Source organism: Cucurbita pepo, chromosome 16 (genome assembly GCF_057944985.1).
Source record: "Cucurbita pepo subsp. pepo isolate OVF chromosome 16, ASM5794498v1, whole genome shotgun sequence".
In the NCBI taxonomy this organism is placed as follows: domain Eukaryota; kingdom Viridiplantae; phylum Streptophyta; class Magnoliopsida; order Cucurbitales; family Cucurbitaceae; genus Cucurbita; species Cucurbita pepo.
In genome coordinates, this window is record NC_141813.1 from 1,119,085 (window position 1) to 1,191,173 (window position 72,089).

Genomic DNA, 72,089 nt, shown 5'->3' on the forward strand with positions numbered 1-72,089 from the left:
TATTTTCTTTTATTTTGTAAATTTGAATCCTCTTTTTAAATATTTGAAAATTACACCTCTCCTTCTCCTATTTTAGTTTTATTGGATTTTTGTTTATTATCTTTTTACTCTTCTTTTTGTTTGTTTTCGATTTCATCTTTTGGGTCATGGTCCGAGTTTCGAAGCCTCGAAAATCGGGTCATGACAAGGTAGGAGCATGATTCTCCACCGCCCTTATGACAATGTTTACTCTAGCATTATTGTCCGCCATTTCTACCCTGACTATGTCGAGGGTCGCCTTCACATCTTCAGATAGCTTAGTGACCATCTAAAACATTGCTTTATTGGAGCTGTCTAAGCCATCGACTCGCTCCTCAATCAAGCTAGCAGAGCCTATCGAGTTGTCTCCTCGCTCAAGACCACCATTTTTTGTGATTTTTGCTTCTAGGTTTTCCATTTGATACATTATTTCTTGAATGGGCAACCGATCTAACAGACCCGTTATTGTGTCAACGACAAGGGACTTGTTAGTGACTTCTATCACTCGCTCGTCTAGATATCGAATGCTGTTGATGTCTCTCAGTCGGAGCAGCTCACCGCCGGTGAGAACAGGAACGACGAATAGGAGCGCAAGAGAATGGAGTCTGTGTTTTGGTGCTGCAAAAAATAGTGCAACGTTTTCTCATTTTGATTGCAGTATTTAAAGACACAATCTACACTCTATACATGGTCGAAGTGGCCACTTAACTCGCGCCACTCTCCTGGACGTGGTCGAGCTCTACGCGCGCTTCGCATGGACGTTGCATTCATCAAGCTCTCGAACAAAAAATGCAATTTTCGAGCGGAGTTCCTCAAATTTATCTAAAAAATCTCCTTATAAAACCCGTTGTATATCTACCTTATTGTTTGAACTCCAATTTTCGAGCGGAGTTCCTCAAATTTCACCTGCGCCAGAGACTTGGTGAAGATGTCTCCAAGCTGTTCCTCTGTTCGGATGAAGTCAATCTTGATAAGACCTCCATCTACAAACTCCCGAATGTAATGGAACTTGATCTCTATGTACTTTCTCCAGTTGTGTAAAACAGGGTTTTTAATGAGAGAGATCGTAGCTTTGTTGTCCACATACAGGATTGGTGGATCACCTTCTCTTTTGATCAGCTCCTCCATTAGCCGCACAAGCCAGACCCCCTGTGTGGCTTCTATCGAAGCGGCGATGTACTCTGCTTCGCAAGAAGACAAAACAACTACCTTCTGTTTGGTTGATTGTCAGCAGATTACGCCGTCTGAGAGGAAGCAAATCATCTCGCTGGTGCTCTTACGATCATCGACGTCACCGGCCATATCACTATCATTCTAGCCGACCAGCTCAAGCTTCTTTCTTCCTCCCCCTACACAGTATCTCTCGCCCGTAGAATGTGCTTGACAGCCACAAGATGCTCTCCCTTGGTGCTTCCATAAACCTACTCACGTATCCAACGAAATAGGTAAGGTCAAGGCGTGTGTTTACCAAATATAGTAGACTCCCGACGATGTTGCGGTAATTGGTGGCGCCGACTGCCGGCGTAGTGCCAGCCTTCCTTAGCTGTAGCCTATCTTTGTAGGGTTACTATCTGTTAGCCCAGTTGTGTCTAGCAGCTTCTTCGCATACGCACCTTGGTAGATGGTGATGCCTGCAGTACTCTACTGCACTTCGAGATTGCAAATCTTGAAGGTCTTTAACATCTTTCTCTTGAATCTTCCAAGAACTTCCATGTCGCCTCCTGTGATTATGAGATCGTCGATGTACACTCCCACGATCATCGACGTAAGTTCAAGGTTTGCGGTGCTTGCCGAAGCCCGTAGAGTGCCTTGTGCAAGCACAGTACCTTGCTAGAGTTGTCGTTGTCAATGAAGCCAGGTGGTTGTCGGACATAGACTGTCTTTCTCAACTCTCCATTGAGGATAGCGGATTTCACGTCCATGTGGTGGACAACAGGCGGACAGATTCCAACCTTGCCACTGGCACAAACACGAATTCAAAGTCCACCCCTTGCTTCTGAACATAGCGTTTCGCCACTAGACTGGTCTTGTGCTTCACAACTTCTCCCTCTTCGTTATTCTCCAGCTTTAACACCCATTGAAGCCCTATGGCTCGGTGTCCTGGCGACATGTCCTTTAGACTCTTCTTGTTCTCAATGATGGATGTCATCTCTTCCTACATTGCCTTCAGCTAACAAAGGTTCTTCTCTGCTTCGGTGAAAGAGTTCGGTTCATCTACGCTGATGGCATGCTTTTCAGCCACCTCTTCTTCGAGCTCTCGCGCCGCCAATCCTGATGGTTCACCTTCTCCCAGAAGGTCTTTAATCTTCCAATACCTGGCCACCAGACCATCATCATTATCGACATCCAGCGTAGAATCCGCTGTATGCGTTGCTGCGAACTCCACTAGTTCAGGGGATGCAGCAGGAGTTTCGGTCGCTATTTGTGTAGGCGTGTTCGGTGCAGCTGCTGGCAACGGTGACAGTGCTCAGTGTTGTGCTCCTTCTTCTTCTGGCACGGTGATGAGGTACTCCACCAAAAATGGTTTTGGGTTCTGGAACGTCGCATCGTCGTCGTTCCACCGCCAGAAGGTGTTCATGTTGAAGACGACGTCGAGCAACATGTGAACTTGTCCCTGACAGGATCATAGACCCTATACGCCTTGCTCCCGGGTTATTAGCTGATGAAGATGACCTTTATTGACTTCTGACGAATCGAGAGGAAATCGTCGACGGAGTAAAAAACGGTTGAAGGAAAACTCTTGAAAGAAGAAAATAACGGAAAACAAAGGGAGAGAATATTTGCGCTGAAAACCCGATTGATTGTTATTTCATTCAGTTGACATATTTAAATAACCATCCTATCCCAAAATTAGCAGTAGTGGCATGAATCTTAAGTCCAAAGTTGGCCAAAATGGCTAGCAAAACATACGCTCTTCCATTATACGGGGATCGTTGATTCAGATATCCAAAAACCAAAAAAACAACTAACTAAGTTTAAGGAAACGTGTGAATAACCTAAATAAGGAAAAACCATAGCTTTTATCTAACAACCTTCAACGCCCTGTGATCGAGTTTGGCGAGGTCAGGACACGTGATCTTCATGTATGCGACGCAGCTGAATACTCGTAAATGATGTACCGCAGGCTTCTTTTTGTACCAAACCTCGTGTGGCGTCTTCTCGTCGAGGCTTCGTGTTGGCGACGGTTGAGGAGGTAGACGACTATCATGATCGCCTTTCCCCAAAATTTCCTTGGCATCCCGACCGCCATCAGCAGTGATCTTGCCGTCCTGACAATGGTTTGGTTCCGGCGCTCCACCACCCCATTCTACTGGGTGGAGTAGGGCACCGTTAGGTACCGCTGCACACCGAGCTCGTTGCAGTACTTGCCGAAGCTCGCCAAGGAGAATTTTTTACCTTGTTCCGTGAGCAGCACTCATATCTTCTTCCAGCATTCGATCTCCATGTGCGCTTGAACGTGCTTAATCACCTCTATAGCCTCACTCTTCGCTTGCAACAAGATGGGTTTGCCAAGACGCTGTGTACGAGCTCCAATGGCTCACAGGCGCTATAGGACGCCTGAGACTAAAGAGGGGTGCGCTTCATCTTGCCGATGAGACACCCATCCCATAGCCTATTCACATTTTCCATTGCCAGCAAACCATACACCATCTCCTCCTTATGTAGTTTCTGTAGACCAGGAAAGCTCAGGTGCCCGTACCTTGCGTGCCATCTCTAAAATACTTCTGCAGTTCTTGCCTAGAGGTAGACCGACTGTTCTATCTTCAACTCCAGGATGTAGAGACGGTTCATCGTGTGCCGAACTTGCATGAGGAGCCGTCGTCCATCATCGCAGATCTTGAGCAGCCCACAGTCGATGTAGATGTAGCAACCGACATCATCGAGTTGACATAGGATTATCATGTTAGCCTTGATCCTTGGTATGAAGTAGATGCCCACTAGCCTGCAGTCTCGTTGACCTTGTCGGCGAACAGGATGGTGTCGCGCCCTTCAATCGTGACGATGGAGCCGTCGTCGAACTTCACAATCCCACAAATCTCTGAGTCTAGCTTGGAGAACGTAGACCTGGCTGAGTCATATGGTTTATTGCCCCCGAGTTAAGGACCCATCGCTTGTGCTCGCCCCTTTCGCCGATCTAAGCAAACACTCGCTCCTCCTTCAACTGAATCAGCTCCCCAGCCAGTGCCTCTGCCACGCCCAGCTGTCGACCCCTCACCGGAGCAGCACAATCGTTGATAGCTTCTATGGATTTGGAATCAGAATTGAGGAAAATAGATAACACCGATGCACTCACCATGAAAAGTGTCGGTTTTTCATCCTCGGATTGGGCCACATGGGCCTTCTTCTTGTTCCTAGGCTTGCTCTAGTAATCCTTGCCCAAGTGGCCTTTCTTCCAGCAGTTCAAGCACCCGATTGGCTCGCCATCAGCCGACTCCTTTTTCTACTCCCCTTCTTTCCCGCGTGCATGCCCATGAGGTTTTTCCTGCTTCTTGCCGCCTTTGCTGCTGAGGACCCACCGCTCTATTTGGAGTTGTCGCGGAGCTTTAGGCGTTCAAGCCACTACTCCTCAGTGAGGAGAAGACAATTCTACTTGTCGACAGCTGCAGTGACATTCCTCTTCCTCTGCTCGACGTTGCGCAATCTTTCGATCACCTCTTGCACCGTTAGGTTTTCCATGTCAAGCAATGTGTGATCGAAATCGCGAGTTGCTCGAGGTGATCTGGGGCGACCTACAGCATCTTCTTCACGATCTCCGTCTCATTGATGCTTCCACCAAGAGTGGTGATGCTGTTGGCGAGTCACGTGATTCGCATGGAGAAATCATTGACAGATTCGCCGTCCTTGAAGCAAATCTCTGAGTACTTTTTCCACAGCTGCTTGATGTTAGACTCCCGCACTCGTTGCCCACCAACTCGGTGGGATTTGATTCCTTCCTAGGCCAATTGCGCGGTGCGCTTGGTGAAGAGAGGTGCCAGCATCCCCAGAGGCACAGCCCACAGTATGGCGGCGAACGCCAGCCGATCCTCTCGGTACTCGATCACTTCTCTTTCATCTAACTCGACGACGTGCAACAGCCCTTGTGCCTACAGGTTAACGCGCATCAACAAAGCTCACTCATTGTAGTTGGACCTCATTAGCGTCGGGTACTGCATAGAGGCGGTCGCCTCCTTGATCACGCGCTCGACGACGACTTGGCGTCCGTCTTCGCAGCACCGGCCTCTTGGTGGCGGTGATGGAGACGCTGGTGCTCGACCGCAGCGTTGAATAGTGCGTGTGCCTGTCCAAGATGGACCACACGATGCGTGCATCTTCTTCTACCTTGAACTTGGCTCTGATACCACTTGATATCTCTCAACCAGAGTAGCTAACCACCAGTGGGAACAGGAACGACGAATAGGACTGCAAGAGAATGGAGTCTGTGTTTTCGTGCTACTAAAAATAGTGCAACGCTTTCTCATTCTGATTGCATTTCAAGACACGATCTACACTCTAAACATGGTCGAAGTGCCCAGCTAAACTCGCGTCACTCCACTGGATGTGGCCGAGCTCTACTTGCACTCCGCATGGACATTGTATGCGTCAAGTTCTCCAATAGAAAATGCAACTAGCTAACTGAAGGGAAAAACATGAATAAACAAAATAAAAAATCACAGGGCTTTATCTAACAACTGTTGGGGATTCCTTGCAAGTATTCCATCTGTTCTTCTATGTCGACTAGTTGATCGACGTGGAACTTATTCAACTGTTTGGTCGTAGCCATGTCTATCGAGCCACTTTTGGAGCCAACTAGGCTCTGATACCAATTGTCACAATCACCTTTTTCTTGGCAACCGATTTGGTGATTGTGTGACACTCACTCTCAGCATTGAATGAGTCAAGCCAACTTCAGATCGCGTTACTTATGCCCGGATAATGTATGCTCAAGCCGCTGGCCCCTATTTGAGAAGAAGGATTTAAAAAATGGAGGTAGAAAGATTTGGAAAGAGAGTTTGAAAGAAAGATTGAGTGAGAGATTGAAAATGGTGTTATATAGTATGCAAGAAAAAGGCAACAACGGCTTAAACAGTATATAACTTTTTGGGTAGAGAGAACTTGACAGCTAATTGTATCTCCCTATAAGACATTTTGGGGTATTTCATGTCTCTTAGGCATAGACATTATTTTGCCAAAACATCATACTTTTAGAAAAAGCAATTAGGAAATTAATTATAAACCGGCATGTGGCCAAGGGCAACACACCTTGGACAAGTATGATCGTGACACGCAGCACCCCTCCCCACTTAACACGTGTCCCAATTCGTGCTTGGCTTGTATCCGTCCTCTTCCTCAATGTTGCACAATTCCAAAATTTCCTTCATTTTTTTTTATTTTTTCTTATTCTCTTTGGATATTTGTATTTTTTTTTTTCTATGTATTTCGAATCAACTTGGTTCTTTATCAAAGTTGTAGAGTTTTAATTCATCTTTTCATAAAAACTACTTATATCTCATCGCTTAACTATAAGTGAAATAAAATTAGTCCAACAAAGGCTCAAAACTGTAAAACTCTCCATTCTTGGTATTGACCGTAAATCCTCTTTTCAGTATGAGTCTCCTTTCAGTATCTTCATAAAAGTGGTGTGAAATTCTTTCTAGAACAACATACTAAAAAGTTGTGTGAAATTTTTTCTAGAACAACAAGCTAAATTTCAAAACTGAGTTCAATTGAAAACTCGCAATTTTGAAGAAATATTGAGAACAAAAATTTAAAACTCTTACTTCTCAGTCGTCTTGGATTTTTGAGATTTTAGACAATTCAAATATCTCTATTGAATGTTCTCATGGTTTTGAGTAAGTTTTATCGAGGCTCAGTGTTACCGTTGTATTCGACTTAATAGACATATTATAACAACCTATCAACAATAGAAATACAAATTGTTTATCAACAATAAAATGGTTAATTAATAACGAACATCTATCAATGATAAGCATCGAAATGACTTATTATTAGACTTCTACCACTTCTAAACCATTTTTATATCTATCGTGATAAGCATAATGGTATATCACTTATAGATATAAAAATTGTTCATAAGCGGTAGAAGTCCATTTCTAACAAAATTGGTCGTTTTCTCCTCATCTTTAGATTGAAAATGAAAAATTAATACAAAAATAAGATGTTATACTTGTCATAAATTTTATATATCAATATGTTTTTAAAAAAAATTAGAAACTTATTTATTTCTAAAATTTAGTGGATGGGTGAAAGGAACCTCACAACCATAACTTAACCGAAACCTCTCCTTACTTATCCATAATACATACTATATTAATAATTGAAATGTCACCCTACACATTCAAATATTAAACATTTACAAGTCATAATGTATCATTAATATGGACAACGACAGATGTTAAATATTCTTAATTATTTTAAAAGTAAGATAGGGTTCGGTTAAATTGTAACGTTACTTTTGAGTTTGGTTGAGTTGATCTGACCAAAGAAATGCCAATCAGCAAACTGAATTGAATTTTTGATTTTCTAAAAATTCAACCCAACCGAAACCGAAACAATCTAATCCAACTCAACCTTAGGTTGAGTTGGGTAGTCTTAATTAGTCGAGTTATTGAGTCATATAAACAATCGGGATTCTAATTTGTATGTTATGTTAAGCTCAATCTAAGATTGGGATCCAAGAGGGGATGGACCCAACTATTTGGACACCCCAAGGGCCCAAACAAGCCCACGAATCTTCCATATGGGCCTTTGAGCATTTTTATGGACCTTTGGTCTTATATTTTTGGACCCAACTTCCCAAAACCCTAAAATTAAACTATTTTAGGTCTTTTTATTTTTCTTTTAAAGCTACATTTTAAACTTTTTGCTAATTAAAAAAAAAAAAAAAAAAAAAAAAAAAAAAACTACAGAAATTTACATTTTATTGGATTTTAAATTTATGAATAAATATGTTATCATATTTTACTTTAGGTTTAAATTACTTTTAATAAATCTTAAGTCTTAAAATTATGAGTCTTTCCTATATAAAAGGTAGAAACATGGTGTATTTTTTTTTTACATGAATATTGTTATTATTATTACTATTTAATTAATTTTGATATTAATTATTGTTATGTTTACAAAAATGAAATGAGTTCGTATATTCAATGGTCATTACCTATTATTATAAACATAATATAAATTTACTACATAACATTAGTATAAATAACGTTAACTAGACCCTAATCTCGTCGACATTTACTTTGGAAGGATCGTTATAGTTTTGTCAACTAGGGCTTGGATGGACGAGGATCTATCAAGTATAGATTATTAGGGTCATTCCCTAGGATTTAGAGTACAATGCAAGACTACAAAGAAGGTAAATCAGTGTTTAGAGGCGAATATGCCTAAATAGGCCGAGTCTGCATTCGTACTTCTAAAATATGAATTGGTAAGGGGTTCCTCCAAAAAAAAAAAAAAAAATGAGAAAGGTTGTGCTATGAGATGACTTACGTATGAAGGTTCACTCCTGTAACGATAAAAAAAAATTCTCTTGCGAGAAACCATTAGATTTCTGGCGAGGGGATAGAGATTGCGTGATCTAAAACCGCCCATGCCTATACAAAAGCTTCGCCCTTCAACGATGTTGAGGTTTATTGGGAGTGAGTGTCCCACATTGGTATTTAGTGGAAGATCATAGGTTTATAAGTGAGGAATACTAACTCCATTGGCATGAGGCCTTTTGGGGAAGCCCAAAGCAAAGCCATGAGAGCTTATGCTCAAAGTGGACAATATCATACCATTGTGGAGAGTTGTGTTCGTCTAACATGGTATCAGAGCCATGCCCTAAACTTAACCATGTCAATAGAATCCTCAAATATCGAACAAAGAATTGTGAGCCTCGAAGGTGTAGTCAAAAAGTGACTAAAGTGTCGAACAAAGGGTGTACTTTGTTCGATGGCTCCAGAGAAAGGAGTCGAGTCTCGATTAAGGGGAGGCTATTCGAGAGCTCCATAAGCCTTAGGGGAGGCTTCTAGTGTACTTTGTTCGAGGGGAGGATTGTTGAGGTTTATTGGGAGTGAGTGTCCCACATTGGTTAATTTAGTGGAAGATCATGGGTTTATAAATGAGGAATACTAACTCCACTGGCATGAGGCCTTTTGGGGAAGCCCAAAGCAAAGCCATGAGAGCTTATGCTCAAAGTGGACAATATCATACCATTGTGGAGAGTCGTGTTTGTCTAACAAACGATGAACAATTTTTTGATGCAATATCTACCACTAAAAAATGTGAGTAGATATAAAAATATTATTATTACTCAACGAAAGAATACATATTCGAGAAAAAGAATTGGGATCGAATGTTCAATCTTCATTCATATTCACAACAAATCTTCATTCATATTCACAACCTTTAAATAGGATACAAGAATAAACTAACTAAATCATGATAATAAAATAAAATATACTACTATTCAAATTCAATTCATTACGAATATCTAAGATATAGTTCCTAACTAATATATTCTTGAATATTACTAATATCATATATTCCATAACTAAGTTGCACTAAATGAGCCTCAGAGAGCGCGACGCTCGATGAGGTTCTATGTCCAATTTAATGCTTGACAAAGGACAAGTCACACAGTGTGGAAAGTGACCGACGATTTTGATCACACAAAACGGTAAGTCTGGTTGTGGTTTAAGTCATTTCCACTGTGCTACTCGTGGCCGGTGATAACTTTCATTTTATGAAGAATTCGTGATGTTGAAACTCAATATTGTAGGTGCATAAAAGTGCCTTCGGAGTCATAAGCAAGGGAGGTGGTCAGTTGAAGTAATTTTGGTCGTAGGGCCCTTCGTCTAGGACTCCGTTTCTTTGTTGAGGTTGTCTTTGTTCGCTTCCTCGGGCTCTTTGATATATTGTTGCATGTAATAACTGTTAAAAATAAAAAGTAAAATAACAATAATATAAATGAATAAAATAAGTTAATTAATAATAATAATAAAAAAAATAACCAGTTTAACCTAATTAAGTAAGTGGCGTTTTGAAGTTAGATATATTGAATGATGTATGATGGTGCATGCCTCGTGATTCTTGGATGCACCATATTATTTTATGCTATGTTTACGTGCTCCATGTGTTGACATATGATGTTATGCTAGGAATGCATGTGATATCCATCTTGCTATGTTATGAATGAAATGAAATGTCATGTTATGTCTTCCATGTAAAGTTATGTGATGGATGATGTGATGACTATCATGTATACCTAACGCATATATGTAATATCTCATGGATGAAAGGAGAAAAGAAATGATATTAATTCTATGTTATGAATATAAACCATAGGAGCTCATACATGTATGTACATCATGTGTATCGAGATACTTCTCCGTTATGTTATGTTAGTACAAACATGTACATTCGATATTTATGTTTGTCATGATATCATGCGAGTTTTTCTTTTTCTATGGCATCTGGTGACGTGTAATGTGTTGTGCCTGACCAAGTCAGGCCTAAGGGGCTCGTATACGAGCCTGCTTGGTGGGTCCATGTTTGCGTGTGTGGGGAAGTACCACACATCTAACCCTGCTCGGAACTTGAAAGAGTCCAAAGTCATGTTATAGTTTTAAAAGATAGGTCCCACTCATGTTATATATGTGATTTCATTACTAATCCTAGCTACGGGTGACTTACTGAATGTTTCTTAGAATACTCAAGTCACGTGCTACCCTTATATTTTTCATGTTAAAAGATTATGTTATTTCAAATTTCTTGTTTTGAATTAGATGGGTAAGTCCATGACTTCAATTTAAAAATGTCTTATTTTAAATTTCCGCATATGTTATTTAAAGCATGCATGTGGTGACATTAATAATTTAGGAAAGAAAATTAGGGGCATTACAAAGTGTCTCTTTTCGAGGAGGTTTGACTTCACCTTACATCTTGGGATTGTTCATTACTCGGGTCGAACAATCGTTCAACTGTAGCATAGGCCGTGGAGAGGTCTTGTACTCTCTATTCGTATAATTTGAACTTTTCTCATGGCTTCTTAGACATATCTTGAATGTCCAACATTAGCACCGAGAATTGTTTGACATAATTTTGAATGTTTCCCATGTGTTTGAGATCTCGTAGTTTCCTTCTGACCAAGGTTTTGATATTTTTTTTTGGGAAGAATTGAGATCGTTTTAGTCTTTACCAAGTATCTATGTGCATTGGCCTCTTTAATGTCCATGTACCTTTACCAAGTATCTATGTGCATTGGCCTCTTTAATGTCCATGTACCTTTACCAAGTATCTGTGTATTGGCCTCTTTAATGTCCATGTAACTCAACCTTCAACACAGTTTTGCACCTCAACTAGATGCATGGTGGTCATGGTGACCTTTGCTGTTTTTATTGTTGTCTTTATTGTTCTATTCATCGCCTAGAAGTATTTCTCAAGGTAGAAGATGAAGTTCTCTAAAGTCTTGGCCTCCTAAACCCTACATAAAGGTTTGGACTCTAAAACTTTGATCTTATTGAATTGAACTGCTACCCGTCGTGTAGGGGTTTGATTTTCCATTGCTTTAATGGTTTGTTTTACTCTAGCACTTAGATCTGCCTTTTTTGCCTTGACCATGTCAAGGTCTGCTTTCTCATCTTCAGATAGCTCAATGACAATCTAAACAATTGCTTTTTGGGAGCTGTGTAAACCATCGACTTGCTCCTTTTAGGGCCAGAGCCCGTTGAGCTATCTCCTCACTGAAGGCCACCAATCTTTGTGGATTTGCTTCTAGGTTGTACACTCGGTACATTAGTTCTTGAATGGGCAGCCCATCCAGTTGACCTATTACTACATCCACTATGTTGGTCTTATCAGCGAGCTCTTTCACCCGCTCGTCCAAGTATCAAATACTATCAGAGACTAATCACAAGTATTGCATCTATTCTTCAATGTCGACTAGCTGATCAATGTGGGACTTATTCAACTGCTTGGTCGTAGACATGTTTACTGAATCACTTTTGGAGCCAACTCGGCTCTGATACCAACTGTCACACTCTTACTGTTACGAGACATTTGCTAGTGGTGGCGCAATATTAACTCTCACCATTATGTGAGTCAACCAACTCGAAATCGTGTTGCCTTCCTCTAGACGACGTATACCCAGTTCTATGGCCCGCTTTAAGAAGAAAGTTTTAAAAAATGGGGGTAGTGATAGATTTTAGAAAGAGAGTTTGAAAACAAGATTGCGAGAAATGAAGAAAGTAATGTTATAAGATAGCAAGCAAAAAAATGCAACAAAATTGCATATATAACATAAAAATTTAGAATTGACAACTAGTCGCACCCTCTATAGTACATTATGAGGTATTTTAGGTCTACAAGACGTAGACTTGCTTATGCCAAAATTTCATACACTAGAAAATACAAAAGGAAACTATACATCATGAAAGTGGTAAATGAAAATAGTAAAGTGATACAGCACAAGAGTTTTGGCATGCAACAAACATGTGACCATGAACAACGCGCCTTGTACAAGCATGATCGTGACACTAAACATGAACGCCTCAAAATGTACTACAAATAATGTCATTAACTTAAATGTTCATAAAATCCTTTCAAAAAAAAAAAAAAAAAAAAGAATATCAATGGAATAGCGAAAACGAAATAGCAACAAGTTCAAAGTAACGAAAATACCTTGATCTAACTAAAGGCTACAATTTAAAAAGAAATGCAACTATCTTGACTACGTTTACATGGCTTACGCAGTGACTTTATCATCTGTACAGGGTGTCTTATTTTTACATAAGAAGAATTACCACGTAGTCTTAGCATTTAAAAATATTTCTTAAGTAGCTCACCGTTGGAGTTATAAAATGCAATCATCTTTTCATAAAAATATTATAAACTTGAACTCTATTTTCCAATTTTGGTAAATATTAGATGTGTAGTACTTCTCTATATATTGTTCATGCTCGCACGCATAGACCCACTAGACGGATGTATACGTACCCCCTAGACCTGTTCTTCAGAAAGCACATACTCACACTGTCAAAGCTATAGAGGAAAAAGGAGCCGACATGATATCATGGCGTACATAGATATTGTAATGTACACATCAAAATTAATCATAATGGAAAAGTATCACGATGCACGTGATGTACAAAAAATGGATTAGGTCCCCATATCTGTAAATCATGACATAAGCATATGAGGCAAACAATAACTCAATTCTTTTCCTGACATAAAATTTATACGAGAAATATTTACCTAATACTTATCCTATCTTTCATAATTATATACATGTCTTGCTAATATTTCGTAGGCATAGAGTGAACATGTTACATAGCTTGGATAACACATATAATAGCATAACGGGTAATCACAGAATAACAAATATAATATCATAAATATAAATAGCACACCTCAAACAATCATAAAACATGACGGCCATAGAACACAAGTCATTCATACAACATGAAAGTCATCTAAAGAGGTCAATAGGCTAGAGTTACCAATTATTTATGACGCTAGTTTGGATCTATTACTTGAAATCTAAGTCAATCTATATGGATCCATGACGTTGGATTAGAACATATTAAAGTGCTTAATTTGCCTAACGGCCTGAAATAATCATCTAATCTAATTTAACTTAAGATACCTTAAATTGACACCGAATGGTCCTACTAACCTCCAACATTTCAAGTTACATCAAAAACAGCTCCCAAGAGGGTAAAAAATATAGGAAAGTTCTAAAGAGTTCAACCTGAGCCGAATAAGATGCCTATATCGAGCTAGAGCCGAAGAGAAGCTACTGCAAGCTCACTGGTGGAGGAATGACTTAACCGAGCCACACGAGAGCTTTCGCAAGTCGTGAACGAGGAAGGACTCAGCATGCGCGCTGCACGTATAAGGAGACGCAACTGGTCTCGTGTCGATATGCGAGTCTTGGGTCAGGTTGATGTAGTTTGGGGTGGTGTTTAACGTGGGTCGCACCTTTGTGTGCTTTTGGGCCGTGAGATGTTATGCGCATTTCTTAGAATATGTCAATGAATGTGTAACTATCTCCACAATTGTATTTGCCAACTTGATTAGTAATTATTTGACCCTTCTCTCAGCATATAATGATTGTATTTTGTTAAGAATGAGAAATAGAAATAGAATTGGGATCGAAAGTATGATCTTCATTCATGTTTAACACGTTTAAATAGGATACAAACTATCAACTAATACCTAAAAATAGAAAAAATATATATCTAACTAAATCTGGTAAATAAATAAAATATACGGTTAATCAAATCTATACTAACAACTCCCTAAATATGTGAGATATATTCTAACTAATTATCACCGCAAAATATCCTCTTAATACTCCCCCTCAAGTTGGAGAGTGTATGTCGATCACACCCAACTTGTCCTTCAAAAAGTCAAATTGTTGTCTTCCCAAAGCTTTAGTAAAAACATCTGCCAATTGCATTTTGGTCGATACATAATACGGTTTGATGATTCCAGCTTGTAACTTTTCTCGAACTATATGACAATCTATTTCAATGTGTTTCGTACGTTCATGAAAAACTGGATTGGCTGCTATATGTAATGCTGCTTGATTATCACAATATAATAATGCTGGTTCGGACAGTGAAACATTCAAGTCTTGAAGAATGTATCTTAACCAAGTTAACTCTAAACAAGTATTTGCCATAGCTCGATACTCGGCTTCTGCTGATGATCTGGACACATTAGTCTGCTTTTTAGACTTCCAAGAAATAATTGAATTTCCGAGGAAAATGCAGAACCCAGAAATAGATCGTCTGGAAGTTCGACAACCACCCCAGTCAGAATCGCAATATGCCTGTAATCTTAAATTGTTTTCAGATGGCAGTAGAAGTCCTTGACCAGGAGTGCCTTTGATGTACCTCAGAACTCGAAGAGCTGCCTCCCAATGTGGTTTTCTTGGTTCATGCATAAATTGGCTAAGCATACGAACTGAATAAGCTATGTCAGGCCTAGTGACGGTCAAATATATTAATCTGCCAATCAACCGTCTGTATTTACTTGGATCATTCAACTTCTCTCCTTCAGTTAAAGAAAGTTTCAGATTTTGCTCCATAGGAAATTTGTCTGGACGTGCTCCTGTAAGACCTGTGTCTTGAAGGATGTCTAGAGCATACTTCCTTTGAGACATAAAAATTCCTTTTCTAGATCGAGAAAATTCAATGCCTAGAAAATATTTCAAATTTCCTAAATCTTTGATAAGAAATTTCTGGAGTAAACTAGTCTTGAGATATTGAATTTCTTCGAGATCATTGCCTGTCAACAGAATATCATCAACATAGATTAGAACTGCAGTGAAAGAAGTACCTTTACTCTTAGTAAACAAAGAGTAATCTGCTTTGGACTGAGTGTAGCCTGCATTTTGTATAGTTGTAGAAAATATGGAGAACCAATTGCGAGAAGCCTGTTTTAATCCATAAAGAGATTTATGGAGCCGACATACTGTATTCTCCCCCTGTCGGCGAAGACCTGGTGGTAAAGACATATAAACTTCCTCGTCTAGATTACCATGGAGAAAGGCATTTTGAACATCCAACTGATGGGTGAACCATTTTCGAGCAGCAGCAACAGTGAGTAAGCAACGAAGTGTAGTAAGTTTCGCTGTAGGGGAAAATGTTTCTGTGTAATCAATACCTTCAACCTGAGTGTATCCCTTTGCTACTAGTCGAGCTTTATAACGTTCAACAGAACCATCAGAGTTGTATTTAATTTTGTACACCCAACGACAACCAATAGCTTTATGACCAAGTGGTAGAGGAACGAGAGACCATGTATGATTACGTTCCAAAGCTGCAATTTCATCATTCATAGCCTGCTGCCATAACGGGTCGCCAACTGCCTCGTCATAGGTTTTAGGTTCTGTCTGGGATGTAATAAGAGCTAGAAAAGCACGTTGAGTAGGAGAAAAACGAGAGAATGAAAGGTAATGATGAAGGGGATACCTGGTGCCAGTGCCGGGACTTGAGCTAGAGGTTAAATGATTGGCTCCAGAAGACATCTCATAATCCTTATGCCAAGCTGGAGGCTGTTTAGTACGAGTAGAACGTCGAAGTGGAGCTGATGTATCAGGTGGGATAGGATTGGAATTAGTGGGCGAATCTGGAGAAGGTGGAGGAGACGACGGAGTAGGAGGTGAAGGAATAGAAGGTGGAGGATGGATGTTTGAGTAGGATGGATCATGAAGTGGTACAACAGGAGTCGAAGGAGCTAATGTCGAAGTTTGTGAAGCTGATGAAAAAGGAAAATCATCTTCACAAAATTTGACATCACGGCTGATAAAGAATTTGTGAGATTGCATGTCATACAACTTGTAACCTTTATGACCACAAGGATATCCTACGAAAACACAAGGAGTTGCCCTAGGTTCAAATTTTTGCTTAGGATGTACTATAGTTGCATAACATTTACAACCAAAAACTTTAAGATGATGAAATGTAGGTGGTCGTTTGTAGAGTGCTTCAAAGGGTGTCTTGTTAGATAATAATGGTGATGGCGTTCTATTTATAAGATAAACAGCCGTTAAAATGCACTCTCCCCAAAAATTAAGTGGAACCTGTGACTGAAAAAGAAGAGACCTAGCTACATTTAGGATATGGCGATGCTTGCGTTCTACGACTCCATTTTGTTGTGGAGTATAGACACAAGTGCGCTGAAATTCAATACCACAAGAAGTAAAGAATGGTTGCAAAGATAGGAACTCAGTCCCATTGTCTGATCGAACTATCTTGATAGTAGTATGAAATTGAGTTTGAACGAATTTAACAAAGTTCATTAACAAATGATGTACTTCTGACTTATGTTGCATTAAAAAAACCCAAGTACATCGAGTAAAATCATCAACAATAGTGAGAAAAAAACGCAAACCAGAATGGGTAGGAATTTTATGTGGTCCCCAAACATCACAATGTATCAGATCAAAAGCAGAATGGGTTGTTATTGAACTTCTTGGGAAAGACAACCTAGTTTGTTTTGCTAACGGGCAGATACTACAATTATGAGAATAACTCGCATTATTAAGATGCAATTGATCAGCTAGAAATTTAAAACGAGAAAAGGAAGGATGACCTAGGCGTAAATGCCACAAATCAGATGACTGAGATACTTGATGAGCTGAAGATTTGATTGGAGATGAAGAAATATGATAGAGACCTCCAAATTGTTTACCCGAGCCAATCATCTTCCCCGTAGCCAAGTCCTGCATAACACAAGAATCAGGATAGAAGGTGACATAACATTTCAAGTTATTGGTAAGTTTGCTGATCGACATTAGGTTTAAATTGAATGAAGGCACACATAAAACGTTGTTTAATTGAAGGTTAGGGCTAAGAGAAATATTGCCAGTATGTGACACACGTGCTGTCTCTCCATTAGGCAAATTTATTGCAGACATGATGGCAGCCTTTGGTTCAGTCATAACAGAAGATTTTGATACTATATGATCCGTAGCTCCACTATCGAGAATCCATGAATTAGAACTCGCAGAGTTAATAGATAATGTAGATATGGGAAGCAAACCTGCAACATTGACGTGATTGTCGGAATTACCAGAAGGGTGATGATTGATTGCAGATAAGGCTTGTGCTATCTGTCGTAATTGCTCAGAAGAAAAATTTGGAATGGAATTAGGTGACTGTTCTTCTGTATTCAACTGTGAAACATCGGCCATATTTGCAGATGATCGATATCCACGGTTATTGTGTTGATTGTCTTGTCTTGTCCTTCCAGAATTATTTTTCTGTCGACACCGATCTTCTGTATGGCCCCTTCTATCACAAAAGTTACAGTGAAACTTAAGAATTCGACACTCATTGATTGTATGACCACTTTTATTGCAGTGTTCACACTTTTTGTCCTTGGCGAATTTTGAATATATTGTTTTCTTTTGCACTGCTGATGCAATCGAGAAATTCTCAGTAGGTTCGGAAGTTACCTGACGCTGCATCTCTTCTTGTACAAGTAATGAATAGGCTTGCCTCACATTAGGTAATGGAGACATCATCAATATGTTAGATCTCACCGTTTTATAAGACTGATTAAGCCCCATGAGCAATTGCATCAATTTGTCTTCTTCGCGTTGATCAATATGTATTTGACGTTGATTACAGGTAAATGGTGTGCGGTACGCTTCCAGTTCATCCCAAAGTGCTTTGAGCTTGGTGAAATATGTTGACAGCGCCATGGTTCCTTGTGACATCGTTGCTATCGAGTTTTGTATTTGAAAAATTGCTGGAGCATTCTTTTGTGAAAATTGATCGTGAAGATCAACCCACACTTGATGAGCTGTCTTGGCGTGAATAATGCCTTTAGCGATATCTGCTTCAACGGAATGAGTTAACCAAGATATTATCATACTGTTGCACTGATTCCAGAGTTCGAATTCGGTTGAATTTGCATCTTGGGACGGTTCCTCAATTGTGCCATCAATGAAGCCAATTTTCTTCTTGGCAATAAGAGCATGCATAACTGATTTACTCCAGGATTGGTAATTTGCTCCATTTAATTTGATTGGAACAAGTGAATATCCTGGCTGATCAGAGTGATGAATATAGTACGGATGTGTTAAATCAACATCCGAAATTTTGAAGCTGGATTTGGCTGATTCCGCCATAAAGGAAATTTTGATATTTAAGAACACCAAGATCGGTGCTCTGATACCATGTTAAGAATGAGAAATAGAAATAGAATTGGGATCGAAAGTATGATCTTCATTCATGTTTAACACGTTTAAATAGGATACAAACTATCAACTAATACCTAAAAATAGAAAAAATATATATCTAACTAAATCTGGTAAATAAATAAAATATACGGTTAATCAAATCTATACTAACAACTCCCTAAATATGTGAGATATATTCTAACTAATTATCACCGCAAAATATCCTCTTAATATATTTGCAAGTTTTTGAAAGTGTAGTTAAAAAATATGTTTTCGATCCATTCAAAATTGAATTAGTGACTTGAACCATTCGAAGAGAATTTACAATCCAACCCAACTGAACAACAATCAGTAATTTGAACTCATTTCCTCTAAACCATTTATTATACTTTTGATTCTTTTAGCTACTAGATCAACTCTGTATCGGTTCAATTCAGTGTTAGGTTATGAAGGCCGTTGTTGATTTATAACTTACTCGATGGTTACGCATAATAAATATTAAACATTTATAAGTTACAACTAATCACCAACATTAGTTTTAAATATTAAATATTTTTAATCTTTTCAAAAATAGGGTTTGGTTGGATTGAGTTATGCTAGGCTGAAACTTCATTTTTGGGTTGGTCCGATTGACTCAACAAATAAAATTCAACTGCAGTTTTTTCAAAAGTTCAATCCAACTTGAATTAAAAAAAAAAAAAAATCTAATCCAAATTCAATTATCTGATCATATGAATACTCTTATTCATTTTAAGGTTAGATTCAAGATATTTGGAAGATAAAGAAGGCCGAAGATTTCCACTTCAAACTTATACCACATGTTTGATTTGTGGTTTTTGCGTGATTCCTATAGAAAGGAACTACTTTTAAAAGTTGGTGGCAGTCACAAAATTAAAATCCAAAAGAAAAGGCATGCCCACGCACATGTGTGGCGTGGACGTTGGGGCTCGGGCCCAATCGTAGTGGCTTTCAATTATTTTAGGCGGACGCACCCATATTGTGTGGTCCCTATAACTAAGTTATACATTATTGATTCACGTTATTGATGCCACCAAATTTGAAAGCAACGCATCTTAAAACCCATATGTATTTCATTGATAATATTCTTACCATTTTCAACGCACAAAAATAGAAAGATTTGATGCTGTTGTTTTATAATTTCTTTGTCTAAAAATGATAATTTTGACTTTTTTTTTTTTTTTTTTTTTTTTTTTACATGACTGGAACTCATTTCCTCTTAACCATTTGTTATACTTATGATTCTTTAACTACTAGGTCAATTCTGTATTGGTTCAATTCAGTGTTAAGTTATGAAGTTTGCTGCTAGTTTATAACTTACTTAATGATTATACATAATATATGGTAAACAACGTATAAAATAAATGACAGTATATAATAAACATGTATAATAAGAGGTTATATCGAGTAAAGATATATATAGTTATATATAATAGATACTATATTACGTAAAACTATATATAGTAAACTAACCCATATATATATATATGTGTATATAGATATACCTTCGTTCTATGTGTTCTCTCGTACTTTACATACCTTAAGTTATTAATATAAACTTTTAGACAATATTTCTCATTGCATTTTCTCTCTTTTGTTCTTTGTGATCATCGAGATCGAGTGTGTATTGTTCTGCGATCCTAACAATTGGTATAAGAGCTAGGCGAGATTCACTACGATCGATGAAGATAGAAAGCTCAAAGATTAGAATTGAAAATTTCAGTAGATCCGATTTTGGTTTTTGGAAGATGTAGATTGAATATTATTTGTACCAGAAAGATATTCACAAACTTCAGTAGTGGAAGCTTAAGGATCGACAGACAATAGGATTGATTCGGTTGACGCTGTCCAGAAACGTGGTGTTCAACGTCATCAAGGAGAAGACAATATTAGATCTGTTGAAGGCACTGTCAAATATGTATGAATGTCGACTATAAACAAGGTGTATTTGATGTAGAGATTGTTCAATCTACAAATGTCTGAAGTCGATCTGTTGAAGATCATATAAATGAATCCAATACGATTGTAAAGCGAACTGATTTTGGTGCAAATTAACTTCAAAAATGAAATCAAAGCATTGGTTTCAATGTCATCTCTGTCCGAGCCTTGGGATATTGTTGTTGTTGCGATCAGCAGTAATCAAGGATCGGAGAAACTAAAGTTTGATGAAATTCGAGATGTAGTTCTCAATGAAAGTATTAGCAAACAAGAAATTGGGGATTCATCTATAATGCTCTCAATGTTGACCAAAGGGGAAGTAAATCAAAGGGCCCAAACAAAGTCAATCAAATCAAATAATCGTGGAAATTTTCCAAACAAACCAAACCTAACATGTTGGAGTTGTGGAGAAAAAAGTCACTTCAGACAGATTGTACAAGACAAAAGAAGAAACATAATCACAAATCGGAGGATGTTAATTCTATAAATTCAGCAGAAGACAATGGGGATGCTTTAATTCCCAACGTGGACAGCCCGATTGAATCGTGTTATTTGGATTCAAGTGCATCTTTTTATTCGTCTCCAAATAAGAAGTTGTTTTGGAATATCAAATATGTAAATTTGAGAAGGCGCATCTTGATGACAACAAAACCTTGGAGATTGAAGGAAAAAGGGATGTCTGCATAAAACTCTCGTAGTAAATCAATAGACATTAAAGGATGTCAAATATATTTCTGGTCTCAGGAAGAATCGGATTTTTATTGGTCAGTTGATAGCACATATTATGCAGTAGAGTTCGGGAAGAGTTCATGGAAGATTGTGAAGGGTCTTATGGTGGTATCACATGACACAAAGTTTGAAACCTTATACACCACTGCAATGTGTATAAACATGGGTGTTGTTGTTGAGAGTGCTTCAAATTCAAGTCTATAGCACAATAGACTTGGACATATGAGTCAAATGAATGAAGATGTTGGTTGTGAAACGAGTATTAGAAAGTCAAAAAACTAATGATATGAGTTCTTGTGAGAGCTGCGTTACGGACAAATAGAAACGAGTTAGCTTCACAAGGTCTGTGAGAGAACTAAAGAAAGTGAGGCTAGAAATGGTTCATATAGACGTTTGGGGACCATCTCCAGTTCCATCACTTGGTGAATCAAAGTTCTACATTATCTTCCTCGATGAATCAGCAGGAAGATATGAATTTATTTCCTAAAACATAAGTCAGATGTGTTTTCCACCTTAAAGAAGTGGAAAGCTGAATTTGAAAATTAGACTGGCTTGAAGATCAAATGCCTGAGATCTGACAATGGAGGAGAGTATGACAAGTCAGAATTCAAAACATTTTGTGCAGCTGAGGGAATTAGATTAACGAGGATAGCTCTCGGCAAAATAAGTTAAAATAGTGTTGCTGAAAGGATGAAGAAAACATTGAATTAGCGGGCAAGAAGTACGAGGATTCATTCTTTAACATCATTAAATTTTACTAATCTTGATATGTTATCTCACGCATCTTAATACTAGAGTTAAATCTTTGAAGAAATCTTCTATATCTTCCGGCCAAATCAAGGGAACTTAAAATTTTATTTCTTTGTACAAGATTAGTCCAACTCCTAACTATTCAATCTTTCAAGAGTTCCACTAGACTTCATTCCTTAATAGTCGATGCTTTAGAGTAATAACTACGACTAACGAAGGCTCATACTTCTAAAGTTTGGTATAAAGCATATTATATTATAATATTAAAATTGGTTTGAAGACTCATCTTGTTGTCCTTTTTTGTCTTTGATTACTCTCCTAAAATCAATATGAGTACTAGTATAAAACTAATTTAGAAACCTTGTCGAATATCTGATTCATAGGAATTACATAAGCTATGAGACATAGACATCCTCATAATAACTACGTGAAAACTTAAGCCATGTGAAGTCTTAGGCTTAGCAACTCATGTGCCTATGGCTTGATGTACCTTAAATCTACTAAATCATTCTATCCAATCATTAAAATCCGAGCGTTGATCCATTGCTCAAGCTCTTTATTGAAATCAACATCTCATGTTGATACTAATTTTGGAAAACGTTCAATACTTAACTCAACTTTAATTTCAACTTTCTCACTATCTTCAAGATGACTTGATTCCTTCCATCACTAGGTCAATGGTTTAATCAATTTTCTATATTACTTTGACCTCCTAGTCACATCCTAAAAACTTTGCTAAACTGTCCAACCTTTGACCTATTTGTCTGTACAACCTCAAGACTTCATTTGTATAATGTTTAATAATCATTATGAATAGGTCATCCTCAAAATGGATTATTTACTTCGAATTCCTTTGTAACGCTAGGAAGAGATTTGATAGAATTTTTCTTCAAATCTAGTACTTCATAAACTTGGTAAGTAGTTTTGCATGTTGGAAGTAAAATCAGTATCAAATCCTACTTGAAACTTTAACTATGGTAATATCTTTAGAATATTATGATATAGCTAAAAGAACTTATTCAAGATCGGTCAACCTTGATATGCCAAATAAAGAAAACTGATCACGTTACACTATTGAAGCATAATCGTATAGAAGTATCCAAAAAGTTAGCAAGGAAGCATAATCGTATAGAAGTATCCAAAAAGTTAGCAAGGTATACAACGTCTAGTTGATTTCGGAATAATTCCTATGATTTAGTCTTCATCGTGAATCCTCTCACTCATAGGCTTAAGTAGCATTCTTGGAATCATAATGTGAGTCTATCTCCATACATGCCTATACAATTTTGACCATGATTGTAACGGCTTATCCAAACTGTAACTCGATACTTTTAAATCACCTTGGAACTTTCACACTTGTAGTTGTTTTCAAACATGGCTTTAATCTAACGGTTAATGCTAAACACAAGGAGTTTTCTACCTTTCACTAATTTCAAAATTCAAATTCCATTAAAGACGCTTGTGACATTTACAAATCAGTTCAAATATACATTGTTTAAACTTTTATGGTGTTAGTTCGTAAATTTTCCATTTGGTAAACCAATATCACTCATTTTCTTGTTCATACCATGTTTACATACTTTGTATGATAAAATTTTCATTGGAAACTACCACTCTCAATATCTGTAATAACCTATAGGATATTACTATTCACCAAGCCTCCTTTGTTGTTTTTATTTGAAGCAATTTACTAGTATATATAGGTACATCTTTTTTCATATCTAAGGTCATAACACTAGGCTGCTTTTTATGTTTCAAGGTATCTAATTGAAACATCTAACCTTCCTCAACAAAAATCATTTTTATGCATATACTAGTGTTACTATTTCAACGATTCGAGGCATCTAATTAAAACATCAACCTTCTACAACAAAAATCATTTTTAAGCATATACTAAATCTAAATGTTTCAAATCATCAATACATTATGTAACATTCACATTTCATGCATATTAAATCACATCATAACGTAGCAACATCATTTATTATCCTTCATAAGGCATACCGGATAGTAATGAAGCTTTGGTCGTAAGGTCATGGAAATATTTTGGCCTACTTTGTAGGCTAGTCTACAAAACCAATAAACTTATATTTTCGATATCAAATCTAACGACTCTATTTTTTCGATTAAAATAAGGTCACTGTTACATGCATGTCATGACTACTATCTGTGAAACATAATTTTAATTCAATTTAAACATTGTCATGGACTTATATATACATAAATTCATTCTAACTAATAGCAACTTCATTTACACTACCACTCCAGCTCACACCATCATTCATGGGAGTTTTATCCTTACCTAGAACAAATAGTAATATTTAAAAATACTCATTTAAAAGATATATATTTATGTACCTATCATGTCACAATTTTCAAGGATTGGACTATGAGACTAAAAGATGAAACTCAAAACAAATAAAAATAAAAGTAAAATAAAATAAAGGAGGAAAATCCAATAAATTTAAATCGAAATTAAGCAAACAACATCAAAATTAAATCCAATTATAAAACTATGTAGTTCAAAATATTACAAATAGGGAAATGAGGCTGGGATACAATAATAAAACGAAAGACAAAAGCTCCGAAATATCAAAATGGACCGATACTCCAAAACAACTCCCTATGTGACAGCACAACTCTTGAGTGATCCTTCACCTCTCTTAGCAGCGTGCAAACACTTGAAAAAAGAAAGAGAGAAGGGGTGAGTATAAAAATATACTCAGTAAGCTACCTACTTGTAAGCTCTCATTGAATCCATAACCTAATAGATATCCATTGGTTTTTCTTTTGGGAGTAGGAAGTTTAAGTCTAAGTCTTACCCCGTTTGGGGTTTGTAAATGTCCTACAATCTTTCTATTCTTTGACCTTGACAACTTGCTATATGTAGTGAATGATCAGTAACGTTAATGCGACCTCATAAAATTCTAATGAAAAAACATGCGACCTCGTAAAGATTATAAGATGAAACAAAAAGCAAATAAAAATCAAATCAAATAAAATTTAAATCGAAATGAAATCAACAACATCAAAACTAAATTCAATTATAAGACGTTGTTGTTCAAATATTACAAACGTGAAAACGAGCTTGGGATACAATTATAAAAAAAATTCAAAAGACTCCAAAATGTAAAAACGGTACGACCCCCTCTATGACTGTACAGCTCTGGAATCCTCACTTCGACCGAAAGCCTATAAACGTCTGAAAAAGGAAATGACAAAAGGGTAAGTATAAAAATATTCTCAATAAGCTACCTTCTTGTAGGCTTTTGTCACATCCTTAACTTAGTAGATATTTACGAGCTTTTCTTTGGGTTCTAGGAAGTTCAAGCGTGGTCCCTAGTGCTATATGAGCATTTGGGATGCCTTCAAGTTTCAAGCAAGTTCACGTTATATAAGTCTTACCCCCTTAGTACAACCATTTTTTTTTTTTTTTTTTTTTTTTTTACCATGACAACTTACCATATGTAGTGAATGAGTAGCGAACTTGGTTGATGCGCGACCTCATAAAATTCTGATGAGACAATATGGTGATTTCTAGTCTGAACATCATCCAAAGGATGTTGAATAATGTACCTTAGTACCATGAAGTCACTTAAGCTTGGGAGATGTGATCCCCATGTTCCAACTAGCTATTGAGTTATCCGACATAGTCTCATTTTCCCCTCTTAGGAACGAATTTACATAGTGGCCTTATTTCGAAGACCACTGCCATTCCACGAAGCTGAAGCTCACATTACCCTAATTGCCCTGTGCTCGACTCAATAGTACTATTACTGGATGGAAAGAGTAGTGGAGGGTTTGAAGACACTGTTCACAATGCTTGTAGCCTGGAGAGCTACCTTGATCATACTTGGGTGTCGTGGAGGTCTACTAGGTTATTAGGGGTGTCTAGGCAATTTACATATCATCTCTCGTTTCTAAGACACTCAGAATTAGCTCCTCAGAGCTAATCCAATTTTTGGGTACACACAGGTCTAGACTTCTGATTGTCGCTCACGATTCTTTGGTATTCATTCCACTAAAAATCTATTGACCTAGGTCAACATGTAAACTGTACTAGCTGTAGTGCCCTAAACTTATTAAGTTTCTCTAGTGCATGCTTGTTAAGGAGATAAACCTATCAATCGCCTAAAGCATGAGATATAATAATCTAAACGTCATCTGGTTCTTTTTTGGGAGTTGAGGAGGTTTATTGGATTCCTAAGGCTATTGCAAGCGTCCTGACCTAGGTCATTGTCTAGACAACCTAACTCTAACGCCTTAACTCTGTGTTGATAAACACACTCTAGAAGGAGATCACATAGTCAAACACATAGAGCTAAATTATAATATCATGTATACATAAAACCAAACAAGCTCAATAGGGAGATAACATACATTAATCAACCGGAGCACAGATCGCAGTTGTCCATCCTTCTTTCCAACACAATGGAAAGCATATAAAACAACATTCATTACAAATTTCATTATAGAGGCATTTTGTTCATCTTCTTATGTTATGCATAACATGGTCATCCATATTGCCCAACTCGTATTCTAGTCATGCATATTCTCTTTCTAGGTTTGCATAATACATAAAACAACATGCTTCTAAGAGATCTCAACCTAGAGGCATAACATTAATTTTACCATCACATACAAATAGTACATCCTCATCCAAAAACGTCATTCCAAAGTTCTAAACATGCATTTCTAACATCATAAGGTTTATGTGGTTACTTGGATGACGCGTACCTTCCCGAGCTAGGTTTTCCACGTGTTAGGGCTCCAAAATTCTTGAAAAACCTTTATGGTACGTTCTAATTCAAATAAAATTAAGGTTAGTATTGAAATCAAAAGGAAAAAAAAAAACTAATAAACGAAAGTTAAACGAGGTTAAAATAGTACCATGTGCTTGGGGAGGAATACTCGCGCTCATGAATTGACACATGGCGCCCGTGGATTGGCTGCTCTGCGTCCCACGTCCCTCGATCGAGTCTCGATTGAACCTTCCTCTCACGATTTCTTTCATTTTTCCTTTATACACTGCATTTTCGTTGCCTCTACCTATCACCGACACATGTACTTCTTCCTACTCAGATACAAAGAAATTTTTATTCTTATATATTTTATTTGGATTTTCATAACTTTTCATCCAACATTCAAATCAACTTGCTTTCTTCACCAAAATTGTAGAGCGTATTTTTTTTGTAATTAAAAGTCAACTATAGTAATAAATAATTGAGTTCAAATTTCATTCAAAACTAATAACTTTTTGATTTTTAATGATGTTTGCAAAAACACTATCCAGTCCGAATCAACTATAACTTCCTTACAAAAAAAGAAACAAAACTTAAAATCGCTCCAATAACAACATACCAAAAGTTCACAACTTAATTTCAAGAAAACCTCTCAAATTAAAAGAAATATCAATATCAAGAACTCGTGATAAGCGCCAACAATGCTGGATTTTGCAAAAATAGAGGTCCTTCTAGAATCCTTGCAAACGTTCACAAAGAGAGCTAACTTAACGAATTGATTCCAACCAAGAGCTGGTTAGAAGATGAATGACTCTTAGATCGAACTTGGAATCTATGATGGTCACTTTTAGATTCCAACAACTCACTCTAGAATTAGCTTGATCAAAACTAATTCAATGAATCAGTTTAAACATTAAACCTAATGCAAGGTTTGAAAAAGAATAACACCAAAAAGGTATCAACAAAACACAAAGATTTTGTTTGTATTCAACAATTATGCTCAAGCATGAATATTTCATGCCTTTAAATAGGCCAAAAAGATAACCCAAACATAATGAAGTTCATCTATCAACTACAACCTACAATTACCAATAAAACTAGTAAATACAAATCGAAGAAAATAAGGCATACATAAATTGTCTTAATTGATAGTTCAACTACTAAATGCAAAGTCTTGTAATCACTTTCCAATGTCAGTCACCCCATTATTTTCTTGATTTGATATGTTAATGCTATAAAGACTTTTGGGCTCAAAAGTATTTGTTTCAACTGGTACACTAACCTAGCATTTGAAGATGTAATGTATAAGCCTTTTGAATCTTCTTAACCTTTCTTTCTTGTAATTGATCCTATGGGTACATGCAAAGGGTCAGTAGTTGAATTCATATCACCTGAAATGTTACCTTTCTTAAAATATTTGAGAAATCAAAATGCTAAAATGATTCTCCTAAATACATTGAACATTTTTTTGTGAAGAAACTTTAGCGAAATTCCGAGTCCAAACCACTATTTGGATCGGATTTCCACTTTCCCTCTCTAGAAACCCTAAAAACCCCATTTTCTCCTCTCTTTGTCCTTCTTTCTTCCTTTTTTTTTCTTGATCATTTTCACGAACGGTGAAAATGACCAATTTACCCCTTAAAGTTGGCTTGGACAGATTTTCTCCCTTCTTGCATAATTTTCTTTTATATTTTCCTTGAATTTTTAGAAATTTTCTAAGCATTTTTCTCTTCTACCTCATCCCAAAATTCAATATTTAAAAGTCCTAAATAAAATTTCAAAATTTTGACTTTAATAAGTAAAAAATTGAATTTTTAATTTCTGGTCGGAGATCAGGGTACCAATCTTTCAATTATTTTACATAAATAAAAATAGGGACATTCACGTGTTTTTAGTTATAGTAAAAAGTAGCGACGTCCACGTTTCTTTTATTTTTAATTATTTTACATAATAAATATTATTAACTAAAATTAAGTAATATAATAAAATGGTTGGAAATCATTGTCCGAAACAATATAATTTTATTTCTTTACATTAAGTTTGGATAACAATTTAATATTCTCTGCTTTCGGTTGTTTGTTACAAGACACCACCTCTCACCTTTCTTGGGAGTTCAGCGTCCTCACTAACACATCGCCTTGTCATATCCAACTTTCCTAGGGGGTCTAGCATTTTTGTTGACATACCGCCTAGTGACGGGTTCTAATAGCATTTGTAATAGTCAAACCTACCACTGGCAGATATTGTCCACTTTGGCCCTTACGTATAGCCGTCAACCTTACGTTTTTAAAACGCGTCTACTAAGGAAAGGTTTCCACACTTGATAAGAAATCTTTCGTTTCTCTCTCCAACCGACATGGGAAATGATTACGAATTAAATAAAAAAATAATATTAATCTAAACATTTTAATGAATTAATTTTTTTGTTTATTATACTTAATTTTAGTCTTTATACTTCAAGTTTATTTTACTTTTACCCCTATGCATTAACTAATTTAAAATAAATATGATGGGTTTCTTTTAATTAATTTTAAAAGTAATAAAAAAATTATAAATTATTAATAATTTAATTCTTTTATTATTTAGTGAAAATTAATGATAAAAATATAAATAACTAATTATATTTTAAAGTAATAAAAAAATCATTCCTCTTTTGAATTATATTGATATTTTTACAAAAACTTTGATAACAATTGTTTGGATGGGACCCCTTTGATAAATAAGGTGTGGGACAAATTGAGGACAACGATTTAACTCCTCAACTCCTCAAGTCATGTTTTAAAAGTTTTTCGCCTTTATTTTCTTGGTCGACATTTCGTGGACAATAATATTTAATTGAATTTTCAACCTCATACTTGAATGATAAGTACTTTAATTATCGTAGATATTTCCAAAATGCTATTTCCCGAGTCGTTCGTTTTAGGTCTAAAGTTGGGGTTCAGTTAGTAGTTTGGGTGTGAAGTAGAGGTTCGTTCGAGTGGTTCGGTTCGAAGCAAACTTCGAACTTGCTTCCTCTTTTTTCTTTCTTTCCATCTTCTTTTCCATTTCCTCCACAATTGTTATCAAAGTTTTGACCATAAAGTGGGTAAAAATGATAACAATTGTTAACGATGATAGCAATTGTTAGAATCGAGGGAGTAAAAATGATTTTTCATCTGTCAATCACCTAGAGTACAAATCACATTCTCACAACAAATTATCTAGCATAACGAAAACATCTCATACAACAGGGCATTTTAGATATTTGCTACATTATACACAACATACATATTCGTTCGATCTCCAGTCATGTGGTTACTTGCTTCGTTGTCTAGGTACCACATGTTGGTCTCACTCGGTCTTCTTAATTTGCAAGGAAGTTCACCGTAACCTTCTCTTCATTAAGAATCAAGAAGTTATGCATCTTCTTGGCCAGCATCAATGTGAGCTCTTCGTCATGCGTGAATGTGAGGTTTGCCTTCTCATCACGCTTCTTGTTGGCCGCTGCATAATACTCGTATTTTCTACCAAAATAACACTTGATCATACTCTTTTTCTTCTAGGTATTGGCATTGTCATGGGTTTGTGAGATATTTTCCCTCGCTTTCTCTACCTTCACATCCACGTCCACGCCCACAACCTCTATTTTTCTTATTATGGCCATCGCATCCATTCAAACCTCAAAAAAAGAAGAATCAACGGCATCTTTCATTTTTGTTAGTTTTGGTCGCTCCTTGTGTGTGAGTAAGAGGCGTTTGTTAGATAAAAGCTATGATTTTTCCTTATCTAGGTTATTCACACGCTTCCTTAAACTTAGTTAGTTGTTTTTCCTTATCTAGGTTATTCACACGTTTCCTTAAACTTAGTTAGTTGTTTTTTTGGTTTTTGGATATCTAAATTAACGCTCCACGTATAATTGAAGAGCGTATTTTTTACCGGCCATTTGGCCAACTTTGTGGAAAATATTTGTGCCACTACTACTAATTTTTTTTTATGATAGGATGGTTATTTAAATAGATCAACTGAATGAAACTAATAATCCGTCTTGTATTTAGCCCATACTTTCTCTCTCTGTTATTTTTTCTTCCAACAAATTTCCTTCAGCTATTTTTTTACTCGGTCTATGATTTTCTCTCAATTGTCAGAAGTCAACAGAGTTTCTCCTCCTCTCAGTTGCCATAGTTACGAAATCTCTCCTCATGGAATTTAAGACGACTAGTGACTCGCTCAACTTTGAGGTAGTCAAACTGCTCAATGGAGGTAACAATCTATATGAATCTCAGGGGGACGACTCGAAGGAACTTTTTGACGATGAAGATCTCCTACACCTTGTCACATAACGAACAGATACCAGTGACGATCATTGTCAACTTCATGGAAAAATCATCTATTGACTCACTGTCCATCATGTAGATAGTCTCAAACTTACTCTTCAAGATCTACACTTTTACTTCCTTGACTCGATCCACACCCAAACACATTGTCTGTAGCATCTCCCACACTATCTTTGTTGAGTCCTTCTCTACAAACATGAGAAGGACGTCCTCTAAGACTGCTTGGTAAATGACAGAAAAATTCATCCTATCCTTACTCTCCTCGACACCATTACCATACTTGATGGTGTTCCATAGGTCTTGTGCTTGTAAATTAACATGCATCTTCATCGACCATGTTGCATAATTACTCTTCATGAGTAATAGGTACTAGAGCATTGTTGTAATGAGTTAAAAAGAAAAGGATAGAGCGATTCAATCTGGTCGGAAATCTCAAGCAATTTTTAGCGAGGAGAACCCCAAGAATCGGGTTCCCAACCCCCCACACCATGTCGACTTCTGGCAAAAATGTCGATGGAAAAACAAAAGGCCGAAGGAAAATTTCTTCGAACAAAAAGGTGGAAGTAAAAGGAGAGAGGGAGAGATTTGTTGAAGACTCAGATTATATGATTTGTGATTCAGTTGGGATATTTAAATAGAAAAGTAAATGGCAATTTAACCGCTCATCCAATCTATGTGTAATTCTCATTTACCTCACTTGTGTTGGTTTAGCGTAAAAATAGTTACCTAACAAAAAAAAATGGTTTGTGTTGGTTTAGCGTAAAAATAGTTACCTAACAAAAAAAAATGTTAACTAAAAAACAGGGATCACTTCCCATTTACCTCACTTGTGTGGGTTTAGCATCAAGATAGTTACCTAACAAAAAATGGTTAACTAAAAAACAGAGATCACATTAAGTCCATGTATTTATCTAACAATCTCCCCCTCAAGCCCTATCGTATATCTACATTATTTTGTTTGAACTCTGATTTGAGCCCTATGGCTCAGTGTCCCTGGCGGTATGTCCTCCAGACTCCACCTCCGGTACCTCTTGTTCGAGCTGGCGCGCCGCCAGTCGAGGTGGTTCACCTCTTCCCAACAAGTCTTCCATCCTCCGGTACCTGGCCACCAGACCATCATCGTGATCGGCATCTAGCATTGAATCTGCAGTCCGTGGTGTTGCGAACTCCACTGGTTCAGGGGGTGCAACTGTTGGTGGCGGTAACGGTTCCTGAAGATGTGCTCCTCCTCCTCCTTCCGACTCGGTGACGAGGCACTCCACCGTGAATTGATTTTAGTTGTGGTCTACCTCAAGCACGTTGTTCCACTGCCAGAAGGTGCTCTCGTCGAAGATGACGTCGCGCGACACGTGAGCTCGCCCCTCTACAGGATCATAGAACTTGTACGCCTTGCTTTCGGGTTCGTAGCCGGAAGCGCATTCAAACCATATGACCGGGGCCAAGTCTGCGTTCTCCGAGCTTGACTTGGAGATTCGCGGGACGGTGAAATTTGGCGACAGCTTTGTCGTCGAGATCGAATGGCGCGACACCATCCTGTTCGTCGGCAAGGGAGGCAAGCACCACAAGCTGACCAGCGTCTACTTCATCCCGAGGCTCAAGGCTAACATTGTGAGCTTGGGTCAACTCGATGAAGACGACCTTCAGCCCCCTGGGATCGAGCTTGACGAGGTGGGGACGCACGTCTTTCATGTATGCGACACAGCCAAACGCTCGGAGATGACGTACCGCTGGCTTCTTATTGTACTAGGCCTCGTGTGGCGTCTTCCCGTCGAGGCTTCGCGTTGGTGACTGATTGAGGAGGTAGATGGCCGTCATTACCACCTCTCTCCAGAACCTCCCAGGCATCCCGGCCGTCATCAGTAATGACCTTGCTGTCCTGATGATGGTTTGATTTCGACGATCCACCACCCCGTTCTGCTGGGGGGAGTAGGGCGCCGCTGCATACCAAGCTCGTCGTAGTACTTATCGAAGCTCACCGAGGTGAATTCTTTGCCTCGGTTCGTGCGCAGCACCCGCATCTTCTTCCCGCATTCCGCCTCCGCTCGTGCTTGAATGCACTTAATTGCCTATTCTGCCTCACTTTTCACTTGCAGCAGAATCAGCCACATGAAGCGGATTTTGTCATCGACCAGCAAGAGGAAGAGGGTCTTGCCGCCTGGGGTCGTTGGCTTGATGGGCCCATAGATATCACCGTGCACGAGCTCCAATGGCTCACCTGTGCGGTAGGATGTCTGAGACGGAAAGGGGGTGCGCCTCTGTTTGCCGATGAGGCACTCGTCGTATAGCTTGTTCACGCCTTTGATTGCCGGCAAACCGTGCACCATCTCCTCCTTGTGTAATTTTTTTAGAGCAGGAAAGTTTAGGTGCCCATGCCTTGCGTGCCACCTCCAAGATACCTCTTCGATCTTGGCCGAGAGGCTGACTAGTTGCTCTATCTCAAACTCTAAGATGTAAAGGCGGTTTGCCGTACACCGAACTTGCGTGGGCAGCCGGCGTCGATCATCGCAGATCCTAAGTAGCCCGCGCTCGATGGAAATGTGGTAGCCGACCTCATTGAGTTGACCCAGGCTCACAATGTTAGCCTTGAGCCTCGGGATGAAGCAGACGCCGGTCAGCTTGTGGTGCTTGTCTCCCTTGCCGACGAACAGGATGGTGTCGCGCCCTTCGATCTCGACGACAGAGCCATCGCCGAATTTCACCGTCTCGCAAATCTCTGAGTCAAGCTCGGAGAATGCAGACGTGGCCTCGGTCATATGGTTTGTTGCCCCCGTGTCAAGGACCCATCGTCGGTGCTCTTGCTGCTCACCTCTTTCACCGATTTGAGCGAACACTCGCTCCTCCTTTAGTTGAATTGGCTCCCCAACCGGTGCCTTTGTTATGCACAGCTGGAGCTCTTCCTTGGGTTCGACACTCTCCGGAGTAGTTATGCCGTCGTCGATTACCTCCATGGATTTGGAATCGGAATTAGGGACGTCAGGTAGGACTGATGCAGTCACCATGAAAAGAGCCGGCTCCTCCTCAGATTGAGCCACATGGGCCGAGGGCCGTCTCCTTGTTCTTGAGCTTTACTCCAGCAATTCTTGCTCAGGTAACCTCTCTTCCCATAGTACGAGCACTGGATTGACCCGTCATAAGTCGGCTCCTTCTTTTGATCCGCCTCTTTCCTGCGCATGCACTCGCGAGATTCCCATGGCTTCTTACCGCCTGGCTGGAGGGCCCATTGCTCTCACTGGTGTCGTCACGGAGCTTTAGGCATGCAAGTCATTCCTCCTTAGTGAGGAGTAGACGACCCTCCTTGTCAACAGCGGAAGCGGTATCTTTCTTCCGCTGCTCGACGTTACGTAGTCTTCCGGTCACCTCTTCCACCGTTAAGTCGGAATTAGGGATGTCAGGTAGGACTGATGCAGTTCACCATGAAAAGAGCCGGCTCGTCCTCCTCAGGGGCCGAGGGCCGTCTCCTTGTTCTTGAGCTTGCTCCAGCAATTCTTGCTCAGGTAACCTCTCTTCCAACAGTACGAGCACTGGATTGGCCCGTCATCAGTCGGCTCCTTCTTTTGATCTGCCACTTTCCCGCGCATGCGCTCGCGAGATTTCCATGGCTTCTTACCGCCTTTGCGGCTGGAGGGCCCATTGCTCTCGTCAGTGTCGTCACGGAGCTTTAGGCGTGCAAGTCATTCCTCCTTAGTCCTATGTGTTGTTAGGTCGACGCTCTAACCACTTGAGCTATTCAACTTGACTATTGATAAGATTTGCTCTTCCGTAATGATATACCACAAAATGGCTTCAACTGGGCTCTGATACCACTTGTCGACTTCTGGCAAAAACGTTGACGAAAAACAAACGGCCGAAGGAAAATTTCTTCGAAGAAAAAGCGGAAAGTAAAACGAGAGAGGGAGAGATTTGCTGAAGACTCGATTATATGATTTTTCATTCAGTTGGGATATTTAAATAACAAATTATGTAAAATAGAAAAGTAAATGGCAACTTAACTAACGCTAATCCACTCTACGTGTACTTCCCATTTACCTCACTTGGAGTTAACTAAAAAACAGGAATCACATTCAGTACATAGGGATTTATCTAACACACCACAACAAAATCCTCCCCACATATCAGTCCATCCTCCAAGCTTCACTTTGGAGTTGATGGTGTAGTATACAAAGAAGGAGAATGGAAGACAAGTGATTTTCGTTCCTCGAACTATGACACCGACGACATCTCAGTTCGAGTTTAACATTCAACAGAGGGCTAACCACACCGTAAGAGAAATGACCAACAATCCAAAGTAGACCACGGTAAGCCATTCATGCTTCACATCGCTTCGTTGTGTTTTTCTATAGTCGCTAGTGAACATACAATTTCACATTAGTAGGTACATACGAGGCACTACGATGTTGTGGAGTGTAAGGCAAGTCGATACAGACTCATGGTAGTCGAGATATGAATGGAAGAACGGTGGAGTAGGATGCCAGAAACTCTCGGGAAGAGAGAGAAATGCAGTCGTATTTTTGAACAAATCAGGCGAGGAAGAAGAGGTCCATTGAATTTGAATCTGGTGTTGTATTCGACTCGGTGGCTCCAATGAGTCAAAATTAATGTATTCGACTTGGGTCTCGAAATTTGTTATTGATTCCTACGTTTTTTACCCTCCTGAAGCTGAATTTGACCTTATTTTAAAATTAAATTAAGTTAGGAATTTGACTTTTACTAAGGCAATTGAGTGAATATTCAAATAGTTCAATCCTTGACATCATTGAGAATGGATTCGAATGATGAAAACAAGCTAAATTAGAAAGAGAACTTGACTAAGGCCAACCAAGTAAGTAACCTTTACTATTGGTATGATTGGAAGAGTTGTGTTATGCATGGTGACATGTGTCCAAAGGCCCCACACATGTCATATGGGTATTTTGTTTATGATATGATATGTTTTATGATATGATATGATACCAGATGTTGATTTTGACCATTGATCGAAGTACACAAACAAATAATCAAAATAGAAAGAACAACTTGAGAGAAGAGTTTCTTCGCATTGAAGAACCTTTATAACGAGAGAAAACACTAACAATTTTACTAAATTTTCTGTAAACTATTAATAATTCTCGTAACAAAGCACTAATCATTCTTCTAAATTTACTCTACAAGTTGATAGTGGCTAGTAATTCTCTTAAAGTTTCTACCCTAGTAACTTTCTTTTACTAAATCAAACTTATCGACCCGACATTAATTTATTAAGGTTTTGATAAAATAATAAATTTGCACTTATCTATACCGATTAGTTTAAGATAAGGGTGGTGAAAATTGACCATGACTGAAGATAAGCATAGATAAATTTAAAAATGATAAGAGATGTTGCTACTACCAATACCCCACCATGATAGGAGAGGTGGCCATCCATCTACGACTGCAGAAAATTCTGACAAACAAAACAAAAACCGACAAAATCCAATAAAAGCAATGGAAATCAAGGGCCTCAAATGTTAACCAATCACCATTATAAAAGCTAAACCATTTCTTCAAAACAAGTATCTTTTCAATGGCTCTTCTCCATCTCCCTCTTCGAGCGTCTAAGTCGTCTGTCTTTTGGGCTGTCGGCCGTGGAGCTTCCATGGTCGGGAAAGCTCCCAACGACCACGTTGCTGTTCGACGATTTGCAAACTATCAGCCTTCTCCCGTATTGGTAATATATATTAAGCGTGCTTTGATTCGAACGTATGAGTTCAGAAAAACATTTTCAGTAGTCTATAAAATTCGTAATATGTCTCACCATTAATTTTAGATTTTAATATTTTTTACTTTTTTATTTGAATTAATACTAAATTAATTATTTAAATATTACATCGTTTTTACTATATGTTAAAATAAATATATAGTTAATGATGTGGGGCGGGGAATTAGGTAGGGACGAAGACATGAAATTATTCCGTCACCAATGTGCCCTGCTTCCTCCTCTATTCCTCATCTAAATGGGAAATTCCTTTTCCGTTCAAGACGGATTCTCGTAGTAAAATGGATTTTTCTACTTTTCTCTATTATTTGATAGTTTTTTTTTTACACCGACCATTATTTTATTTAAGTGATTTTGAGTTAAATTTTAAAAGAAATAAAGTAAACATACTGAGTATTGTAATCGTAAATTTCAGGGCATTGAACGTGGGATGTGCATCAAAGCATCAGCTCAAAGTGATGATGTTATTGTGAGGCAATCTGCAAATTATAATCCTCCGATGTGGGAGGATGAATTTATTCAATCTTTAGACAATGAATTCAGGGTATGAATATACATGCATATTCCAATATAGTCTTACCCAACATAATAGTGATAATAATCGTGAACGAGCTATCTTTTTATGTCAATATTTAGAGAGAAACATATCAAAGCCGATTCAACCAACTGAAAGGAGAAGTTAAGACACTGCTCGGAGAAAGAGGAGAGCCTTTGGAGCAATTAGAGCTCATTGACGTTTTACAAAGACTTGGAATATCATACCACTTTGAGAGTGAAATTAAAGATATATTAGAAACAATAAACAAAAAGTCCTATGAAGACGACGGGAAGAAGAATAGCCTCCACGCAACATCTCTTAAATTTAGACTTCTAAGACAACATCACTTTGATATTTCTGAAGGTTCGTATTACAAGATTTACTAGCTAAATTTTTTATTAGCAACATATAGTTAATAATAATTTCCACCGAATAGCTTAACCTAATATTAATTTTTACCTGGACAGAGGTTTTCAATGCATTCAGAGATGAGACGGGAAATTTCAAAGTATGCCTTTCTGAAGATACAAGTGGAATATTATCTTTATATGAAGCTTCATTCTTATCAACAGAAGGTGAAAGCATTTTAGAGGCAGCAAAATGCTTTGCAATCAACAATCTTAAGGAATACATCGAAACAAGCGAAGATGATCTCAAAGTAGAGATTGTAAGGAATGCCTTGAAACTTCCCTTGCATTGGAAGATACAAAGATTGGAGGCAAGGTGGTTCATTGATATATATGAGAGAAAAACAAGCATGAATCCTGTTCTTCTCGAAATTGCTAAGCTTGATTTTAACATGCTACAATATATCTACCAAGAAGATCTTAAATATGTGTCGAGGTAAGTATGATATTTAAAATATTTTAAACGAGGCCATTTTTTTCAAGTGGCTCATTGATATTAATGACTTCAACGTGTTTTTTTTTTCTTTTTTCTTTTTGTGCATGCAAAGTTGGTGGAGAAAATCGGAGCTAGGAAAAAAGTTGAGCTTTGCAAGAGATCAGTTGATGGAAAACTTCTTTTGGACAATAGGCATGGGATACGAACCCGATCTTGAATATTTTAGGAGAATGGGTACGAAACTTGTGGCATTGATAACAATGATCGATGATGTTTACGATGTCTATGGCACATTGGATGAACTGGAACTCTTTACAAACGCTATAGAGAAGTAAGTCTTCATTTTCTTCCACCAAGCTATTTTCTTCATCATTCCCTCGAACAAATTATATCATAGAGTCTCTCTTGAGGCCTATGGAGCCCTCAAACAACCGGCTCTTAATTGAGGCTCAACTCATTCTTCAAAGTCCTCGAACAAAGTACACCCTTTGTAAGACAGTTGAGTCACCTTTAACTACACTTTCGATACTCACAACTTCTTAGTTCGACACTTGATAATTCTATAGACGTTATTAATTCTCTTCTTAATGGTGAATTTAGGTGGGATATTGCTGCAATGGACCAACTTCCTGAATATATGAAACAATGTTTTCTTACTCTCTACAATTCGATAGATGAGATTGCTTCTGACGCACTAAGCAATCATGGAGTTGATGTCATGCCATACCTCAAGAAAGTGGTATGGAGCCACAGTGAGAATTTCAGATTTTCAAATGAACTAAAATACATTATATTATTGTCTAAACTATTATCCCAAAACCTTATGGTGCAGTGGTTAGATTTATGCAAATCTTATCTGCTCGAGTCAAACTGGTATCACAGTGGTTACAGACCAACAATGCAAGAATATATCGATAATGCGTGGATTTCAGTAGCAGGACCAATTATGTTAGTGCATTCATATGTTTTTGTATCACCTCAAATAACAAAGGTTGAGTTAGAGAGATTGACAGAATATCCCGACATAATTCGTTGGTCGTCAACAATCATGCGACTTGCAAATGACCTCCTGACTCCGTTGGTACGTGAATAACAACCTTTCATACATTTATGTGAATGTTCTAAGCTAACACTTTTTTATGATAACTTATCATTTAGAAGGAACAAAATATTGGTGATGTTCCAAAATCGATTCAGTGTTATGTGAATGAGACAGATGCTTCAGAGAGAAATGCTCGAGAGTATATACGACATTTAATAGATGAGTTATGGAAGAAGTTAAATGAATTTGAAGATGACAAACTTGTATCCTCTCAAACATTCATGAAGATGCCCAAAGATCTTGCTCGAATAGCTCAATGTATGTATCAATATGAAGATGGACATATCATAAATCACAACAAAACAAAGGAACGTATATTGTCTATTCTAGTTCAGCCGGTTATGATTTGTAATTATAACCGACAATAAGTTGATTCGAATAAAGATTCTATGAGTTATAAGGTTTTATTACTTATTTTTCAAGTAAGGTATGTAAACTTTATTATTATTATTATTTTTTTTTTAGCCCATTCTACGTGGTCTCAAATTTGACATTAAGAAACTACTTTTGTTTGAAGTTTATCTAACTATAACATGTGACCTAAGTTGTTACAACCCAATTTTTTAAACTTCAAACCTCAAACGGTGATTAAAAAGACGAAGACAGAATCAAATAAAAATATGAGAATGGAATAAGATTTAAATCAAAAGAAAGAGAACACCACCAAAATTAAATTCAAAATAGGATCTGATTATTAGAGATGGTTTGAATTTATTATTAAAGGGAAAATGGATTTGAGATAACATTGCAAAAAAAAAAAAAAAATAATAATAATAATAAAATAAAATAAAAATAAAAAAAATACAAAAGATTCAAAGATATAGACGAACTGATGCTTCGGAACGACCCCCTCTATGACTATACAGTTCTCGACCGCTCTTCCAGCTCGACCGACACCCTGCAAAACACTAAAAAAAGAAAGACCAAGTGGTACTTTAGCTGCTTATGGACCAAGCTCGACCAGCAATGAGTGAGTATATAAATATATTCAATAAGTAACCTAGTAGGTATCCACATCTTTGACCTAGTAGGTATCTACAGACCTTACTTTTGACTCTTGGAAGTTCGGGGCTCGTCTGTATTGCTACATTAGTATCTGGGGTTCCTTGAAGTAACAAGCCGTACTTTAGCTGCTCATGGACCCACTCTGGGTATGGTGAGGGTAATTCACCCATTTCTAGCATTGAAAGTCTTCAGGGTGACAAATCTCATATATGGGGTGTACTATTTCTCGTTCTTAGACTTATATAGCTTGCTTTGCCTAAGAAGTATGTAACGGGTGTCTTGGGTCGAGGCTCTACCTCATAAAACTCTCTATTTCTAGTGGAGATAGTGTGGTGTATGCTAGCCAGCTCTTATCATCCATGAGAGATTAGCTGGAGAACCATACCCACATGACCATCGAGTCACCTAAGGTTTGAGGAGCGACCCCCTACCCACATGACCATCGAGTCACCTAAGGTTTGAGGAGCGACCCCCTGTGTTTCCAAGCTATTAAGACTACCCCCTAATTCTACATCCCCTCTCAAGACAGATATGTTGCATAGGTTAATCCAACTAAACTATAGGTCACACAACCCAAACTGATCTAGGCCTAACTCGATGGTACTGGTACGAGAGTGGAGAGGGAAGTGGAAGCTCTGTTGACACCATTTAAACTGCTAATGGTTTTGAAACTTCCTTTGTCTTGTTGAGTTGTAATAATCTTTCTGCTCTTTAACCAGGACAACTTACTTTGCTTATGTAGTGAATGACTGGTGACCTGAATTAAGGCGATACCTCATAAAATTTTGATGACACAATCATGACACAATATTGTGATTTCTAGTCTAAATATTATCCAATGGAGGTTGGTTTGCCCATTCATCGGGACCATAATTTCACTTAAGCTGGGGGGATTCAATCTCCATGTTCTGGCAAGATATTGGGCTATCTAACGTGGTCCCATGCTCCCCTTTCAAGAATGGGTTTACAATACAGTGGTCCTATTTAGGACCAATGGTTATTCCATAAAGCTGAAGCTCACACTACCCTACCTAGCCTGTGCCTAGCTCGTTACTGGAGTAGAAAGGGCAGTGAAGGGTCTAAAGACACCGTCACACTACTATCAACCTAAAGAACTACCATGGTCATTCTTGGTTGTCTTGAAGGCCTATTAGGTTCTTATGGGTTTCTAGGTGGTTTAAATTTTATCCCTCATTGTCAGAACGCTCAAGGTTAGCTCATCGAGGCTAATTTAAGTCCCAAGGTGCACTCAGATTTAGACCTTTGATTGTTTCTCACGATCTTGGAGTGCACGGTTTATTAAAAATATTTTGACTTAGAAAGAACAATGAGTTATTGTGATAAAGCTTTAATGAAAAACCTAATATTAGGTAATAAGGATGCATGCAAGTTTTATGGGAAGAGGAGCATACTTAGGGTCTAAACTAAAAATTAAGGAAAAATTATCAAAATATCCCAACGATGTTGGTATGAAGTTGCATGGCCCAAATCAACCCTAAACAACTTGATATTTATCTAAGACGGCTACCTATGACATGCTTAATTCATAATTTTTCTTATCATCCCCTGGTTTCTGCAACACCAATCTTAAAGATCGAGTAACTCCTCTTTCCTCACAAAAATTGAGTGGCTCTAATACCATTCCTTACGCTTAATGACTTGAGCCCTTACAATTTACACGAGCTCTGTCATCCTAGCTTAATACATTTACATTTAATACATATATTTACAATTTACACGTTCATCAATTTCTCAATGAAAATAGGAACTCCTTTTACATCAATGACTTGATGAAAGAGGAAGGCCATATTCATCCAAAATATGATGAAAGTAGGAAAAGATACACCAGAAAAACCAAAATAAAAAATCCAAAAGATGGAAGGTTGATGAAGCTCAAGGATCAACAGGCATTAGGGTTGATCCGATTGACGCTTTCCAGAAATGTGGCGTTTAACATAATCAAGTAGAAAACAACGTCAGATCTGTTGAAGGCATTGTCAAATATGTACAAAAAACCTTCAGTTATGAACAAGATGTATTAATGAGAAGATTGTTCAATCTACAGATGTCTGAAGGTGAATCTGTTGCTGATCATATAAATGTTTGAAGGTGGATATGTGGCGTTTAACATAATCAAGTAGAAAACAATGTCAAATCTATTGAAGACATTGTCAAATATGTACAAAAAACTGTCAGTTATGAACAAGATGTATTTAATGCGGAAATTGTTCAATCTACAAATGTCTGAAGGTAGATCTATTGCTGATCATATAAATGAATTCAATATGATTGTAAGTCAACTGAGTTCAGTGAAAATTAATTTCGAGGATGAAATTAAAGTATTGATTTTGATGCCATCATTACACGAGTCATGGGATATCATTGTTGCCACGATCAGTTGTTTCCGAGGATTTGAGAAACTGAAGTTCGATGAAATCTAAGATGTAGTTCTCAGTGAAGGTATTCACAAACGAGAAATTGGGGATTCAACTGGTAGTGCTCTTAGTGTTGTCCAAAGGGAAAGGTTTTCCAAACAAAAGGCCCAAACAAAGGTCGATCAAAATCAAAGAACCGTGAAAATTTTCCAAACAAATCAAACGTAACGTGTTGGAGTTGTGGAGAAAAATGTCACTTTCGGACAGATTGTACAAGACTAAAGAGAAAGTAGATTCATAAATCAAAGGAGAATGATGATTCTATAAATTGAGCAGAAGACATTGGAAATGTTCTAATCCTCAGCGTGGACAATGCAATTGAATCCTGAATTTTGGATTCAAGTGTATCTTTTCATTTATTTGGATTCAGGTGCATCTTTTCATTTATCTCCAAATAGAAACTGTTTCAAAATTTCACGTCTGGAAATTTCGATAAGGCATATCTTGCCGACAACAAAGCTTTGGAGATTGAAAGAAAGAGGATGTCTGCATAAAAACTCCAGTAGGAAATCAGTGAACATTACAGGATGTCAGATATATTCTTGGGCTCAAGAAGAACTTGATTAGGTGAGTTGGATAACACACGTTATGCAACAGAGTTTGTAAAGAGTTTGTTGAAGATTTTGAAGGGTGGTATGGTTTGTTAAAGATGGTCATACTAGACCTTTACTCTAGGGTTGAAATGACTACCATTTCGTTAGGATCTCCACTACTCTAGGAAAGTTAGAACCACTCAATAAATTAGTGGGGGTTGTTTTTTCTATTTTGGAGTTTGCTAATTTTATCGTTTCTAAATTTGTTATTTTGTAAGGCTATAAAAGCTAACCAAGTTGATTTGTTCCATAATACAATTGATTTCAAAGCTTTAGTTTGTGTGTTTACAACATTTGGTATTTTAGCCACGTCGCAAAGCCTAATTGTGAGAAGAAGAAACTGCAATTTTTTTTGTTAAAGAGTGAGCTGAAAGAGATTCAAAGTATGGCAGCTGAAATCAACTTCGTTCAACCGGCAATTCCTAAGTTTGATGGTCATTATGATAATTGGTCTATGCTTATGGAAAATTTTCTTCGTTCAAAGGAATATGGGTTCTTGGTGGAGACCAGAATCCTTGTCACAGCAGAAGGAGTAGAGATTACCGAAGCACAACAAAAAACAATTGCAGACTAGAAGCTGAAAGACTTGAAGGTCAAGAATTATTTATTCCAAGCCATTGATCGAACTATTATGGAAACGATCCTTAATAGAGATACTGCAAAATAAATTTGGGACTCTATGAATAAATTTGGGACTCTATGAAGTAGAAGTACCAGGGTTCCACAAGAGTCAAAAGAGTTTGAAGTCCTACAGATGAAAGAAGGTGAGAGTGTTGATGCATATTTTGCACGAACTCTCGCCATTGCAAACAAGATGAAAATTCATGGCGAACACATGAAACAAGTGGTGATTATTGAAAAAATCTTGAGATCAATGACCTCAAGGTTTGACTATGTCATATGTTCGATTGAGGAGTCTAATAACTTAAACACTTTAACAATCGATGAATTGCAAAGCAGCTTGCTGGTACATTAGCAAAGACTGAATGGGCGTGTAGGTGATGAGCAAGCACTAAAGGTGACATATGATACTAGATTCGGAGGAAGAGGAGTTGATCGAGATCGTGAAGTTTTTCGAGGAAGAGGTAGAGGAAAAGGAAGAGGTAGACATCCATTCAACAAAACTACAGTTCAATGTTATAAGTGTCATTAGTTAGACACTTTAGATATGAGTGTTCTCAATGAGAAAAGGAAGCAAATTATGCTGAGCTTGAGGATGAAGAAGAAATCTTGTTGATGTCATATGTGGAGCTCAATCAATCAAGGAAGGAAGATGTTTGGTTCCTTGATTCGGGATGTAGCAATCATATGTGTGCAAACAAGGAATGGTTCTCAGATTTTGACGAGGAATTTCAACAATCTGTGAAGCTTGGAAATAATTTCAAGATGACGGTGTGGGAAAAGGTAACATCAGATTGCAAGTTGCTAGAGTCACTCATGTAATCACTGATGTTTTCTATATACTTGAGTTGAAAAACAATCTCTCAAGTCTTGGATAATTGCAAGAAAGAGGTGTATCTATTTTGATAAAACATGGAGAAGGCAAAATCTATCATCCCAAGAAGAGGCTTATTATACAAACAACAATGTCTGCCAATAGGATGTTCATATTACTTGTAAGAATCATGCCACAAACTGCCACTTGCTTCCAAACAATTATAGAAGACAACACTCATCCTTGGCATCGTAGATATGAGCATCTAGGCTTCAAAAGTTTGAGAATATTACAACATAAGCAAATGGTGAGAGGGTTACCCCAATTGAAAGTATCATCTAAAATATGCACTGATTGCATGGTGGGAAAGAAACATAAGGATGCATTTCCAAATAGAACTTTATGGAGAGCAACACAAAGGCTGCAACTGGTACATGGAGACATATGTGGACCCATCAAACCTCTTTCCAACAATAAGAATAGGTATTTTATAAGTTTTATTGATGATTACAGCCGCAAGGTGTGTTTATATTTTCTTGCTGAAAAGTTTGAAGCCCTTACTATCTTTAAGAGTTTCAAAAATCATGTTGAGAAAGAGATTGGAGATTTTATTCGTTGTCTACGCACAGACAGAGGTGGAGAGTTCACCTCTCTCGAGTTCAACAATTTTTGCAAAACTAATGGTATCAGTAGACAACTTACTACAGTCTACACTCCCCAACAAAATGGTGTAGCTGAGGGCAAGTACAGAACAATTATGAACATGGTTAGAAGTATATTATCAGAGAAGCAAGTTCCAGAGAATTTCTGGCCAGAAGCAGTAGACTGGACAATGCATGTGCTCAATAGAAGTTCTATAGTGGTAGTGAAAGATATGACTCCTGAGGAGGCTTGGAGTGGCGTAAAACCTAATGTTGATTATTTTCGAGTTTTTGGGTGCATTGGGCATGTTTATGTATCAGACAATAAGAGAAAGAAGTTAGATGATAAAAGTTTTTAGTGTGTGCTGCTAGGGATGAGTGAAGAGTCTAAAGCATATCGACTCTATGATCCAGTGTCCAAGAAGATAGTTGTAAGCATAGATGTGATTTTTTAAGAAAACAAATGTTGGAATTGGGGGAAAACTAATGAAGAAGTTAGACTTGATACCCTTGAATGAGAAGATAGTAATATAAAGGGAAGTGAACATGACCTAAGTGAGGAAGAATCTAAAGAGGAGATAATAGCAGAAGAAGAAGGAGACGTTAGTATATCTTCCAGTGAGTCATCTGAATCAAATTCCTCAGCATCTGAAGAAAGCACTCTCGAAGTGAGAAACAAAAGAGCACCATTATGGATGGAAGATTATGTGAGCGGGAGAGAATTTTCTAAAGAAGCTGAGAACAACAATTTAGTTCTATTAACCTCAAGTACAGATCCGACTACCTTTGAAGAAGTTGTTCAAAGTTCAAAATGGAGAGCTGCAATGAACTTGGAGATAGAAGCCATCGAACGAAATTAGACTTGGTTGTTGATAGATTTGCCTAAAGGAATGAAGAAGATTGGAGTAAAGTGGATTTTCAATACCAAACTCAACAAAAATGGCGAAATTGACAAGAATAAGGCTAGGTTGGTAGCAAAAGGTTATGCACAACAACATGGTATAGACTATACCGAGGTGTTTCCACCGGTGGCTAGGTGGGTTACTATTCGAATGATAATTGATTTAGTAGCTCGGAATAGTTAGAACGTGTATTAGCTTGACGTGAAAAGTGCTTTCTTAATGGAGAAAAAAGGTCAAGAATACAAGGTATACAAATTGAGGAATGCATTATATGGCCTTAAACAAGCCCCACGTGCATGGCAACAGTCGAATTGAAGCACATTTTGTCAAAGAAGGATTTGAGAGGTCCAACTATGACCATACTTTATTCATACAAACAGGAGATAGAGGTAAAATTTTTGTTGTTAGTCTATATGTTGACGATCTAATTTTACTGGTAATAATGAGAGCATGTTTGTTAAGTTCAAGATTTCTATGAAACTTGAATTTGAAATGACTAGTTTGGGAAAAATGAAATATTTTCTGGGTGTAGATATTTTACAAAATCCTGAAGGCATTTATATTAGTTAGAGAAAATATGCAAAAAGAAGTTTTGGAGAACTTTAGGATGGAAAAAAGTAATAGCGTGAAAAATCCTATTGTTCCTTGGTTTAGACTGACAAAGGATGAAGAAGAAGCCAAGATCAATGCTACCATGCATAAACAATTGATTGGAAGCCTTATGTATCTAACTGAAACAAGGTCGAATTTAATGTATGTAGTGTCTCTCATTAGCAAATTTATGACAAGTCCAATAGAGTTGCATTTGCAAGCTGCAAAAAAAGTGTTGAGATACTTGAAAGTACTATAGATTTGAGAATCCTTTATCAGAAAAGGGGTAAATGGAGAGTTAATAGTATATACTGACAGTTATTATGCAGGAGATATAGATGACAGGAAAAGCACTTCTGGTATGTGTTCTTACTCAGTGATGAGCTGTGTCTTGGTCCTCCAAAAAACAACCTGTTGTTACTTTGTCCACTACTGAAACAGAATTTGCGGCAGCCGCGTCTTGTGCTTGTCAAGTGTATCAGTATGTTATGTGATAACAGTTCCACTATTAAGCTATCCAAGAATCCAATCATGCATGGACGTAGTAAACACATTGATGTGAGGTTTCATTTCTTGCGTGATTTGACTAGAGATGGAGTTATTGAGCTAAAGCATTGTGTCACACTAGAACAAGTTACAGATATTATAACAAAACAACTGAAGTTGGATACATTCATAAAACTACGTGAGTCAATGGGTGTGTGTAGTACCACGAGTAAACTGAAATCATCCATGCAATTAGTTTAGAGGATAAATTGTTATAGATTGTCATACTAGACCTTTTCTCTATAGTTGAAATGGCTACCATTTATTTAGGATGTAACTTATTTAGGAAGGTTAGAACCACTAAATTAATTGTTTTTCCTATTTTTGGAGTTTAATAATTTTATCTTTTCTAAATTTGTTAGTTTGTAAGGCTATAAAACCAACCAAGTTGATTTGTTTGATAATACAATTGATTTTCAGAGCTTTAGTTTGTGTGTGTTTACAACATGGTTGTAGCATATGGCACAAAATCTAGAACCTTATACACCAGTGCAGGGTGTATGAACATGACTACTCTTGCTGTGAGTGCTTTAAATTCAAGCCTATGGAACAATAGACTTGAACATATGAACATTAAATGTATGAAGATGCTGGCTGTGAAAGGAGTTTTAGAAGGTCTGAAATTTGTTGATATGGGTCCTTATGAGGATTGCGTTATGAACAAACAGAAATGAGCTTCACAAAAGCTGCAAGAGAATTAAAGAAAGTGCGGTTAGAAATGGTCCATACAAATATTTAGACCATCTTCAGTTTCATTACTTGGCGGACCAAAGTTCTACGCACCTTCATTGATGATTTCAGCAGAAAGGTGAGGATTTATTTCCTAAAACATATCTTCAAGAAGTGGAAAGCTGAAGTTAAAATATCAGACTGACTTGAAGACTAAATGTCTGAGATCTGACAATGGAGGAGAGTATGACAAGTCAGAATTCAAAGCATTTTGTGTAGCTGAGGAAATTCGATTAATGAGAACATTTCCAAGTAAAACAAGACAAAATGATGTTGCAGAAAGAATTAATAGTTCATTGAATGAACATGTAAGAGTACGAGGATTCATTTTGGATTGTAAAAGATATTTTGGGCCAATGCTGTAAATATAGCAGTCTACTTTATCAATAGAGGGCCGTCAGTACCCTTGGAGTTCAAGTTGCCAGAAGAAGTATGGATAAGAAAAGAACTCAAGTACTCTCACTTTAGAACTTTTGGTTGTACTGCGTATGCTCGTGTTGATCCAAAGAAGAGTGATAAGCTTGACGTTGAGCCTATGAAATGCTACCTAATAGGTTAAGATTCTGACATGTTCGGGTACAAGTTTGGGATGTCAAGAATAAGAGAATCCTGAGACATGATGACGTGACTTTTGATGAAAATGTCTTGTACAAGGACAAAGAAACGAATGGTTCTGGGACAACGAAGCAAGTGGGAGACGAGGTTGAGTTGCGGAAAAATTCACTTAGTGATGTTGTAGCAGATACTACTCAAGGAACTTCTGAGATTGTTGCTGATGAACTAGAGGTGGAGCAAGTGACACCTGAGCATGTGTTGAAAAGTTCATCCATAGCTATCAGAGTACCAGATAGGTATGTATCTTCATTACACTGTCTGTTGTTGATTGATGAAGGGGAATCAAAACTCTTTGATGAGGTCCTACAATTCGAGGATACAACCAAGTGGAAGAAAATCATGGATGATAGGATGTTTAGGCTTCAGAAATGTGTTGCTCTTTCATCTACTAAAATCGAGTACGTGGCTATAGCTAAAGCTTGAAAGGAGATGATATAGATGATAGACTATCAAGAAGAATTGAGCAAGAAGCAGCACGAGAATATTCTTTATACAGATAGTCAAAGTGTCATACAATTGGTGAGGAACCTAGTCTATCATTCAAAGACAAAACATGAAAGGCGATAGCATTTCACTCGCAGGTTAGTGGAAGATGGTGATATGTTTGGAGAAGACAGAGGTTGCAAGGCATCCAGTAAACATGCTCACAAAATGTGTTGATGTTGGAACATTGAGGTTGTGAGGTTGTGTGAAGCCTCAATTAGTATGGTGCACTGGATAGTCATTTAAGAATTAAATTTTTGGTTAACCGGATTAGTCTCGAAGTGCGAGATACTAAGTCTGCTGTCTATTTATAGCAATTAAATTATTGGTTCACTCGATGAGGTGAGAATTGTTGGGATATGAAGCCTGCTGCCTATTTATAACTTATTCAATTGTTATAATAGTAAAATTATATATGAAAAATACATAGTAAATGATTATTATAGTAAGAAGCGGGTAGAAAAATATATGGTAGATATTATTATAGTAAATGATTATTTCTTTGGGCCTTCGGTGTGGACTGTGGATGTGTGCGCTGGATTGGATTGCGGACACGCGTTAGGTCAAAAGCAATAGATTGGTAGTGAGTTCGACTTCACCAAAAACTTTTGAGTCTCTCTCGTGTCGAAAGCAATAGATTGGTAGTGAGTTCGACTGCACTGGTTTTTTTTTTTATTATTATTATTTTTATTTATAAACACAAGATCACATCTAAATGTAAATAATCCTCAAGATAGGATGGTTGAGAAATGCCTAAAAGAATTGAAGTTATAACCTATAACAACAAAATACACTTTCCTTTTCCGTGACTTAATCATAAGAACTCCAAGTTAGCATGCTTATCTTGCAGAAATCCTATGTTATGTGATATTTTGTGAAATTTACGAGAAAACGTGTGAATGGAAACAAAATATGTTGAAAGGTTTCGTGTTGGTCCGTGAAGATAGTCTTAACTCTTAGAAGCAAAAATTAGTTAATGGGGATGCAAACGGATGTCTAGTCCATCAAGTGCTGAATTAGGATTCGAAATCCTATGCATCGGGTGTTGCAATAAAAAACTTATATGATAAAAAACTTTGTTTGATTCAATCTTAATAAATAATCAAAAGTAATTGGCAACAAGGAAATTAGGAGAATTACTAACTCATTCTTACAAAACATCGTTCTTAACTCATGTTCCATTTGTCTAAAATAGCTCAAGTTTTGTTCTTATGAAAGGTTCCATTAGACTTGCATGGATGCGCAGAAGGGAAGAAATTTAGAGGGAATTTATTTCCCATTGAGAATAGATTAGTTTTGGACTAATTCCAAAGTTTCTATATCTGAATGTCTAACAAAAATAAGATTCAACTACAATTTTGAAAGTTTTTTTTTTTTTTTTTTTTTTTTTTTTTTTGTAATTGTAACACTAAGAGTTCCAACCCGAATTAGTTTTATTGATTTGTTCTTCTTAAGTTCAAACTTCAGAGTTCTTTTTTAGAACCGTAGAGACCAAATTTCAAGATATTGTAGAAGATAAAAGTGCTTGGAAAATCGTAGAAACCTATGAAAAATATAAAAGGAAACAACGAGAAATTAAGAAAAAAAGTCGATCAAAGTCGATCGATGGGAAAAATGGTCATTTTGTCCTCATTCCCGAATTAGGAGTGTAGAGGTAACCCTAATTGATCATAGTGAAGAAAAGAAAGAAGAAATAAAAGAAATGAAGAGGAAAGAAAGAACAGGGAAGCTAGGGTTTGAGGGGAGGAATTTCACAAGAAACGTTTATTAGACGGAGAAGGTTAACTATGAGTGGTTGATTTTTCCTATTTTGTCAAAAACCAAGGAAGAACAAAAGGTAAGATTTATGGGTTTTTATTCATGATTAATCTAGGGGTCGTTTTACACAAGTTCCATGAAGAAATTCAGGGGAGATTCAGGCTACAAGCAAAGTTTCGGTGGATCATCCAAGAAAGGTAAATATATAATTTTCTGCCTAATTTGAACGTAAATATTTCTTCATGCCATTGGAAAATTACAAGAAAATACCTTTGTTTAGATGGATTAAAACGCTTTAGTTTTGTGAAGAAAGATAGTCAATTTGAGTTCTACTAAAAGTTATGAAATATAAAGAAATTAAAAAAGATTGAAAAACTAATCGAAAACTGAAAAAATCATAAGAACATAAGCAAAGAGAAATTGGAGGAAGCCACGTGTCACACATAGGGGAGGTGTACACGTCTAGAAATGACTTAGACACGCATAGAGCGATGGGTGACAGAATGCGTCTAGGCCTTGGTGACTGACATGTCTTGAGCACGGAGTGTAAAAGCACGTTCGGTTTCAGGTGGAGACACATGTCACGGATAGATCCGACCTGAGACCTGTGCGTGACCCGTAAACCTAGCATCCGAACAAGAAATATAGACTGGCACGAGCTGCACAAACTGACCCGACCCAAGGCACATGACCTGCAAGTACTCTTCTACAACGTGCATGACGGGCACGTGGAAGGTGCACGTAAGGGACCCTCTGTTAGACATTTTATCTCGGTTTCGATAATGACATTAATTTCAAGAAATTTGTTGTCTCCAACAAGTGAAAAAGCAAGCTTGAAGAGGCATACTTCATTCATGTAAGCATATCTACCTTAGGTGATTAGAATATGTATATTTAAGACTTTAATGAGTAATTTTGGATAAGTGAACAATGTATGTTACCGAAAATTACAAAAATATCAATAGAATTAGACTTTAAGTTGCATGTCTATTTTAATGCTTTTCGTTATGATAGAATGAAGGATGAGATATTGAGATTTGTGCGTTGGGGAATTGATGAATGTTATCTCCCTATTGAGTTTGGTGACATGTTTCTAGGTTATGAATTTTGTACTTGGGTGATTAATAGGAATATCTCATTGTCCGAGGACAATACATTTCGAATAGAACAAGCACCCTAGGACCGTGAGTGACGATTAGAGGTCTAGGCTTTGGTGCATCCATATAAATGGTTTAGCCTCGAGGAGTCAACCTCGAGCGACCTAAAAACGTGAGATCAGACTCAAATTCCTTAGACGTTCTAACCTAGTAGACCTCTAGGACAAAGATGACTTAAAAAGCCTAACAAGCTTATTGGTAGGAAGAACGATATAACTGAAACCTGTAAGTTAATTAGTTTTACTATTGTGTGTGGGGAGGAATCAAGGCTGACGTTGCGATTCTTTAAACTAGTCCTAATGAGAAATATAGGACCACATGGGTAGATAGCTCTTTTATTTCATGTAGAAACAAATCAAAGTTGACGTCATGGTTCCATAAACAAGACTCGAAAAGAGATTTGGGACTGCACATGTAGTAATTTCAAGATGAGTGTTTCTATTGTGTGTAGAAACGAATCAAGAAAAATGTCACGATTTTGTAAACTGATATAAAGAAGATCTTGAGACTACTGGTAGCTGACTCATGTTAATCACCCCTAGAACTTCGAGATCTACACACAAAAGCTCTAATAGCTGGAGGAATAGATATGAACTTCCCTGAGATTGGAGAAAAGTGCGTGGAATGAACAAAAAAATTTATGCAATGAGATCCTACAAGTAAATTCTTTCTTCAACTAATTATAGGTTACCGATCAAGTTTAAAGAGAGCTGCACGGTCATAGAGAGTGTACTTGTTCTTTGTACATTTTTATATCCTGTTCCCACTTTTGTTTTGCAAATAACTTAAACAACACCCCTTTTTTTTTCTTTTTTTTTCTCTCTTTCTCTTTTTCTCTTTTTCTTTCTTTCTTTTTCGTGTTAAGTTTTAGAATTTTGAAGATGGTGTTGTATGAATTCAATTTGTGCGAAATTTTACCCTATTTTACCATATTTTACCATATTTTTGCTTTTATAGGTTTATTATTGGTTTTATTGTACTTATGCATAAAGAAGTTATGTCATGTATATAGTAGCGACTCTAGGTCAATAGAAATTTAGGGTTATTACATTACCTGCGGGAATCCAGCCCCATAAAGACCCGCCTCAAACCGGGAGGGGATTACCCATTTACATGAGGAAGAGGGGATGGAGCGGAGAACATTATTTTTCCATTAGATAAATGGGGACGGGGACGTATAATAATTCCCTGTCCTTGCCCGCCCCATTTAATGTAAATATATTTTAAACACATATCAAAGACGATGTAATATTTAAACTAAAACGGTGTTGAAAATAAATTAGTTAATTTTGAGACTCTAATTTTAATATTTAAATTAAAGACCATGTTGTGTTTTTTCTAAAACGGTGTTGTATTACAACATAATATTAAAATTTGAATTTTTAGTAGCTTATGAAATATATTGATTTGTTATGAATCACATACGCTCAAATCAAAGCACGCTTAATATATATTAGTATCGCTGAAGAGCAACATAGTCGTTGGGAGTTTTCCCGACACCAAAAGCTCAATCGACAAAAGCATAGAAGACAGACAACTTAGAAGCTAAAAGAGGGAGATGGAGAAGAGACATTGAAATGATACTTTTTTAGTTTCCCTTTTGTTTAAGGTTCCTAATACCTATTGTTTTGAAGAAATGGGTTAGCATTAATACAGGCCTTTGGTTAAAATTTGAGGCACCTGAATTCCATTGCTTTTATTGCTAATAGCAATAATTCATATCATTTTTAAATTTATTTAATGGTTTAAATAAATGTCCTTCCTAATCTCTGTCCATTTATGAAGTTTTAATTCTCCATATTATGTCACTAATTAGCATCTCTACTTGATAGGCCCATTGACACCAAAATTAATATTCCAAAACCATGACATGAGACGTGGGCTTTGCTTCACCTTATAATAAGGTTTATGTGGTGGAGAGTATGGAGGAAGAGAATAATTAGTGCCCACGTCTTCATTTTGTTGTAAAATTTTATGGATCATTGATTGGAGATAATAGCAATACACGTTTTTCTCCTTCTAATTATTTCAAAATGAGAACATTAATGTATAAAAGGAATTGAGAAAGATATGTTTGCTCACAATATGACAATGGGACTTCTCCATCTTCCTCTCCTTTCCTCCCTCTCAACTCTTACCTCTTCACGAAATCTTTCTTTTCGTCGTAACTTTTACGTGTCTTTCCAAATGAATAAGCGATCAACTGTCGATACAAAAGTTTATAATACTTCTATTGTTCGGCGGTCTGCAAATTACCAACCTCCTATATGGAAGCATGAGTTTGTTGAATCGCTAACGAGTGAATTCACGGTAATGTGTCGATATAATTTAGTTTGTATATTATGAATATGTTTTCTCGAATTATTTTTCACCTAAACGGACAACAAAGTCATTATTTAATTTCAGGGAGAGAAGAGTTTAAATAGAAGAGATATGCTAAAAAGAAGAGTGAAAATGATGTTGAACAAAGAATTATTATTGGATGGAGATAGTTTGAGACAATTGGAGCTAGTTGACAAGCTACAAAGGTTGGGATTGTCATATCATTTCCAAATAGAAATAAATCAAATCTTAGAGAATATGAATGAAAAATTTGAGAATGGAAAGGATTTAGAGTGGAACAACTTATATGCCACGGCTCTTCATTTTAGGATTTTAAGGCAACATGGTTATTATATTCCCGAAGGTAACCCATTTCGTTTTCAAACTCAATTTTGTTGTCATATAGCTTCCAAATAATGTTTTTTATTGATTATATGCAGAGGTCTTTGAGAAGTTTCACGATGAGTTAGAAAGTTGTAATAATATTTGTGATGAGAAAGCTAAGGGAATGTTATCCTTATACGAAGCTTCCTTTTTAGCAATGGAAGGTGAATCCTTTTTGGATAATGCAAGACATTTTGCCATTCAACATCTATCAAAATACCTTAAATCGAGCGATAATGAAATAATTTGTTCTATGGTAAGCCATGCTCTCGAACTCCCACTTCATTGGAGAATGCCAAGATTGGAGGCTAGATGGTTCATCGATTTGTATCGAAAAAAACCTGAACCAAACCTTAAGTTGTTGGATTTCGCCACGTTAGAGTTCAATATTGTCCAATCCGCACATCAAGATGACCTGAAATATGCCTCTAGGTAATAAGCAAGTTTAATTGTCTATTTGAAATGATTTTCTGTTTTTAAAAGAAAATATAATTTAGAAAGTCTTTCCATTGAATCAAATATATTGTAATGATTATTTTGGCATGTACGTAGGTGGTGGAAGAGCACTGAGCTCGGAGAAAAACTCGACTTTGCAAGAGATAGATTGATGGCAAATTTCTTTTGGTCCGTGGGAATGGGATGCAAACCTCATCTGGGATATTTTAGAAGAATGTCTACAAAAATTGCTTCGTTAATAACAATAATTGACGATGTTTATGATGTGTATGGAACTTTAGATGAACTTGAACTCTTCACCAATGTTGTCGAGAGGTAATTTCTAACCACTAAGTCGAACCAAATTTAAACAAAAAAAAAAAAATGATAAAGGTTTATAAAGATAATTCATGTGTTCAAAGTTGTCATAATTAATAAAATAAAGTTTGTGATTATATGTTGATACCTTTAGATGGGACATTTCGGCCGGTGATTCATTGCCTAACTACATGAAAATATGTTTTATTGTTCTCCACAACACAATCAACCATGTGACTTTGGATGCGGTTAAGAATCATGGAATCAATGTCATTCCATATTTAAGAAAAATGGTAAAAAAAATTTATTTGATTTAATTTTATGCCAATCCAAAATTTCGATAATCTTATCAAATCCTAACTCTTTAGCATTTAAAATGTTGTAGTGGGTAGATTTATGCAAAACGTTCTTGATAGAGGCAAGATGGCAATACACCAATTATAAGCCAACATTCCAAGAGTATTTAGACAATGCATGGATTTCAGTATCCGGATCTCTTCTTCTCGTTCATGCTTATGTCTTTGCCACAGACTCAATAATGAAAGAGGATTTGGAATACTTGGAAGACTATCCTGATCTTATTCGACATTCATCCATGATCTTTCGTCTTACCAATGACTTAGCTTCATCATCGGTATTTCTTTTAAAATAAAATTCTTCATGCTATTAATTTCCTAATTTTCGATCATGTGGACGAATAACACTAATTATGACAATTTTCTAATTCATAGGATGAAGCAGAGAGAGGTGAAGTTGCTAAGTCTCTCCAATGTTACATGAATGACACAGGTGCCTCTGAACATGAAGCACGAAGATATATAAAGGATTTGATTAACCAGTCGTGGAAGAAATTGAATAAAATTCAAATGTTGAATTATTCACCAATTATCTCTAAAGATTTCATTGAAATTTCTTTAAATCTCGCTAGAATTTCGCACACAGTCTACCAACATAGAGATGGACACACTCTCGAAGATCAAGAGACCAAGGATCGTGTCTCATCTTTATTCATCAAGCCTACATAGATTCATACAAATTAATAACAAATATTATATATTATTTAATGAATGGTTATTTGGTAAATTTATGGAGAGTAACTATTATGAAATTTGATTTAAAGATATATTTGGAATATTTTAGTCTTTTTTTTTTTTTTAGTTTTTTTTGTTTTTTTTATAATTAGTTAGGAAATGTATTTTTATATATGGAGTATTTGTTAATATTTTTTTCCCTCATTTTTAGAACTTGGTTGGTAGTATATTTTCTCTACACATTTTAGTAGTTTTGTCCCCATTAGGAGTTAGTTGGTAGCTTGTATCTTCTATAAGAGGAGAATGGAAGCTTTGGGATTTGATTTTGTAGCTTGTATCCTATTTAGAAATAGGAAGACAATGAAAGCTCTGAGATTTGATTTTGGTGAAAAACACGGTGATTTGTTTTTCATTAGATTTACATATTTAAATAACAATTCTATGCTGAAACTAAGTGGCCAACTAAACTTACCACCTACCTATGCTATAAACATCCCGAATGGCCAGCTAAAAATATGGCAATCCATTCCAACTATACGTCAAATAGTCAAAAGAAAAGATTCAACTAACTAATTTGAGTAAAAACGTGAAAAAACTATAAAACTATCTATGGTATATCTAACTTATTATTTGAACTCCGATCTTTGAACGTAGTTCCTCAAATTTTACCCGTGCCAGAGACTTGGTGAAGATATCTTCAAGCTGTTCCTCTGTTCGGATGATGTCAATCTTAATAAGTCCCCGATTTGCACACTCCCGGATGTAATGGAACCCTGTTCGGATGAAGTCAATCTTGATAAGTCCCCGATCTACACACTCCCAGATGTAATGGAACTTGATCTCTATGTGCTTGCTCCGGTCGTGCAAAACTGGATTTTTGATCAGGGAGATCGTAGCTTTGTTGTCCACGTATAGCATTGGTGGATTGCCTTCTCTTCCGATGAGTTCTTCCATCAGCTGCGCAAGCCAGACCCCCTTGTGTGTCTGCCGTCTAAGCGGCGGTGTACTCTGCTTCACAAGAAGACAAAACAACTACCTTTTGTTTAGTTGATTGCTAGTAGATCACGCCGCCTGATAGGAACTAAATCATCCCGCTTAGCCGACCAGTTCAAGCTTCTCCTTTCCTCCCTGCACAGTATCTCACACCCCAACCTCTGGTTCCGGCCACATAATGCAGGATGCACTTGACAGCCACAAGATGCCCCTCCCTAGGTGCTTCCTTAAACCTACTCACGTATCCAATGGCATGTGTTTACCAGATAGCGCAGGCTTTCAACAATGCTGCAGTAATTGGTGGCGTCGGCTGCCGTTGTAGTGCCGTTCTTCCTTAGCTAGAGTCGGGCCTCCATTGGCATCCTTGTAGGCTTACTGTCTGCTAGCCCAGCTGTGTCCAGCAGCTTCTTTGCATACGCACCTTGACAGATGGTGATGCCGGCAGTACTCTCTTGCACTTCGATGCCGAGGTAGTAGCTGAGCACGCCGAGATCGCTCATCTTGAACTTCAGCGGCAAAAGGATACTGTCGAGCTTCGCCTTCCAAGCTCGTGGTGCTTGTCGAAACCCGTAAAGTGCCTTATGCAGGTGCAATACCTTGTCGGAGTTGTCGTTGTCAAGTAAGCCAGGTGGTTGACGGTCTCCTTTGTTAGGATCGATACCAATTGTTAGCTCTGATACCAATTGATATGATCGCTCAACAATGCACACACTCGATCAAGATGAACACAAAGAACAGGAGAGAGAAAATACAAAGAGGAATATTGCTAAAGGTTTTATATCGATGACTTCCGGTATTGTACAACAGAGAATACAGAGAATGAAGAAAAGTACATTTTCAGAGCATTGCCTAATGGTTATATATATGGTTTTAATTTACTAAATATAGCTTCCAAAGATTTAAACCTACGAGATATAATCTAACAAATATATCTCTATCAAATCTTTATCAAATATCTACCATATATATCTCTATCGTATCTTTACGAAATATCTTCCAAATATATCTATATCAAATCTAGGGCATTAGGCTCCATATCCCAACATCCTTCAGTAGGAAAGTGGACTTCACGTTCATGTGGTGGACCTCCCAAGAGAAATGTGTCGTAATCGCCAGGAACAAGCGAACGGACCTTGTGCTTCACAACTTCTCCCTTTTCGTTAGGCTGGGGGAGGGGGGAGTAGGGCGCCGTTAGGTGCCGCTGCATGCTGAGGTCGTCGTAGTACTTGCCAAAACTCGCCGAGGTAAATTCTAAACCTCGGTCCGTGCACGTCACAATTGCACTTTGATGGAAGCGGACTTGAGATTGTGCGGCACTCACTTCTCAGCAACAAGTGAGTTAAGCCTATTCGTTCTTGTGTTGCCTACGGCCAAGCGACGTATGCTAGAGCCTCTTACCCTGATTCAAGAAGAAAGTTTTAGAAAACGGGGCAGAGAGATTTCGAAAGAGAGTTTTGAAAGCAAGATTTAAGAAATTGAAATTGGTGTTATATGGGAATGTAAGCAAAAGGCAAGAACAACGGCTTACTGCATATAACTATCAGATAGGGAGAAGTTGACAACTAGTCATATCCCCCTATAGTACATTTTGAGCCATTTCTTGTCTGCCAGTTCTAGACATGAATTTTCTGAAATGTCATACTCCTTCAAAATACAAAAGTAAAACACTACAACATGGAAAGACATAAAGGGTTTGACTTGTCATGGGCATGCGACCATGGGCAATACGCCTTGACGAGCATGACCGTGACATCCTCCCCCACCTAATTGGTTGACGTCTCTTTCAACCAACTATTTTCGAACCTTGCGATGTGGGTGACCCCACCTAAGTGGGGCGTTTTTTAGGCCAAAGGGGATTACCAGGAACTCAAAAGCTCCGTATCTTGTTATACACGTAGTCTTGGGCTCGTCCCCTTCGGCGATACGTACTTGGTAGTACCCTGATCGTAAGTCTAGTTTCGTGAAGTATTTGGCCCCATGAAGCTGGTCTAACAAGTCGGATATTATCGGTAGTGGGTATTTGTTGCGTACAGTCACCTTGTTTAAGACTCTACAATCTATGCACAGACGCAACGTCCCACCCTTCTTTTTCTGAAATAGTACGGGGGCTCCGTAGGGTGCCTTTGCGAAGCGGATGAATCCTGCCGCCAAAAACTCATCTAAGTGTTTCCTCAATTATACTAGCTCAGGGGGAGCCATCCGATATGCGTTCTTCAATGGGGGCCCCGAAGAGGAGTTCAATTTCATGATCGATGCCTCGACGAGGTGGTAATGTTTGTGGTAATCTCTCTGGCATTACGTCGGCATAACTGTCTAGTACATCCTTGATTTCGCTTGGTATAGTTTTCTCAGTGGTCACTTCTTCCATCAAGGGTATAGCCATAAATGTGGGTTCCTCTTATTAAATAAAAGTTATGGTCCTCCTTAAATTTAGTTAAATTGTTTTGACATTTCAAAGTTCTGAATTCAGGGTATAGCCATAAATGTGGGTTCCTCTTATTAAATAGAAGTTATGGTCCTCCTTAAATTTAGTTAAATTGTTTTGACATTTCAAAGTTCTGAATTCACGAAGAGAGTAAATTTGGCCGGCCATTTTTTGCTAAGTTTGGGCTAACTTTTAGCCCACTCTTTCTATTTTTGTAATTATGTTTATTATTAAAAGAATTCTACCTATGAGAAATAAAACATCGAGTCTTCAGCAAAAATTCTCTCCCTCTCTCTTTTTACTTTCCGCTATTATTTCTTCGAAGGAACTTTTTCGCCGTTTGTTTTTTGTCGTGTTTTGCCAGAGTCAACAAGTGGTAGCCAGGTTGAAGCGATCGGTGGTATATCATTATAGAAGAGCCAATTTTATCAACAGTCAAGTTGAATAGCTCAAGTGGTTAGAGCATTGACCTAACAACACACAGGTCTCAGGTTAGAGTAGAAGAAAATGCAAAGTGTGAAAATACACACACATCGTGTTGGGTCCATCTCGGGCAGGCTCACTCACTCGTCCATGTCGTCGTCGTGTGCTGCCATGTTGCGGAAGGAGCTCTCGGAGATCCATGGCCGCATGATTGTGACATTCTCCCTCACCTAATGAGTGCTGTGACATTCTCTCCCACGTAATAGCAGAAGACTGCGTAACGTAGTGGAAGAAAAATAACCCCGCTTCATCGACAAGGAGGGTCGGAGGGTTGTCTACCTCCAGCTGCAAAGGCGGTAAGAATCTATGGAAGTCTCACAGGCGCACGCGCGGGAAAGATGGGGATCAAAAGAAGAATCGAACGATGGCCAGGCCGAGAAGAGCCATGTGGCTCAATTCGAGGAGGACGTGTGCGTGTATGTTCAATCGTCTGCGACACATCCGACTTGCCTCTACGCTAGGCCAACTCATTCGGCTCGACCTTGCCTCTACTCGGGCCAAGGTCTCTCAATACAACGTCGCATCTCATCTTGCCATCTCGATCCCCATCGACGGGGTCCATATGTCTTGACGCCATCCCGAGTCTCGGGATGGCGTCGGCCATCATAACTCGTTCAGTCGTGCCATCAAGAATGGGCCCGCGTGTCGCTCATCTCATCGGGGCTCCCGAACTATCGAGGCATAGGCCCTCCCGTGCCCATGCCGAGTCATTTACGGATACCGTACCGGATAGCGGGTGTATGTAGCAACCTCCAACACGCGGGCTAGGGCGCAATACCGGTACAAAAAACCCATTTCAAAGGAAGTCGCCCGAGACACTCGTCTCGGCACGCTCACCCCCTATAGTACATTTTGAGCCATTTTCATTCTACCAGGAGTAGACATGATTTTCATGAGGTGTCATACGGTGTCGTGCATTGTTCGTCCGATGTCCGATCGACACCAAACTTGGCGAGCATTCATATTTCATATGGACGGACTTAACTCCCGAACCGCATGACCAAATTCCTTCCGAAACCTCGACTTTTGAGGTTAAGGCCCGGGGCCCTACCCGGCCCTTCAACAAGCCTATCTTGTCCTTCATGTCTATGCTGATGTCTCTGTTATGCTTGTGTCTCAACATGTCTTCAATACCCACTTTACGTGGTGGTGTGTTGGATGATGCATCGTCCTCCTCGATCGCATCATGGCATTCTTCTACGTTGGCCCGCATATGGCCGGATGGGCGTCTCTTGAGGGACGCCCCTTTGCTTGTCATGGCGTGAGGGTCACAACCTACTCTCTTCATAGCAAGGTTGTGACACTTAGCTCTCTTCATGGTAAGTGAAATACATCCCCAATTTCGATTCCAAATCCACGGAGGTGGAGGTAATCGACGACGACGTCGAACCTGAGGAAGAGCTCCAGCTGGGCGTAGCAAAGGCGACAAAGAAAGAAAACAAGAAAAAAAAAAACTCAGTCGCCAGAAAACCCGCGAGTTTTTCGGCGACCGCCGAGTTTCGCGGAACCCACGCGAAACGACGGCCATAGCACGCCGAGCCCTCAGCCCACGACACGGCGACCGCCGAGTTTCGCGGAACCCACGCGAAACGACGGCCATAGCACGTCGAGCCCTCAGCCCACGACACCCAGCATCTTCAGAACACCTCCAAAAACGACGGCCATAGCACGCCGAGCCCTCAGCCCACGACACCCAGCATCTTCAGAACACCTCCAAAGGGAGAAAAGATAGAAAATTTTGAGAGAGAGAGATTTCGGACAAACATCGCCGAGTGTCCAGTTTCTCTGACGAGCCCTCAAACCACCCTCAAATCGACACCAAACGACCTGTTACCACCATGAGAATGATCCCTAACGAAAGCACAATAACTAAGGGTGCGTTTTGTGTTATTTTATAAGCGTCGTCGTCGGTAACCGAGGTCGGAAAATTAGGTTTTCTTAATCGTTCTTAGATTTGTGGCTTTTAGGAGCTTTTAGGCCGCAAAACTCCCAGAAAAGAAAGAAGGATGACGAACAAAGAGGAAAAGGGAAGAAAGAGGACCGAAATCGGCAACAGAAACGCCGTGGGAAGGAGAGAGAAAGCTCGCCGGAAAATCGGCCGAAGTCGGGTAAGGAAGACGAGATCCACGGATCCGGGTCAACCCGAACTCAAAACCCGAGAGAGCCAGCCCATTCCTCCCTTGGCCTCTGCCTTCGGCCCAGCCCAACCATAGAGGCCCAAACCTGAAACCACCCTCAAATCGACACCAAACGACCTGTTACCACCATGAGAAGGATCCCTAACGAAAGCACAATAACTAAGGGTGCGTTTTGTGTTATTTTATAAGCGTCTTCGTCGGTAACCGAGGTCGGAAAATTAGATTTTCTTAATCGTTCTTAGATTTGTGGCTTTTAGGAGCTTTTAGGCCGCAAAACTCCCAGAAAAGAAAGAAGGATGACGAACAAAGAGGAAAAGGGAAGAAAGAGGACCGAAATCGGCAACAGAAACGCCGTGGGAAGGAGAGAGAAAGCTCGCCGGAAAATCGGCCGAAGTCGGGTAAGGAAGACGAGATCCACGGATCCGGGTCAACCCGAACTCAAAACCCGAGAGAGCCAGCCCATTCCTCCCTTGGCCTCTGCCTTCGGCCCAGCCCAACCATAGAGGCCCAAACCTGAAACCACCCTCAAATCGACACCAAACGACCTGTTACCACCATGAGAAGGATCCCTAACGAAAGCACAATAACTAAGGGTGCGTTTTGTGTTATTTTATAAGCGTCTTCGTCGGTAACCGAGGTCGGAAAATTAGATTTTCTTAATCGTTCTTAGATTTGTGGCTTTTAGGAGCTTTTAGGCCGCAAAACTCCCAGAAAAGAAAGAAGGATGACGAACAAAGAGGAAAAGGGAAGAAAGAGAACCGAAATCGGCAACAGAAATGTCGTGGGAAGGAGAGAGAAAGCTCGCCGGAAAATCGGCCGAAGTCGGGTAAGGAAGACGAGATCCACGGATCTGGGTCAACCCGAACTCAAAACCCGAGAGAGCCAGCCCATTCCTCCCTTGGCCTCTGCCTTCGGCCCAGCCCAACCACAGAGGCCCAAACCTCAAACCAGCCCAGAAATACGGTTCAGTTGAACCAACCCAGACTAGACCTGCGGTCCAATTGAGCCGGCCTGCAAACCAAACACTTGCGGCCCAGCCCAGTAAGCCGAGGCCCAACGATTAGTCTTGGCCCAGTAGCCTTCCACAGCCCGCGACCCGAACCGGACTGCGACCCGCGCTTCGACCCGACACTACCACTCGACGTGGCTCTCTTTGCTGCCGCCACGTGTCACACAGCGGCGCAGGCAATCCCTTGGCTCGGCTCCCTTCGGTGACACTCTGGCGACTCCAGCGGCTGTTTGGCTCGGCTCACCTGTTTTCAGCCCGATTTCCACTGTTTCGACCCTCCCAGATCTGTTTTCGGCCCCGATGAAGGTATCCGAGGCCGTTTTAGAGCCGTATTTCACATTTATTAAATTATAGGTAAATTAATTGTGAAATACTAACGGAAAGTGGTGAACGGTGTGATAGGAAACAAACCCCGGCGACGTAGGAAGCAGCTCTCACGGAACGGGAGCTTACATTTAGCTATTTAGGGAGTACTTCGGCCAAGGCCAACCAAGTAAGTGGCCTTACTATAGGATTGGCTAAAAATTGTATGAGTTATGATGATGTATGAACTATGTCGTACGATGCGGTGTATGACTTATGATGATGTTGAGTTATGATGATGTGTGGGTTACGATACTTGATGATGTGCTCAGTACTATATATTTTGATGAATGTCGTACTTGATATGTATGATTCACTGTGGCAATATGATGAGTATGATGATTGCGTGACGTTTACCTTAATATGTTGTTTCCATATTGAGCATGCTATAGGATGATGAGTGCCATATTGCATCATGTCGTTAGATCGACATAGGACACAACCTTAAGAGCGTGAAAATGATATTAATATAAATATCCACGAGTATGTGTTATCTAGAGTAACAAAGAGATGAGGCTAGAGGGTTGTGTCAGAAGAGACATTATGATGGATTTAGAGGGACGTCATGCATATTGTATGTTCATAAGCATAGGGCTACTTCCCCTAAAGATGATGAGTGCGGACGCGCACCATATGGTGAGCATGAATGCGCACAGGTGCGAATGCACACAGATGAGGGTGTTCATGAGGCGCATGACACTATGGAGTTCCACTGACCTCCGGACGTCGCTATAGATTAGCTTGACCAGAGGGTCCAGGGGGTGTGCGAGCGCCCTGGGGATTCACACTCGCACGTGTGAGTCGTGTGTAGGGAAGTACTACACATCCAATTTGTCCGAGACTGGAGGCCACCCCTAAGATGATTAGAGATAGGTCCGTAAATCAGATTGCATGTGTTTGCATTTGCATGGCCCCTATAGTGGGGCCACTTACTGAGTATTCTTTGAAATACTCAGGCCGTGTGCCACATCATTTTTCACGTAAAGGGCAAGGCGCCCCTGTACGGAGGACGGCGGCATTGCGAGTAGAAACTGTGACACGTGCATAGGATAGGTTCATATTTAAATTCTTAGTTTTAAGTTAGAATAGGTTGTTTTGCATTCCATTGTTTTAAATTACTTTGTATTTGTTTTTATTTTCTCTAATTTTTAGTATTTTGTATTTAAACACGTAAGACCATGGCTGTGTTTTCCAGAGAAGAAGTTGTTTTAAACGTTTTTGAAGTTTACGTTATAAATGATGTTCATGTAAGGGTTATATTTCCGCTTTATAGATGAGCATGAGACATTAGTGGCGACTCTAGATATGTGGAAATTTAGGGTCGTTACATCTTTACATCCTGAAGTTAGAGATAGAGCAACCTGTTAGCCTCTCGGCCAAGACCGAAGAGGTATCTTGGAGGTGGCACGCAAGGTACGGGCACTTAAACTTTCCTGCTCTAGAAAAGCTATAGAAGGAGGAGATGGTGCACGGTTTGCCGGCAATCAAAGGCGTGAACAAGCTGTGCGACGGGTGCCTCATCGGCAAATAGAGGCGCACACCCTTTCCGTCTCGGACATCCTACCGCGCCGATGAGCCGTTAGAGCTTGTACACGGCGATATCTACGGGCCCATCAAGCCGGCGACCCTAGGTGGTAAGAGTCTCTTCCTCCTGTTAGTCGATGACAAAAGCCGCTTCATGTGGCTGACCCTGCTGCAAGCGAAAAGTGAGGCGACAGAGGCGGTTAAGAGCATTAAAGCGCGAGCGGAGGCCGAATGTGAGAAGAAGATGCCAGTGCTACGCACAGACCGAGGCAGAGAATTCACCTCGGCAAGTTTTGGTAAGTACTGCGACGAGTTCGGCATACAACGGCACCTAATGGCGCCCTACTCCCCCCCAGCAGAACGGAGTGGTGGAGCGCCAAAATCAGACCATCGTCGGGACAGCAAGGTCATTGTTGGTGACGGCCGGGATGCCTGGTTGATTCTGAGAAGAGGCGGTAATGACAGTCGTCTATATCCTCAATCGGTCACCAACCCGAAGCCTCAACGGGAAGATGCCATATGAGGCCTGGTACAACAAAAAGCCAGCGGTACATCATTTCCGCGTGTTCGGCTGCGTCGCATACATGAAGATATCGCGTCCCCACCTCACCAAGCTCGATTCCAGGGGGCTAAAGGTCGTCTTCATCGGCTATGAACCAAGGAGCAAGGCGTACAGACTCAATGATCCTATAGGGGGTGAGCTCACGTGTCTCGCGACGTCGTCTTCGACGAAAGTACCTTCTAGCAGTAGAATGACGTGATCAAGGCAGACCATAATCCAAATCAATTCACGGTGGAGTACCTCGTTGTTGGTGTTAATATAACACATGCAGAAGCAATTTGGATCTTAGGCACTTTTAGAACATCAATTATAGTAAATAACTAGCATGTTCATAAGTATTAAAACTTAATGAGTTTAAATACTAACCTTTTGTAGTTCAAACTCCTTTTTCCTCACGAACTGGTTTTGAACCACCACTAGTGTCTTCTCCAATATCCTCCAGCCTTAGAACGGGATTGTGGAATCCGGTGAGTGACTAAACTTGGGAGGGATTTTTTATATGTGAAGAGAGTGTTTGTGAGAGGTTTTTCTCAAGGTTTTTCACTAAGAAGAAGAAGATCTTCCATGTACCATGATCACTCTATTTAAAGAGTCATGTTTGCATGTTCATGCAAATTTGAGATCACCAAATTTTGACACTTAAACTTCCACTCAAATGTTTGGGATTACGTGGCAAGCATGCATGTTTGAGTTAACCAAATTTTGACACTCAAAATTCAACTCAAACTTGTGGGGTTTATTTGGCAAGCATGCAAGTTTGGTTAAACCAAATTTTGACACCTCAAAATTTCACTAACATGGATTTTTCCATTAAATGAAATCAACATTTTGACTTTCTTCATTTTAATTCAACAATTAATTTGAATAATGAATTTCAAATTAAAGTAACATTAAATAATTAATTAAACTATTTAATTAATATTTAATATTAATTCAAATGCCAATCTCAATCAATTCCGACACATAATTGATTAAGATATTTAAATCTTATTTAAATATCTCAATTCTCTCTTTTTGTTTAATTCGTAAATAAAACAAAAATGCGGTTAAATATATCGTATATATGTAGCGCATATTCCCTAATTTGAATTCGAACACTTCGAACTCACTCGTCACACTGTTCTATGGTTTAGTCCGATATGAGCTAGCAGAGAGACCTAATGGACCTATAGATCATGGACTCCAACGATCCAAGATTAACCGGCTAAACTCATTAACCTTGTTAACCAACATTCGTTAACTACTAGGACACTCCACTATAGCCTAGTAGTTGCACTCCCCTCACTATAGATATATTTCTGTCCATTTGATATAACCATGATTAGTAAGTCGATTCTTCACAGGTTGTTCGTAACTAGAGCTGGGTCAATTTACCGTTTTACCCCTAAAGTTACTTCTTGTTCCTTATGTCTCACTGATCCTCTAATGAACAATTGGTTTGTGGTCCAAACAGTAAACCGAATCCCTCTCAGGCCAATGAGAGGGTGGGGCCCCTTGTTCAAGACCTAAAGTCAGTGCTTAAGGGAACTACCTCTCTTCTATCCCTAAAAGTGGGTAGGAGTGAATTCCATCTTGCACCCCACGTCCCCAGCCATTCACCTAGTCTTACCCCTGAAATGGGAGGCCTATTGAGTCGGCGAACTAGAGCCACTCTCACCCATGCAAATCTAAGGATAATTCCGAATAAACAGGAGTTCATGGTTAGCTCAGGATTAAAACCGAGTTACCTAGGTTATCGAATGAAAAGAAAATCAGTCTCAATAGTAAACGACATTATAAAGTGAGAGTGGTTTTCTTTATGGTCCGATCTTATGCAATACTCATTGCATAGGACGCCCCCACTCACATGTCTCCACATGTACAATTTAGTAATCACATTGTTTATATCATATACAAAAGTGAGCCGCATCCATAGTATCCCCAGAATAAGGTACTAAGCCTTATCCTTATACTATAGATCATTTTGACTATATACTTGAACTTGATCCACTCTTATGTCTCTACATATAGTTCAAGTAATCATACTAGCCAGAGTGTTCTTAGTTTATTGGATTCAGATTAATGATTGTAAAGTTCACTTTATTCAATAACAATCTTTACTGAATAAACAACAATAATAACTTTATTGGAAATAAAATATCTTTTTGTTTACAAACTATGAGTTTTAGGACATAAAACCCAACCGTTTTTGTAAGGTAGACCTTAAAAATGTAGTAAAAAAAGTATTTGTGCTATTTTCTCATCCAAGACTACGCTTCTTTGCAATTTTACGGAGAATTACATGTTTAGAATGTTTAGAATAATTCAAGCTTGACTTAATTTTACTAGTGAATTGATTCGAATATCAAAGAAGTGATGTTACTTATAAGGTAATTTGAATCTTCTCTCTTGAGAGGATTCCTTATAGTTCTTTTAGGAAAAAAAAAAAAAAAAAATTATTCTCCCAAATGTCTCTCCAATGGTTTTTCACAACCTTCTCCCAAATATCTCTCCCCCAACCAACCTATCACCTAAAACTCAATCTTCCATCCACACTCTTTACACGAGGCAGCTGCCACCACAAGCTAAGCTTCGATAGTAGACAAAGTAAGTACACGTTGATAGCTCCATCACTAAATAAAAACACATAACTAGAAGTATTTTTCTTGTTATCTACGCCTCCTACATAATTATTGTCAGTATATGCTATCAACTATTCATTACCCCTTTTTCGATAAAGAACTCCCAAATTTACCATACCTTTTAGATATATTAGACTTCCAATCAATTGTTTGTACGTGGTAGTATTGACCTTGGCTTCTTCTTCATCCTTTGACAGTCTAACATCAGGAATAAGAAGATTCTTCACACTATTACTTTTCTCTTATTCTGCCTACTTTCTCTGACTAATATATTTGCCTTTAGGATTTTGTAAAACCTCTACATGGAGAAAATATTTCTTTTTCCCCAAATTAGTCATTCCTAATTCAAGTTTCATAGAATTCTTGAATTAAACAAACACGCTTTCATTATTACCAGTAAAAATTAGATCGTCAACATATAGACTAACAATCAAAATTTTACCTTCATCTCCTATTTGTATGAATAAAGTATGGTCACAGTTGCACCTGTCAAATCTTTCTTTGACAAAATGTGTTCAATTCGATTGTACCATGCACGTGGGGTTTGTTTAAGGACATATAATGCCTTCTTCAATTTGTATATCTTGTAATCTTCATCTTTTTTCTCATAACCTTGTGGTTGCTCAACAAACACTACTTTTAACAATCCATATAAAAAATATATATTTTTCACGTCAAATACACGTTCCAACAATTTCGAGCTGTTAAATCAATTATCATTCGAATAGTATTCTACCTAGCCACATGTGTAAACACCTCGATATAGTGTATACCATGTTGTTGTGCATACTCTTTTGCCACCAACCTAACCATATACTTGTCAACTTCTCAATTTTCGTTGAGTTTAGTTTTGAAAACCCACTTTACTTCAATCTTCTTATTTTCTTTAAGCAAATCTGTCAACTCCCAAGTCTCATTTCTTTCAATGGCTTCTATATACAAATCTATTGCAGCTCTCCATTTTGAACTTTGAACAACTTCTTAAAAAATAGTCGGATCTATAGTTGACGTTAATAGAACTAAATTGTTGTGTTCAGCTTCTTCAGAAAATTCAACCCCACTCACATAATCTTCAAAACATAATGATGCTCTACTGTTCCTCACTTCTAGTGTGCTTTATTTAGACGTTGAAGAACTTGATTCACATGACTCACTGGAAGATACATTGACTTCTCCTTCTTTTTCTACTACAACCTCCTCTTCAAATTCTTCCTCACTTCGGTTAGGTGAGCTTCCTTCTATATTAGTATCTTCTCATTCAAGGGACTTGGTCTAGCTTCTTCATTACTTTTCCCCCAATCCCAACACTTATTTTCTTCAAAAATTACATGTATGATTACAATTATCTTTTTGGACAATGGATCATAGAGTCTATATGCTTTAGACTCTTCACTCATCCTTGACAACACGCACTGAAATCTTTTATTATCTAACTTCTTTCTCTTATTGTCTGATACATGAACTGGCCAATGCATCCAAAAACTCGAAAATAATCAACATTAGGTTTTCGCGCCTCTCAGGAGTCATATCTTTCACTACTACGGTAGAACTTCTATTGAGCAGATGCATTGTTTAGTTTAGTGCTTATGGACAGAAATTCTTTGGAGCTTGCTTCTTTGATAATATACTTCTAATCATGTTCATAATTGTTCTGTTATTGTGCTCAACTACACCATTTTGTTGGGGAGTGTAGGCTACAGTAAGTTGCCTATTGATACCATTAGTTTTGTAAAAAATATGAACTCGTAAGAGGTGAACTCAACACCCTTATTTGTGCACAGACAACGAATAAAATCTCGAGTCTCTTTCTCAACAAGATTTTTATAATTATTGAAGATAGTAAAGACTTCAAATTTTTCAGCAAGAAAATATATCAACATCTTACGGCTATAATCATCAATAAAGCTTATAAAATATCTCTTCCTACTATTGGAAAGAGGTTTGATGGGTCCATAGACGTTTGCATGTACCAATTGAAGCCTTTGTGTTGCTCTCCATAAACTTCTCTTTGGAAATACGTCTCTATGGTGCTTTCCTACCATGCAATCAGTGTATATTTTAGATGATGCCTTCAATTGGGGTAACCCTCACACCATTTTCTTATGTTGCAATGTTTTCAAACCCTTGAAACCTAGATGTCTATATCTAGGGTGCCAAAGATGAGTGTTATTTTTTATAATTGTTTGGAAACAAGTGGCAGTTTGTGTCCTGATTCTTGTAAGTAATATGAGCATCCTATTTGTAGACTTTGTTGTTTGCGTAATAAACCTCTTCTTGCGATAATAGATTTTGCACTGTCCAAGTTCTATCAAAATAGATACACCTCATTCTTGCAATTTTCAAAGACTTATCAGACTCTTTTTCAACTCAGGTATATAGAAAAGATCAGTGATTACCTGAGTGACCCCATCAATTTGCAACCTAATGTTTCCTTTTCCAAACACAATCTTAAAATTATTTCAAGTTTCACAGATTGTCAAAATTAGTCATCAAGATCTGAGAATCATTCCTTGTTTGCACACATATGATTACTCTACCGAAGTCAAGGAACCATGCATCTACCCTTATTGATTGAGCTTCACATATTACATCAACAACATTTCTTCTTCCTCCTCAAGCTCAGCATAATTTGCTTCCTTCTCTCACTGAGGACACTGATATTTAAAATGTTCTAATTGATGACATTTATAACATTCCACTGTAGATTTATTGAATGGATGTCTACCTCTTCCTCTTCCACTACCTCTTCCTCGAAAAGCATCACGAGCTCGATTACCACCTCTTCCACTAATTCTATTTTCGTATGTCACTTTTAGTACTTTTTCATCACCATTCAATCTTTGCTCATGTATCAACAATGTGCTTTGCAATTCATCAAGAGATAAATGTCTATGTTATTAGACTTTTCAATCGAACATATAACATAGTCAAACCTTGATGTCATTGATCTCAAGATTTTTTTTTCAATAATCACCTCTTGTTTCATGTTTTCATCATGAATTTTCATCTTATTTGCCATGGTAAGAGTTCAAGCAAAATATGCATCAATACTCTCAACCTCTATCATCTGTGCTCTTTTGAGTCTTGTGGAATCCTATTACTTCTCCTTCCTAGAGTCTCAAATTAGATTTTAAGGATTGTTTCCATAATAGTTTAATCAATTTCTTTCAACAAATATTTCTTAACTTTT

The 72,089-nt window shown here is 38.2% G+C and overlaps 3 protein-coding genes across 3 annotated transcripts; all 3 read left to right on the top strand.

Moving 5' to 3' along the window:
- Positions 1 to 36,728: 36,728 nt before the first annotated feature.
- LOC111777713 (terpene synthase 10) lies at positions 36,729 to 39,823 on the top strand. The gene is made up of 8 exons (XM_087118401.1): positions 36,729 to 36,870; positions 37,334 to 37,462; positions 37,555 to 37,819; positions 37,924 to 38,299; positions 38,412 to 38,630; positions 38,900 to 39,038; positions 39,132 to 39,380; positions 39,458 to 39,823. Exons 1-8 carry the CDS (start codon positions 36,799 to 36,801, stop codon positions 39,767 to 39,769), a joined length of 1,761 nt encoding a protein of 586 aa, XP_086974527.1. The 5' UTR covers positions 36,729 to 36,798; the 3' UTR covers positions 39,770 to 39,823.
- A 4,636-nt stretch (positions 39,824 to 44,459) lies between these two features.
- Positions 44,460 to 46,370, top strand: LOC111777714 (uncharacterized). The gene is made up of 4 exons (XM_023657435.1): positions 44,460 to 44,537; positions 44,626 to 44,873; positions 45,383 to 45,861; positions 46,033 to 46,370. Exons 1-4 carry the CDS (start codon positions 44,460 to 44,462, stop codon positions 46,368 to 46,370), a joined length of 1,143 nt encoding a protein of 380 aa, XP_023513203.1.
- An 8,006-nt stretch (positions 46,371 to 54,376) lies between these two features.
- LOC111777805 (terpene synthase 10-like) lies at positions 54,377 to 56,874 on the top strand. The gene is made up of 7 exons (XM_087118366.1): positions 54,377 to 54,601; positions 54,698 to 54,977; positions 55,054 to 55,429; positions 55,550 to 55,768; positions 55,905 to 56,043; positions 56,136 to 56,384; positions 56,482 to 56,874. Exons 1-7 carry the CDS (start codon positions 54,377 to 54,379, stop codon positions 56,773 to 56,775), a joined length of 1,782 nt encoding a protein of 593 aa, XP_086974492.1. The 3' UTR covers positions 56,776 to 56,874.
- Positions 56,875 to 72,089: the final 15,215 nt, after the last annotated feature.

What these genes read in the sequence shown, in the direction of transcription:
- LOC111777713 (XM_087118401.1), top strand. Translation starts at nt 36,799, where the DNA reads ATGGTCGGGAAAGCTCCCAACGACCACGTTGCTGTTCGACGATTTGCA. An exon ending in TCACTTTGATATTTCTGAAG is followed by an intron (nt 37,820 to 37,923) that starts GTTCGTATTACA and finishes TTACCTGGACAG; the next exon opens with AGGTTTTCAATGCATTCAGA. An exon ending in TTTACAAACGCTATAGAGAA is followed by an intron (nt 38,631 to 38,899) that starts GTAAGTCTTCAT and finishes TGGTGAATTTAG; the next exon opens with GTGGGATATTGCTGCAATGG.
- LOC111777714 (XM_023657435.1), top strand. Translation starts at nt 44,460, where the DNA reads ATGATACTAGATTCGGAGGAAGAGGAGTTGATCGAGATCGTGAAGTTT. An exon ending in AAGTTGCTAGAGTCACTCAT is followed by an intron (nt 44,874 to 45,382) that starts GTAATCACTGAT and finishes TGATGATTACAG; the next exon opens with CCGCAAGGTGTGTTTATATT. An exon ending in AAAGAAGTTAGATGATAAAA is followed by an intron (nt 45,862 to 46,032) that starts GTTTTTAGTGTG and finishes TTGAATGAGAAG; the next exon opens with ATAGTAATATAAAGGGAAGT.
- LOC111777805 (XM_087118366.1), top strand. Translation starts at nt 54,377, where the DNA reads ATGACAATGGGACTTCTCCATCTTCCTCTCCTTTCCTCCCTCTCAACT. An exon ending in TGGTTATTATATTCCCGAAG is followed by an intron (nt 54,978 to 55,053) that starts GTAACCCATTTC and finishes GATTATATGCAG; the next exon opens with AGGTCTTTGAGAAGTTTCAC. An exon ending in ATGACTTAGCTTCATCATCG is followed by an intron (nt 56,385 to 56,481) that starts GTATTTCTTTTA and finishes TCTAATTCATAG; the next exon opens with GATGAAGCAGAGAGAGGTGA.